Consider the following 71,386-nt stretch of genomic DNA (forward strand, 5'->3'; position numbering starts at 1 on the left):
ACTCCTCTTCAAGATGCACCACTCCCCACCCCTCCCTGTAATCTTTAACTGATTGGTAGTTTTTCAGTTCTCATTAGTGTCATTACTTGTGTAACTTGTTCGCTAGGATGATATTGATTTTTCTAGTTTCATCTGCCTATGTAAGCTGTTTATTGTTCTGACGCAAGTGTTTATCATTCTATTGCGTTATGCTGAAATAGTTTCATATAATCTGTTGTCATATTTATCAAATAGGCCTTAGTCCTTATCTTTGTTGATCTCTTAGCACTTAACTGTACTTCCCTCTAGGGTCTTTTAGTGCACTTGTTCCTGGTGGTGGGTATGCACTTTGCACTTTGTTGAGCATCTGCCAAATGCCAATAATGTAATGTCATCTAATTATGTGTTTCTGAGTCACTCCAAATTGACGGAGCTCTTTTACCTTTTTAGTCTATAAATTGGTCAGACTAAGATTTTGGGCTTGCGTGTTTCCCGGACAGGGTTCATGGCATCAGACATGGCATCACGGAACTCCAGCACCCAGCTGTGGCTCATCACCCATTACCACGAGAACGGCTCGCTCTACGACTACCTGCAGCGCGTCGCCGTGGAGACTGTGGATGGGCTGCACATGGCCGCCTCGGTGGCCAATGGGCTGGTGCACTTGCACACCGAGATCTTCGGCACGGAAGGCAAGCCCGCCATCGCCCACCGCGACCTCAAGAGCAAGAACATCCTGGTGAAGAAAAACCTGCACTGCTGCATCGCTGACCTGGGTGAGCCGCGCCCCCTCCTGTCACAGCCTTGCCACTGCACGGAGTTACTTCCTCATCCAGAGGCCCCATAGAAATGAAAGAAATCAAAAAGTTTGTACTTTTTGTTTTTCTTACATTTTTTTCCCTCCAAATGGAAAGAATGTAGGTTTGATTAGTTGGTTTTAAAATAATTAGTCAATTTGTAGTTGTGTATGACATGTTTACATGTTTTGGCTATTTAAAAACTGCGGAGACCCCTTAAACTTAAACCTACTACAGCTTGCAAGATACAAATCCACTCATTTGACAAAAGTTGACAAAAGTGCCCTTTTTTCATCCAGGTCTGGCTGTCACACACTCCCAGTCTAATAATCAGCTGGAGGTGGGTAACAACCCTAAGGTGGGCACCAAGAGGTACATGGCCCCTGAGGTGCTGGACGAGTCCATCCAGACGGACTGCTTCGATGCCTACAAGCGCGTGGACATGTGGGCCTTCGGGCTGGTTCTGTGGGAGATCGCCCGCCGGACATACAGCAACGGTGAGGGTCGCAAATGCTCCACTGCGCTCGCTCTGGCGCTGAGCGTGTAAGGACGGGTTTGTCTGTGGTCACACCTCAAAGACTAATCGTTTTATGGCAAACCGTGACCTTTCAACCTTTTAAATCTAAACCGAGCACTCTGACTTTGTAATATTTTGACAACGTCTGTGTTCCAATTAATTGTTTTGACAGAGTTTCAGACCAAAAGGTTGACTTCCCCAAACGTGTCTTTCAGGTATCGTTGAAGAGTACAAGCCTCCATTTTATGACCTTGTGCCGAATGACCCCAGCTTCGATGACATGCGCAAAGTTGTCTGCGTGGAACAACAGAGACCCTTCATCCCAAACCGATGGTTTTCTGACCCGGTGAGTCCAAGAAGGCCACTCACTTTTTGATCAAAATGAATTTAACATTGTGCATCTTATCAAAGATCTTACTAAATAATTAAAATAGGAAATTTGACAGTCAAAATTTGTATGTTGAATAGGCTTTAGGTAGTTTCAGTATTGAGATCTGTCTTATCCATGTTTGACCAGAAGTGATGTTTTAATAACAAAGCCCTAACCCACAGGTCACACCTAAGTAACAACATCTCAGCATAATGTTACATGATAAAGGATGGTACGTTTACATTTCCATTTGGTAGAATAAGTCTGCACACAACTTTTTAAAATCCTATTTAAATCTTTCCGGACTAGCAGGCTGCTTTGAACTGCATGTGTCAGCATAAAATATATTAGTTGCTTTTATACAGGATGCAAAGTGAATTTGAAAGTACATGGGCTCAGTGCAGTATTAATAGTCCACGGCCTGTTTGTTGAAACGCAGCCCATTGGGATGCCCATTGGCTGAGAGGAGCAGAAAGTGATCTCTGCCTTCGGTGTGGTTGTTCCGCAGACCTTGTCGGCCCTGGTGAAGCTAATGAAGGAGTGCTGGTACCAGAACCCCTCGGCCAGACTCACCGCCCTGCGCATCAAAAAGACTCTGGACAAAATCCACAGCTCCCTGGAGAAGGGGAAAGCAGACTGCTGAGGGGGGTGTGGGGTGCGGGGGGGAGGGGGGTCTGTGTCTCTAAAGCAGGACAAAGCCTCCATGCTGGTGGGTTTGGGGTATTGTAGGAAGGTCCTCTTTCTCCCACAAACTGGCATGCATTACAAAACACTAAGCGCTTTCCATGAAGGAAAGTCGTAGTCTTCATTTTTTCATGGTTGGTTTTGCCTTTGGGGTTTGTTTTGTCTTTTTTTATTTATTTTTGCTTGTTTTTTTGACATTCACATAACCTCTGGCTTGTTCCTTAACAATGTGGCTGCATGTGTGTTTGTTCAGCAAAGCAAGTTTCTCCCCCGGTGAGGGAGGGCAGCTATCAATGTTTGTGTACAAGCACCCTGCAGCAAACTGGAAACCACAGACCCGAGGGGGACCATATAGGAAAAGGGCCTCTCGTTGGCCAGTGAGCTTTACCCCCTCCCTGTCCCCTCAAAATGTCTCTCCACATTCAGTACCCCCCCTGGGCTACATGTGAACACTTCGGATTTCAGAAGGGGGGGCGGGGAGGAGAAGTCGGATACAATGGCGCAGGGTGCTTTAGATTTGACTTTTTTTCGCCCATTTCCCTTCATCCCTTCTCTGTTTATCGAGGCGCTTCCATCGTCCGATCTCTTGCTGCCGCAAATGAAACTGCTGAATGCCGAAGCGACATCGTTTTGGTCCGGAGTCAGAACCACTGAACATTGCGCTGTGAAACGTTACAATGCTGCCTGCAAAACAAATCGAAAAGTGCCATAGGCCTCCATCATATAATCTGTCTTTATGTATGAATATTAATCGGTTATTCTCATTGCCCAGAACCATGTCTCACAGCTTTGTATTCGGAAGCATGAGGCTATCTTGTCTCAGCAGTGGAAAATGTTGCTCAGCCTAATCTATATTCGTCAGAATGGTTACGGCTTTACAAAATGTCTTGTGTTGTCTGTATGATGGCTGTCCCCAAATTTTATTACTATGCTAACGCAAATGCAGCTGCCTGTAAGACTTGCGCTGTTGATTATTGCTTGTTTGATTGGTTGATTACAAAGGTTGTGCAGGACTTTGGGAAGCCAGGTTCTTCCTCTGGTAAATCAGAAAATGGGCAGCTTACATTTAGTTTGTTTCACTGAATTACACGTTTTTCTTATTAGCTTTGCCCGCGCTAGCTAAATCCATCATCCCTTTTACAAGCTAGCTAACGTAAACTGAAATTATACTGCAGCGCAGACTACTGCTACCTATCTTGTTTGACAAGTTTACATTTGCTAAATAGTTTGGCAAAAGCTTTTGTAGCTAGCCGGATAATTAGGTACCTAATGCTGGTTTGCAGGGTCTATAATGTTAAACTCCCTGTGCAATTAAAATAATAATTGTATTATATTTATACATGAAGAACCAAAGAAAACAAAACATAAAGCCTGCTTTATGTTTTTTCATTCTGAAAGGAACAAAGTTATTGCACTGTCTGCAACAGGAGGAACTGGTATTGGTCTTTTGGAAACCATGGTTATGCAAGCAACATCAGTTTCAAGCCAGAGTGGTATTTTTTAGGTTCTAAAGTTATAATAGTTTGTCCCGTCTATAAAGTTGTAAAAATAAATATGCCTTTATCTCATGGCTTATTGAACATTTTAAGGAAAAAAGTAATTGCACAGGGTCTTTAATACAAAATGCCAACAGAGCTAATTGGCTGACTAGCTAGGTTGCTAGCAAGAAAGCAGGGCTAATGTTCACCTGTTTTTTGGTAGCTACATTTAGTACTACTCTACTCATCAATATTAATATAAAATTGAATAACTTGCTTTCTGGTAAACTGGCAGCTCCTTGTGGAAATTATGTAAGATGGCAGTAATTTTGAGAAGAGATTTGTTATTCATACTTAAAACTGATTAAGTGTGCATAGCGAAAAAATCTGCTTTAAGTTTGAATCCTCTCAACTCGTTGAATGCGTGTTTGCGTCCACAGGCATGCGAGAGCCCTTGCTGCTTCGGCCAAGCAAGACGAGTGCTGTCAGACGACCATTTGGCGCGTCTGCTCCCGGTTTGATGCTTTCAGAGACGCCTAAATGGCAGTGCATTGTTACATGGGGACTGAGGGCGATGCCAGTCTCTAGCACATCCACCCTGCTAGCTTCCATCTGCATCAACAGAGCTACAGCTGCTGTTCTGCTGCAGGCCCCCCTCAGCCTTCTTCAAATGCAAAATCCTGCTTGAAGCAGGGCAGGGGGTGGGACCGCTTCAGCTTGATTGCGTCGACTGGCATGTATAATTATTTCTTCCTGAAAAAGACAAATCGTGTGCTTCATATTTAATGCGAGTCTTTTGGTTTCGTCGGTCTCTGTCGATTAGTGTGTGGGTTTGCACGGTTTCTTTCTTGTGAGTTGGCTGTTCTGGTGCAAGGTCAAACAGCTGCTTGGATGCTGGTTTTGTTTTTGTGTGAGTTAAACCACCATTAGCAGAAAAGCTAAGGTACCGGGCCAAGAGGAACAAGAAATAATACTATAGTTTAGAAATATTTTTGCATCACCAAGGTTTTGGGATTTTTTTTTTTAGATCCTCGGTGAAGCATCAAGAGTCATACAAAGTAACAATGAATCTTTACACTGTTCATTTTATTTTCATTTTTTAAAGAAATGTACTTATCTAATCAGATACACAATTTAGGGAAATGGCTATTGTAAACTTGCCATTGTGAACTCTAAACTGTGAATGCATTGATATTTGAGTTAAACACTTGAATATACAAACACTAAAGATGTTTTTATAAGGGTATTGTCCTGATAACAATGTTAAGGATTCCAGAATTACAAACACTTCAGAGTAGGAATTGCTCCTGTGAAATACACTAAGGTACTAATAGCTAATATTTAATAAACTATGTATAACTAAGTAGCCCCTATATACACTACTGAAACCCTACCAGTTATGTGAACAAAAAGCTGTTTTACTTAATTTGCTTAACCCATTTATATTATTTGTGCTGGCACAGTAACTGCATATCTGACAGTGGGCACAGGCTAAAAACATATGGCACCCTTCTGAGTGGATGACTTGCATAATTGGTCAGAAGCATATTTTTAATAATTCACAAAAGTTGCAGGCTGGCACAAAATGTATAAAACAAATTAAGATTGCTTATGAATAATCACTTAAGTCAGCCAATCAGCAAAGGGTGCAGAGTAAACGGCCTATGAGAATGCTGTGTTGCACACTTCCTGGTCCAGAGCAGGACCATTGTGGAGGCGGGGTACTTGGAATACTCTTACTCCAAATCTATAACCACTTAAACCCAAAGAAAGAAGGACAAAGATATTTATTCATGTGATAGCTGGCAACTCTGATATTTGGGGTCTTTCAGGTTTAGGGCTTGTGGAATACTGTCCCATTTCTATCTGTAGAATCACGACCAGTGTAACCAACTGCACATTTATTATCTCAGTGTTGCCTTTGGCTCGACTCTCCTGGTGAGTTGCTAACTGTCGTCACACATTAGCACCCAGTGGTACAGGACCACAATTGGACAGCATGTTGTCCCTGTGGGCTATAATGTGGCATTGGGTGAATTAACTTTGCAAAGGAGGCTGTGCACCTAATGGCTTAGTCATAACAGCAGTTGGCAGGAAATGATTTTGATGCGATCATCAGGTTTTACAGTAATGGTAGCTACAATAAACATGCTGGTTAACCATGACTCAACAGCACATTATATTTGAACAATTTATTAAACTACCCCAGTTGGAGTTTAAAAGCCACCTCCTTTATACTTTGTGTCAGTGTTTCTATGAAAACACATTACACAATTGCAAAGGTACTTGTATAAGCAGCGGCCTCCTGAAGAGATAGTTGTCCGTTTTAAAATGTCACATTTGTTTACCTTTCAAAAATGTTGCTTATTGCGTTTTTTTGTACATGCAATAAAACATGTTCACAGCAGCTTTGCTGAATCAGTTTATTTTTTATTTTTTATTAGAGGCAAGGTAGTTTTTCATCACATTGTGTATAGATTGCATTTATTTGGTATTTGAAATTCCATTCAATAGCTTATCAATTCCAAAGTTGCAGGATTACTATTTAATACTAATACTCAATAATACATTCTCTCAAATATTTCACTTTTTAGAATGCATGAGGAACCCAGATCAAAAATGGGTATTTTATTCAATTACAGTCCCCTCCAAAGCTATTGGAACAGAAATGCCAATTCCTTTGTTTTTGCAATGAACTGAATACATTTGGAGTTGAGATGTGTGTAACTACTTAGCACCTTTGATATCATACCATCCAATTTTTAGGGAGCAAAATTATTGGAACAGAGCATCTCAAACTCAATTGTCTTTAGTGTATTGCAAAAACAAAGGAATTGACCCTGCTGTTCCAGTACTTTTGGAGAGGACTGTATTTATTTGCTTTTAGATCAGTTTCTATCTATCCTAGTCCTTATATTTGTTGTAAGGTTAGCACTTGAAATTGTACTTCCCTCTAGGATCTTTCAGCTCACTTGACCCTGGTTATGGGTATGCAGTTGCTGTACGTCGCTCTGGATAAGAGTGTCTGCCAAATGGCAATAATGACATATAATGTAATGTGATGTGATGTGATGGCAGCCCCGATCGCAGTGTTCACGCAAGCCTCGCTGTTCCACTGATACTCATAGACCCCATCGCAAATTCTTACTGTCCAATAGCTTATTCTTACTAGCCAGTGTGTCCGATTTTGGATTATTACCCTGTGACACTGGCGCAAGAGTTCGCCAAAGTGGTGAAAATCTCTGAGGTTCTGAGGTAGGTGAAAATGTTGTTTCGGCCTGGCTAGGCCAAAATAACCCTCCTTCAGGAAAGGTAGTCCGGCAGGGTCTTGTAGGGGTTAAGGATCCCGTGAGGGTCCAGCATGCTCTTGATGTTCCCCATGATGGCCACAGCTTCAGGGGGTTTGCTGAAGTGGATGTAGTTCTTCTTCTTCAGGCCCAGCCCGTGTTCGGCGCTGATGCTGCCCCGGAACCTCGCTGTCCACTCGTAGACATAGGGCTCGATGGCCGCCAGGAGAGCGGGGTCTTTGGTGGGGGAGGTGACATTCAGATGGAGGTTTCCATCGCCTAAGGAGGAAGAGGCACATCGAGTCACCCAGATGTGCTGCTCGTGACCCACACCGTTCAGCTGAACCACGGGGCTCAGGCTCACACAGTGACTGGAGTCTTTCATGATCATGATACCGTTTGATTTGCTTGCATTGTGCAGAGGCAAGACTCATTTAGCAGTCTGGTTATGGGAATAGTGTAATGCTTGGGTTTTTTTTAATAGGATAGCAGGGTAGTCCACACTACTATTGTTTTCTTTATTCAGACAGGTAGAAAACAGGGTAAGAAGGGTCCACAGCTGAAAAGGTGCCAAGGCAGGGATTGAATCCCCTACCCACGTGGGGGAATTGCTGATGCTTAAGAGTCAGCCGTCCTGTGGACTCAGATGCTTGGGACTATTTTTTCATGCTTTTGCCTTCATTTTCTCCCACATTTGGAATATATAATTATATCCAGCCACACTTAGGCAGGATTCTCCACAGGGAATGTAGATGAGCAAGCGCTCTCCTCCGAAGCATAGGAGGTCTCCAGCTGCTATGCCTCACACCGCAGCCCACAGTCAAGCTTGTACAGCCATGAGTCATAGGAAGACACTTCAGGTGTAGCTTTAGCATGCAGACCGTGGGTGTCCAATCGACCAGTGGGGCTAACAAAAGAGACACAGATACTGGCCAACTAAACCCTCCCTTACCCTGGGCTATGCTACCAACAATTAGACGTTGCCCTGTGGAGCAATGATATGTTTGGGACTTGTCTTACCTACATGTCCGTAGCCAACCACATTCTTTGCTCTGTCCCCGAGGTGTTCACGCATGTCGGTCACCAGCTGGTAGATCTTCTCCACCGGCAGGGAGATGTCGTATTTGTATGTATAGCCATCATGCGTTAGGGCCTCTGTGACACGTTCTCTCATTGCCCATAGTGCCTACGTGCAATACATGGTTAAAATAAATATTCACTTCCAGCAGCATTGCTCAGAATGAAAATGAGGTTGAAAACACCTCTAAAATAAAATACAAAATGCACAGATAATGAGCCATTATATACTTTTATTTCACTACATGTATAGAAAAATATGTATAACCAAAACCTTTTGGCCATGTACACAGTTAAGATGATTCAAAAGAGGGATGTATACTTAAATCTTGTCAAATCTTGTCTATTTCACAAACAAAAATGGACCCAACCTTAATTTTTGATTCTTCTGTTGCAACTGTTCCATCAATCACCAATGATGATGACATGACCGTCTCCAGGAAGTTGTGAAGCTTCTCCTCATCATGGGCTTCATTAGACCCAGATGTTTCTATGACGATGTAGAATGGGCTCTCTGCAAGATGAGATGGTACCAAATAGACTGGTAGTTTTTGAGTTTTTATTTTGTATTTTTTGCTTCACTAGCTTCTTGCAGAAATTGAATTATGCCCTGAATAAGTGTAGCCAATTGCTATGCATTTGACCACCAAATTTAGAGACTGACAAGTCATTTATGTAAATGACTAAATCTTGAGACTGTTGAGTAAAAGCCTTGAAGCAACAGCAATAATGAATGGTTATTTGATTGTGCTAAATAATGCTCCTACACTCAAAAGCTTTGCGACGCCTATTGTCATAGCATTAGCACCTGATTGATCATGCAACTGATGTTAGTTGTCTGCAGTACTCTTTACCTGTAATGGGACACTCAAAAGCTTTGCGACGCCTATTGTCATAGCATTAGCACCTGATTGATCATGCAACTGATGTTAGTTGTCTGCAGTACTCTTTACCTGTAATGGGATTGACCAGTTTCAGATGCGTTTCCAGAAGTTTCATACAAGAACTGTCCAAGAACTCAAAAGCAGAGAGGATCTCTCCCAGCATGCCCCTGCAACACTGAAAGGTCTCCAGAAGCTGCTGGAAGCTGGAGCACCCTGCAAGCAGACAGGGGAATACCCCTCTAGATACAGTGCAAGAATGGCAACACTGTTGACCAACTGAACACTACATTTGCTACAACTAGCATTCAAGAATGCTTTCCTACTTCACAGCTGACTGAATAATCACTATTTTAGAAATGAATAACACCATTGCCCAATGAGCATGACTGACATCAGAGCATTTCTGCTATGAAGAGGACTCTTGAGAAAGTTGACAAAAGGTGATTCATACCCAAAAAGGCCACGTTGACTGACTTCGGTTTGTGTGGGCACAGAATAGAAACGGCTGTGATGACCCCCAACGTCCCTTCAGAGCCAATGAAGAGCTGCTTCAGGTCATAGCCTGTGTTGTCCTTCCTCAGACCAACCAGGCAGTTCAAAATCTTCCCATCAGCCAGCACCTGAACACATCAGCATGGGGAAATGATGTGGGTGAAACAAAATTGGAAATATTCTCATGAAAGTCCTTCATGTGTATGAAACAAAATTTCAAATATTTGAGGTGGATGAAATATCCAATATCAAATCCAATTTCATTTACGAGTGATCGCCACTTTCAATTCATGACAAAGACGGATACTGTTGCCACCAAATGTAATTTTATACTGTGTTTATGTATGGTAGATAAACAAGAACCACCAACAGAACAACATTGATGAAGGCACGCATGTGCAGATATTTTTCATTAATAGCTCATAATTTAACAGTCAGAAGATAGATACATACATGGATATGAAATAACCTTTGCCCAGCCCATAACTGTGAATATATACTAAGCCAATACACCCACTGATGTAACATGACAGGTCCTTCCACTCAAGACAAGAGGGTGAAGAAACCATACTGCATGCCTTCTGTTGCTTACCACCTCCAGGCCAAGCACTGTGCCACGCAGGGACCCATAGCGCAGCAGTCTCAGGCCACCTGCATTGGTTGCCACATTACCCCCAATTTGGCAGCTGCCCTTGGCCCCCAGATCCAGAGGCATGATGAAGCCAAGCTCCTCCAGGTAGCTGGAGAGGTTCTCCAGCACGCAACCAGCCTGACAGGTCAGGATACCTGAAAGGAAAGGGCAAGGCTTCACTTTATAAGCCCAGAAACTACTGCATACCAATTTTTTGGCATTAATTTGCAGTGTTGCAAAAAGCCCAATTAAAAAAAAAAATAATAAATCACTATAGCTGACTTCCATCCAGCTCTAGGTACTGGACATGACTGATAATCCAACAAGGAGGTTTTTATGCAACTAGTGCAGTCCGCAGTCCGTAAGTATTTAGACAGTGACACTTTTGTTGTTTTCGCCCTGTACTCCAGCCAACAGTTGAAATAATCAATCACTATGCGTTTAAAATGACTTCAAAACACCCCCCTATGGTTTGTAAACTTCAGGCAGTCATTGATTGTGAAGGATTTTGCAATCAGCTATTTCATTTGTCCAAATATTTTTTGTAACCTAAAATTTAGGGGACTATGTATAATTCCTACACGGTTCACCCAATATGGATTTTAAAAACCTGGAATTAAAGCTGAAAGTTTGCACTTTAACCACATAGTTATTGTTTTATTTAAACGGTAAGTTTGCTGGAGTACAGAGTGAAAACAAACAAAAAATGTTCACTATCCTAATACTTATGGACTGCACTCGATGCATGTCGAAGCAGTTCAGAAGAAGTGCCATGCCTAATTTGAATATTACAGAATATGCACATGTGTACTTCTGGCAAATGAAGGTGAAGAACCCTCAGCACTACTCTACACAGACCACCAGATGTCAATGGTCAACACAGACAGAGCATGACCCCTGCAAATATGAAGCAAACTGACCAGACACGCGGTCGAAGCTCAGGACGTGGTTCATGAGGGCGGTGGAGAGGATGATCTCATCAAAAACAGGCACGCTCCCTCCTACCAAGCCTGTGTTTCCACCCTGGGGATTTACTGCCAGCCGCCGTTCATTGCAGTACCTTCAAGAATAGCATAGGTTCGAACAAACTTTAAAAGGCAGACCTTTTTTTGTCTCTTTAAAGTCAGACAAACTTTCTTGTGCAGTACCTGAGAATTTGAGAAACCTCCTCTGTACTCTGGGGTCTCAACAACAGTTTACTGGATCCTGGGAAAAAGGCATCACAAACAAGTTTAGTTCTTGTGTGTTTTTTCCAGCTACGGAGACATATGACTTAACAGTTAAAGTCAACACTTTGTGATGCCACAGGAAGAAGGTGCAAGTCCATGGTTAGAAATGGTTGCATAACACTGTTGCAATTAAATCTAGACATTATGACCTTTGTAACTCCTTGAGAACTTACCATACTCACTCCAAGTTTAATTAGTTGTTAAAAGCTTGTATAAGTTTAGACTATATACAGCAAATACTCATCAATATTTATATTACGTGAATCCACTCATCTGACGATCATTCCCATTAACCCTTTCAGTCCCAAGAGTGCCATATGGGCTTGGGTTAAACGGTGCAATACACTGTATAAGTGGCCTCCACAGCACCCAGACCACAACAGAAGCCAGTGAACAAGCAGACATTTCAGAGTGACACTAAATTATAGCTAGAGCTGTGTGCGCACCCTTCACCGACTTCAGCCAGTCCACATTGCCGGACTCCAGTAGATCCGGGTCTGTGATGGTTCTGCCGGGCAACACTTTGTTGAAGAACTCCAGGTCGTGCTGGGAAACGGTAGCGAAAGGCAGCCTGCGTAGCACTGTACTGTTGGCCGAGTTCGACTGGTTTCCAGCCACATGGACAAGCCGAATCTGTTTTTGCGATGGAAGGCCCGAAAAGATACCAGGCATGACAGGGAGCCGACATCCAATCACCCCCAAAGGTGAAGAGGACTGTGACTGTAACCACCTGACTGTTGCACGTCCCAGTCTAACTCCTGGAAAACCTGCTGCCATGACTGGAAGTGACTGCAAACAACAGAAAACAAAACTTATATTTTAAGTGTATTCTCTTCCAGAACACCAGACAGTCAAACTGACTTTAAAATATAGCATGTGCACTGCCATGAGGCAGTTCAGGTTAAACGCTAATGCAGTAACAGACTGGGATAATAGTTGTCACTGATCCCCTAGCATCTAACTAGCTAGCCAGCCATTACAAAGTTCTGTCTCTTGATTTTTTTATTATACCGTCAGACATACTGGTCGGCTAAATTACTGCAATTCATACTTATCAAGCAAAGGAAGAGAGAGAGCGAGAGCGAGAGCGAGAGAGAGAGAGAGAGAGAGAGAGAGGTGTGCAAAGCTGAGGTATTGGATTCCAGATGTAGCCTACTGCTTACCTGAATCTCGTCAAACCGACTTTCGTAGTACCCACCTAGTAGTGTTCGTTTTGGTTAACAATGTTTCGAGCGCGTCGGAGTGTCAGAGCTCAAAATGTTCATGTTAGCTACCTTAGCTAGCTTATGCAAAAGAGCAAGGTTCTTTCTTTATTTTTTTGGATAGGTCATGGAAATTAATTAGTCAATTAGCTCATGTGAAATGGGAAGCTAACTACAATATCAGGTTGGCAACATACCTAGCTGGCAAATAACAATAATATTACAAGTACTGTTGCTGGATAGGTATATCCCTAAAGTGTATGTAACGACTGTACTATGCACGACTAGATTTGTTAAAGTTAATTCTATTGTTAGTCGATAGCATACCCGCAATAAACTCGAGCGCTGCAGCTTACTTTCCAATGCTAGTTTTCCAAGAGCACTGCGGACGACCTAAGGTTTATCCAATCACAATTCAGTTCCTTTTCTGATCCTGTGGGCCAATGGCAGACGAGGAAGTCATGAATAATTAATTGAGTACTACGCTTCGAGTTCACGCGGGCTGGATTAAAATTATATGTTTATCCCGGAAAAGTGACGATGGCGACGGCAATATATTTGGAACATTACTTGGACAGTAAGTACCTAACTAATATGTAAATGGTTCTGCAATCAAATAATTAATTTAGAAGTGTCGCTACCTTTCCGAAGCAACATGAGGAATGGAAATAGGTGGCTAAGTAGCTTGCTAGTACGTTTCGGTTTTGGTAGTTCGTAAGCCAAGTGTTTTCTGTTATTACACAACGATATCGAATCCTGTAAACTTTCTGCTTCTGTGTGGAAAGTGACTTGTTTTTTAATCAGAATAAAACAGAATACGCCTGTAACTGATAAAGGTTATTAGCTATGAGCGGTCGTGAATTCTTTTTGCGGTGGCCAGGCATAAACAGGAAGCACTGCGCTTCATGGCGGAAGTTGGTTATTAACTTGTTTTTCGAAGCCCGCAGAAGGTCAAACATGGATTTACAATATTTTCTTGAATTAAGCACAGGCGTTGTTGTCGCAGAGCTCATACTTAAATGGTTTATACGGAGAATATTTGGTTTCTTAGCGTTGTCATTTTGTGGAAAGGACTGAACTAGCTCGCTACCTTATCGGAGCGGGACGTTTGATTTTTAAAGTGCGTCACTCGTGCACATACACAGACTGCAGCACTCCCCACGGAATACGTGTTCCCTCCATGTCTGTGGTAGGTTGGCCGACATTAATCATGTGATAGGCAAACCCGCCCATGCAAATTTTACGAAAATACAAAAACCTGCATTGTTAATATGCAGGTTACTCTGGAATCGGAGACTAATAATTTAGTCGCTGGCATATGCAGGAAGATAAACTTCTATCTGTTGCATCCTGGTATGGTAATGTTTTTGTTCCCCCAAAACTGCCCTCACTCACGATTGACGTTTGTCTCAGGTATCGAAAACTTACCCTGTGAACTTCAGAGAAACTTCACTCTCATGCGAGAATTGGACAGTAGAACGGAAGGTAGTAGAATCTTTCTTTCATACTTTTTTTTTGGATAAATTGATAAATTTTAGTGTATTTTCTTCCAGTTGTCACTGACCGGTTTTGTGTGCAATCAGCAATGTTTTAGATATTTAGTTGCTGGTGTCTTGGCAACTTTACAGTGGCAGCCACATTGCATATATTTCATATGTGTACATTTCTGTATTATTTTAGAAAAGAAGGGAGAGATCGATAAACTTGCTGCGGAATACATCGCTAATGTAAAGAACCTGGCTTCTGAGCAGCGAGTTGAGCATCTGCAGAAGATCGAGAATGCTTACAGCAAGTGCAAAGAGTACAGCGACGACAAAGTTCAACTTGCCATGCAGACATATGAAATGGTCAGTGCTCTGTTGCATTAAGTATATTTGACAATTTTTTTTAAATATTTTGATTACATATTTATTACATTGACAAAAATCTCTGCAGCCTTGACCAATGAGTGGACTTTTTATGTGCTTCTTTTTAGATTCCCTTTTCTCTGCTTCAACTTTTTTTATTTTTGTATTTGATAAAAAATATTTGATATATATATATTATTTATTTTATTAGATTATTTGTTATCCTGATAAACAGGATAACAAATAATCTAATAAAAAATGAATAAATAAATATATATTATTTTTATTATTATTATTATTATTATGATTTTTTATTAGATTATTTTTTATCCTGTTTATCCCAGGCGGCAACAAGTATTTTCCCCTTTTGGTGCTATTATTAGAAATGCAGCAAATTGCTAAAAGGAAGAAATAGTCATCCAAATACATGTTTGCATACATTTAATGATTAAGGCGTGCGACATTTGCTCAAATTCTGTTGGTTCCCAGGTGGACAAGCACATCCGCAGGCTGGACGCGGACCTGGCCCGCTTCGAGAACGAGCTGAAGGAGAAACTGGAAGTGAGCGGCTACGAGAGTCCTGACGGGAGAGCTCTCAAGAGTAAGAACCGCGTGGACGCGTCTGTGCGAAACCATGACTCGTCTTTCAAAAGTCTTCCCAGGGAGAAGCCCCGCCAACGCTAGATTTCTAGTGAAAATCTCTGATTAGTTGTGTTGTAGGGCGGCCTGTAGCGTAGTGGTTAATGTACATGACTGGGACCCGCAAGGTCGGCCGTTCGATTCCCAGAGCCGTTGGGCCCTTGAGCAAGGCCCTTAACCCTGCATTGCTCCAGGGGAGGATTGTCTCCTGCTTAGTCTAATCAACTGTACGTCACTCTGGATAAGAGCGTCTGCCAAATGCCAATAATATAATGTAATGAGTTAAACTTTGTTATCATTGGTCAGAGGTTAGGCCATTTTAAAGGCCCACATGCATCAGCATTCTCATCCTGGTTTTAGTATCTAAGACTCCCACAAAACTTTTGCTAAGAGCAGTGATGCAGGTTTTTTCAAAAGCGTTAACATTTAGCAACGTCACCCAATAATTATTCAAAAACATATGTCATGTCATGTGGGAAATCATTTTACAAGCCGCTCTGGAAAATATAAGTTAGAGAATATCAGTGGTATACGCGTGCATAAAATATGTACGCTTATACCAACATTTTTTACTTGGATCAGTATGGAACCCAAATCCCATATCCAGGATGAAAATCTCGAAAACATGCCTTTAATATTGTTTGAGGCGCACTTCGAGACCACCCCCCTAAGCTTTGTATATCTTTTTCCAGAAGCCAGGGGTCTCAAGGAAAAGAGAGGCTCTAGAGGTAGAGGCAAGAAAGGCTCAGATGAAGATTCGCCAAGGAAGAAAAAGATGAAAAATAGGTAAGTTTGCAAATGGCAATAGATGTTAATCATAAGGAGGAAAGAAGAATTTGAAAACAAATTCAGGATGTGTGCAGTTCTGTTTGTATCTTGACCTCATGGGGTGACATTGGCTCAGTCAGAGGGTTGCCGGTTCAATCCCGCCCTGGGTGTGTCGAAGTGTCCCTGAGCAAGACACCTAACCCCCAAATGCTCCAAACGAGCTGGTTGGTGCCTTGCATCGCCTTGATTGTGTGTATGAATGGGTGAATAAGAAGCATCAATTGTACAGCGCTATGGATAAAGGCGCTATATGAATGCGAAATGTTTACCATTTATAATTTCTGTTTCCCTCAGCCCCGAATTCAACGATTCGATTTTAGCCGTCCATCCGTCCGATGTGCTGGACATGCCTGTCGACCCCAATGAGCCTACGTATTGTCTTTGCCATCAGGTGTCTTATGGGGAGATGATTGGTTGTGACAACCCTGATGTAAGTATCTCATGTAAGCTAATAATTGTATATGCAGGCAGGCAGTCAAGATCTCATACTGAAGATTTAATTCCCAAAGTTCCCCCTGGGAAAAATGAAGTTTTTCTATTCTATTAATTTACATTTACATTTTAGTCGTTTAGCAGACACTGTTTTAATCCAAAGTGACTTACAAGTACATACATGTTCCAGGTATTCTATTCATACATGTGAAATGCCGCTAAATAAGGTATAATACAGTATGTGTGTATATATTTATATAATGCAAAGTTTAGATGCTCTCTCTCTCTCACACACACACACACACACACACACACACACACACACACACACACACACATAAACTGCCTAGTGATATCCCATGGCACTTTTTACAGAGAATAGGGAGTTCCCAGTATTCTGGCAAAATTCCCAGACTGGCTTTCTCAACCTGGCCACCTAATCATCCCTGAGCTTAATTGGCTCAATAAATTCCTCCATCTTCACCAAAGCTAATGTTGGGTGGGGCCCTACAAGTGGGCCCTACACATTGGTGCTTCGAGTCCCTCTCCCTATTCAATATAAAGAGCTTTGAAAACCTGATGATGCAATCTATTACTAATTATTCCATAAAGACTTTTCATATCTGCAACATTCTTCTCTTTACATACTTCTATTTGTCCTTTTTTTCATCATACCTTCTGAATTTCTGTGTACTTCATGTTGCAAATTGAATTTTTTTTTTTTTTCTCTCCTTTGCAGTGTCCAATTGAGTGGTTTCATTTCGCTTGTGTTGACCTTACTACGAAACCCAAAGGAAAATGGTAAAAACGTCTGCATACATGTAGATGTACACATACATGTACTTCACACCTGACTTTTATTTACTCATTTATTTTGAGGTGTGGGTACTAAAATAATCTTTTTCTATTTGATTTGACGGACACCTCTGTTTGACTGTTCCTTCTTGTGTTTTCAGGTATTGTCCGCGCTGCATCCAAGACAGAAAGAAAAAATGAGGTGCAACTCATCTTCGCTTTAAAATATACACATATAATGTATTTTGTTTATGCAGTAAAACAGTGTAATATATACATATGAATATTTTCCCATTATATACTGGCCATAGTCGGTGGCCTGTCAAAGCTTTCTTTTAAAATGCTGTTAATACTTGAAATATCTACATCCTCATCTGTTCTATGAGTTTTAGTATTTTGCAAACCTGCTGGTTGATAGGAGTTTTGTGTCATTTGAAAACGGAACGGTCGGAGCGCAGCCATTTGCTTGCCCTCCCTGTGCAGATGTAGGCACTAGCAGAGAGCAAACATCTTGCAGTGTTTCCTCTGAATCTTTCCATTGACCTACCTCACCGGTCAAGTTCTGGCAGTGCTGTAACCTTGGCCTCTGCCCCAAAACACTGGGAGGAAGAAGGGAGTTCAATGTGCAAATCCAGAATGTAAGCCAATAACGATGTAAATCTGAAACCTTCGTGTGCAAAAAATATCCTTTCAAAAAAATGCTAGTGTCCTGGCAGGTGTAGTCTTAGGTTTTTGGCTGTGAACGATATGATCATCCCAGGTCAGTGGACGGCTTTTCTGGCTTCCTAGGAGTTTAATTGCTCTCATAACAAAATAAGCAAAAACGTTGTGACCACAATAGAGTTATTCTGATGGGATTTATTTTTTTGCTTTAGGCATGATGAGACTATGGGCATTTTTGCACCATTGAATGACATTTGAGAAACATCTTTTGTACTTCTTGTGTTAACAGTGTTGTTTGTTTGTTTTTCCTTTTTTCTGGGAATAGTACCTCAGTTTCAATTCTTGATGATCTTAAAACTTTGCTCTGAATATGTTGTTTTGTTAGCTTGTTAGACCGTGCGGTACAGAAAACTGCAAACTGTTTGTAGAACAAATCTTTGTAAGATGAGGTTCTCGCCAAATTATTTTTAAACCGAAGATTTCAAGCGAGGCATTTGATGCCAAGTCTCTTTTACTTATTCCACTTATTACTTATACTGTCTAAATCAGGGGTGTCCAATCTTATCCAGAAAGGGCCGGTGTGTGTGCAGGTTGTTGTTTTGGCACAGGACTAAGACAGCTGATTCTACTCATCAAGGTTTGATTAAAGACCATGATTAGTTCATTAGTATAATCAGGTGTGTTACTGCTGTGTTAAAACAAAAACCTGCACCCACGCCGGCCCTTTTAGGATAAGATTGGACACCTCTGGTCTAAATAGATTTTAGTCAATTTTCAATTCTTAAAAAAATATGAAAGCAACCAAATTTATTCGAATTCTAAACATGACCGCATGTCAAACTTTGGTGTAGGGACATTAACCCATCAAGCACTGGCAATATGGGCTATGATCACTCCTAGGTTTTTCACGTTCTAGTGCCTGTGATGGTGAAACATCTTTACTCAAAGAGCTGCTCAGTCAGCTAGCCTGAGACTGGTGTTTCTGCACTGTTCCTCTTTCAAACGTCACATCCTCTGATGATTTTAGGTAAAAAGGAAGATCTTGTGTACGGACTGAAAACTTATTGCACCATTGCGTTTGCTACATGCAAGAAAAAAGTACTGTGTTCTACTATTCCCACTGTTTGATATTGCAACTAATAAAAAGTAATTTGCACTGATTAATTGATGCCATAAACAAGAAATCGTATGAAAACCCTCATTAATATGCGTCATGTGGCTTTGAGTGTGGACATGAGCTTAATTTAACTGTGAATTTTTACTCGCCATGAAAAAAAAGGGACGCTATCCATATTACTAGATGTTCCGTTCTCAATGTTCAGACATGTAGCTTCAAAAACATTAAACCCCACTCCAGTATTTCAGATTATCCCTTTGTCTGTATTAGGTGATGCTTGGTAAATGGTGTCTGCAGGAATATGATGAACTGGGTTTTCAGTTTCAGGATGCTGTGTATTATGTATTGGTATAATTAGTATTGGCTGAAGAAACGGATGGATACATCCTCTGTGTAACATGGATCACAAAGTTATACTTGCTTTTATGATGAAAATAGTGACGGTGAAAACTAAATCTTGACTTATTTTTCCCGGAAATGCATTGATTAATACAGTTTGATCAGTGTATATGTTGTTCAAAGCTTTTCAATGTGCATGCAAAGCGGAAAATGCAATTCTATTTTATTTTATTTGTGCCTGGAAAGATTTCCCTTGCCTGAAAGGGTCCCATTTAAGTCCTGTTTCTGGACATGAAGCTGAAATGCAATAGATAGCCGAGATTGAGTGTGCACATTCATGATTTAAGGTAAAGAGCTGGATTACCATCTGCTTGGAATGTGCCAGACCATCAGTCTAAAGTACAGATTCGAAATGAAATGAAAGGCAAAATAAATTCTTAAGCAAGCTCATGAGGTGCTGTGTTCGGGTAATGTTGAAGGAACTGTTCTTCACAGCAATTCTGACGAGCTCTGTGTGACATCCAAGCCTATGTGATGCATTGTTTTGTATATGAATGGGCAGATTGTCCTTGGGACCATTTTTAAAGAGCTGAATTAATGTAATCGTACAATGAATATGGGAAAATAAATCCTGTTGCTTCTTCATGATTGTTGCAGGTCCCCCAAAGAGTTTAGTCTTGTTGTTGACTTTGTAAAACAACATTGTTGTACATCTTTTATATAAAACTTTATTGTATATCTGTATTTTTGACCATGCTGTAGACAATGTTTTATTCTTATAAATAAAGTATATTTGGGGACTATTCTTCTGTTGTTGTTCACACTTTTGTCCATTTCATGTGATTATAGATCCCTGCTATAATTAAGGCTATATGTTGATTATCATAAGATTATCTCTTTCTTATTATGGGATTCCAACATCTAGAATTTATATTGCAGAATGCATACATAGAATTTTACCACAAATTATTATTTATTTTTTTTAAACACAGAAAAATACTTTATGCATTGTCCCTGTGGATCCAGTAGAGGGTGCTACCAGTGCTCTAACTATGGATACCCATCTGCAACATAGGACAGAGCTTTGGGGTTGCTAGTAAAGTGAGGTGAAATCCTAGAAAGTACAGTAATTACACAGCAGCACAGGAAATGTGTGATAACTTGCTTGCTTGATTCTTTCAGAGTTGGTACGATAACAAAATGCTTCTCCAAACCTCCAGATGAATCATCAGGTTTAAATGTATACCCAATTAATGTATTCATCCTTCAAGAGTGTTTCAGGTAAATTCATCCATCAACTGACTACTACTGTATAAGTGCACAGGTAGGGCTGATCCATTTCAGGATCTTCTGTCCTTCATTATTTTATCAGCTCAACCATATATTGATCTGACATTTGTATAAGTGCCAGCTAGAGCCACCGTAAGTGTATCCCAAACATTTTACTGTGCTCAAGTACAGGAGTTAACCAATAGTCAGTACATTTATTGGGTGGAACAAAAACCTACCCACAGACAGGCCCTCCAGGACCAGAATTGTGCACCCGATCTACTCCTTCAAAAGTTCATTGCTTCTATACTGTAAAAGTGCCCGTTAGGCTCCTTCTTGTATGTGTATACTGGTGTGTCTTGTCTGGTTGCTGTCTATTTCCAATTGATGGGGGTTTCTTAGACCTGGTCCTGGATAGCCACATACATTTGTTTTCACTTTGAAATTAGCAACCTGTTCAGACTCAAGCAACCAGATGACACAAGTTAATTTTGTAATTAACTAATTTGACCTGTGTCTGCATGCATTCGTACCCATTTGTCTGTCAAAACCAAGGCAGTCAATATAGTCTGTAGTAATTCCAGGATTAACTGTATAAAATGATTAGCAGTATTTGCTCAAATTTGTGTAATGATTGTGATTCGGTCCCTTTTACTACAGTTGCCAGTTTTCACTGAACAGCATTTTCCAACGAACAGCCGCGTCGACCGTCTGATGCCCAAGCACTCTTGGGAAATGTAGTGTAGGATCCTTTCAGTTTGATTGCCATGTATTTTGCTGATGATAAAATTGAACTACTTTACCCATAAATCCTTCAATAAAACACAATACACTGTTCTTTAGAAATATGAAGTTCATTTATTGAATAAAATTGCGGCATATTCAAGATCCGCCGTTAAACATGCACTTATTTCATTGCGCATTTTAAAACACATGAGTGTACAATAAATAAATAAAAAACTGTTTTTCTATTTGTTTCTAACGTGGGCTGTGGTTGGGTTGGGCCAGTAGTTCCGCTTCCCCTCCGCCATTGCGTATCCCGGTGTAAGAAGATAAAAGAATACAACGAAGACAAGAAAACGTATTTCATTTAGTTTAGGTCAATGTCCAGTAAAGACAGGAATTATTGAAATAACATTGAATAGCATATAGGACGGGAAACTCATTACGGTGCTCATAGGAGGCGGAGCTAACTTTTAGGAGTTTGCTGCAGTTTTGCTGGTGAGTACCCCTGCTAGCTAACTATATTGTTAATTGTTATTTTGAAGTAAGTAAAACACCGATTACTAAGAGGGTTCTGTTCCTAGCAGCACAATTAAATTGTTTCATTTTACCGGAATTTGGATGAAAACAGAAACGCGTGTTCGATTAATTACGTTAGATAGATAGATGGCTAGCTTGTAAATCTCGTAGGTTATTAATGCTCAGATCTCTTGCAAGCAAAATTAATGACAAGTAGGCGAGCGATCACTAAAACCCACAATAACAACGCATGCTTGGTAACTGTTGGTTTATAAATATATTCCATATAAAAATGTTTTATTTAAGATAGATAAAACCTGCTTTATTGGCAGGTTTATTCAGTTAAGAATTGTATGCGGGTTTGCCACCTTATTTAATATTGCGTTGACAAGCTCTTCAGATGCAAAGTCGTTATGGTGTAACGATACCTCGCATTGCTACTCATTAAGTTAGCCTGTATATTTTAAGATGATACATTTACTTATCCAGAAAAAAAAAGTTCCTAAGTAGCATCCCTTTTTGGAAATAAATTTTGTTAAAAATATTTTTTTTTTGTCTATGAACTTCAGACCAAAGACAACGATCGTCATTAGCTGGGTAATTGGACTCTATCGATTGGAATATCACGAATGTTTGGTGTGAGAGTGAAGAAGATAGACTATTCTTATGCATGCCCTCATTAATCTCTTGAGAATGATCGTACTAAAGTTAACAGCAACGTAAATAATAATCGTCCGATTACAGTTTGGTTTGGTTCTCGAAAGACGACACTCCGGGTTAACTAAAAATAATAGCACTAGGATTCACTGTGAGATTATTGTTTATGTTTGAAGTGTTGTTTTTATATTGTCTAATGTTAGAGTCTAATCGAAGTCATATGTAGGAAAAGTGATCCTTTGTTGGTGGAATGTTGTGTTTGGAAGAGATTAAGTGGGTTTTCATATGCATTTGCTTGGAGAAAGCACTTGCAGAAATCCCATCAAATCCCAGTCCTGGTATATTTCTGTGAAGCAAACTGGACACCGGTACTGCGGATAACGTTTTCCCACATTCTCATTAAGATGTCGATATAATTGAATGATGTCCAGTTTTAATGAAGGCCAGAGCGAAGCACCACGCAGTGCTCTAAAGCCGTGATGCCTGTTGTGCGAGGTGTCAGCCAGGCATGTGATGACGTTTGTGAGTTAATGTCTATAGCTGTTTATGAGAGGAAGTGAGGAAATTGCATGAGGAATTTGCAGAACAGCAATCTAGGTGTGTGTGAGTGTGTGTGCATGTGTGTGTGCATTAGCTGTTGACCACAAATGTAATGTTACATGTTGTTGAAGGCTTTTCTGGTTCTGAAGGGCAAAAATGTACAGTCCCAAATGGCCTATTTCACCAGGCTCCAAGGGGAAATGGGACTCAGAAAGGGGTGTTGTGAAAGAGGGGGAGAGGGGGGGCAATTGCCTCACACCAGGAAGCCCGGTTCAGAACTTCCTTTTACAGACGCTGAAAATACAAAAGGCTCCCGGTACGTCTTCCTGTAAACAGTTCCTCTGCACACCACAATCTGTGGCAGCCCTTCTTGAGGACCATCTAGCAAAACGAGAAAGTCACATGTTCTACTACTGTAGAACACTGACTTGAAGGAAGTCCTTTTTTCATCCTAATGGAGTAATGCAGCCAATCATTGCAGTTGAGGGCCACCCCAATCGCCAGACAATTTGGCTTCTGCTCTCACTACAATACATTCTCCTATCTTGTATGTTTGATCCAAAGCTGTCATTAAATACACTCAGTTATAATGCAGCCATGCCCACAGCAGTGCTTCTGCTGATGACTTGTATTGGGCCAAGTCGTGGCATGTGTTTGCACAGGCAAGGTTTTTCCTTTTGTGCAGTTCTCGGGACTGGACTCTAGTCCTCGGGTTGCCAGGGAGATCGGCCCCTGCTGCAGACTGAGCCCCAGCCAACTTCCTGATATACTAGCTGGCACAGCTGAGGTACTAGCTAGTCTGCTTTAACCTGTGAATTGCCAGTGCATGGCATGAAGTTTCAGTCTGAGTGCCCTTATTAGTTTGGGTGGTCACAGTTTGAAAGGTAGTCTAAACCTTGTTTAGAGGAGCAGCTCTGTTGATCAATTGAAATTATTTTAGATTACTTCCAAATGTCTTACTACATTTGGGGTTTCACAGCTACAGATTAATCTTAGTCCTGGACTAAATTGAGCTTCATGAATCTCCATTCAGAACTGAATTTAGCCTGGGAGGTGGGCTTTAATAGTTTGACTGGGGCTTGTCTCTCGTTGTGACACGTGAGCTGAGATCTGCGAGACCTGACCGATTTCTTTTTGGATCGTTTCACATAGTTGTCGCAAGCACATCCATTTAGGCAATCCGTAAATCGGCTATCGTTCTCACCCTCCTGCTTCCTTTTGGTTTTCTATCAAACTTTTGCAGTTGTTTGCATTAGGGTACAACTTTTGTGATGCTGATTTTAACCAAGTGGTAGCCTACCCATTTCTACACAGAAACGTGTACATTCTCAGTCAGTGCATTGATGAGAATTTGTGAACTACCAATTGCACCAAGGACTTTGGGAGACCAAGTACTGCAAAATTTCACTTGACTACTGTGTTGGGCTTGGATGACTGAATTAAGATTTTACATGTTGGCGCTTTTACAGACGCATCTGAATGGAAGGTGCTTACTCAATTGTCTGAAAACCCCAAGAAAACGGTTGCTCCGAGCTGTCAACCTTTACTAAAAAATGTTTAGAAAAATATGCTTAAAGTACCTTTTCTGAACGTAATCCCAGATAGTTGTGGATATTTAAAATTCACTTTCTTCGTACTTACCACAAGTAAATAGTTTAAAAATAATTAAAGTATAGCCTACCACTTTAGGATGCAAACGTCAGAATAAATTGTATTCTTTCTGGAGCCTGTCTCTGCAGCTTATCAGAGGAAATTGCTTATTTGCGAGGGAGAAGTGAGAGGTATGTAGTCATCGCAGGTTTATTTGCGATTCTATTATTTGCGTTTTGATAAGAGCCCTTGACCCTTTATTCAACTTTCCGGATAATCTTTCACAAGGTAGGTCACCTCTGAATGCTTCCTCTTAAGACATAGATGACCTCTGTAGTCATAGTGTGTGGGGAAGGGAAACGGACATGGACTCCGCATGGCGCCATTTAAATGTAGCGCTTGCACGGGCTGGAGCATCAGAGGTGCAAAGGATAAGTTGCGGACACTGCCGCGGGCTTGGCGGCACGTGGCGGCGAGGGCGGTTGGCAGGGGAACAGCTCTGCCCCCCTCCCATCCCCGGGTGACCTCATTGTTTACATATCCCTGGCCAAGCTGTAGTTGCGGAAAGCAAACAGATCTGCCCCTCAGCCACAGGCCCTGTCAGGCCCCCGTCGGGCCCCATCGGCCAAAAGGTGGAAGCGCTTCTCTCTGACGGGAGGGGTGTGAAAGAGACCGCTTCCTGTCCTAAACCGCTCCACCGGTCTTGTTTTCACTTCCATATCATCTGTGAAAGATGTGAAGAATACAGCATGCTTTACTCCGCCTCTGTCCCAGTGGTGCGACAGAGTCGTTGTCGAAACATCGCCGCGGTGGAACCGTCTGCAATTATCAAGGCGGGGACATCTGTGTCAGCGTCTGAGTCGGTGGGAGGGGAAATGGCTCAGCCCAAAAACAGTCTGGTGGTGATGGTGTAAGTGATGTTGACCAGAGTGACTTATGTCAGGATAGTGAGATGGTAAGTGAAGTGTGTAGCATATTATTGATATTGTAGGTGTGGCTGTACACAACAAAAAGTATCAGTTTAGAGCTCTCCTCTTGTGTTTTTCCTCCCCTCCATGTCTCCATGACAATAGGGTGTTTGAAATGACCCTGCCTGAAGGATAGTCTGAAGAAATGCAATCTTGTTATGTGAGCGTTATTTCCAGTGGGGAAACTGTTACATGATGTATAGTCTGGAGGCTTTAGAAGACCCATTGAGCAGAGAGGCCAGCCATCCCACAATGCTTTGCTAAATGTGATGAGGCCCATCTGAGATGTATGTACAGGAAAGGCAAGCAAGAATGTGTGAGTCCATCTGCCTGTGTTTATTGATGTTTGTGAGATGCACGCACTCATTCAGTCATTCCCGGGGCAATTTCTGCACTGTCTCTCATTGCTTGTGACTGACATGGCTACACCTATGGCTCTGGAGTTCCGGACGATCTTGTTGTTTCTTTGATACCGCTTGGGAGAAATACGCCTTTGTAGAAAGTTGCCTTAGGACGATGATTTTGAAGAATTTAGGCAGGTGTTGGCACATTCCTGCAGTTCTGGATCCAAAGCATACATCATTGAGGTTTCTTTAAACAATGGCCATCACAGTGGCTGTGAAGGTTAAAAGTATACTGTACACTAGAATCTATTGGACACAGATAGAATGCAGAGCAAGGAAATTCTGGGAAGAAGAGTGAAGTAATGCTTCCTGGTAAATGTGAAGCTAGATGGGTTCCTTGAGCTTCCCCGAGCACTGAAGTTCAGTCTGTACCTGAGTCTCAACGCATTAATAACCTTTCCATCTACCCAGATGAGTCATGCTGGATTAATTTGCAGATGTGTTTATTCCTGTGCAAAGTATCAAAACATAGGAGTGTTTCACGGTGCTTATACAAATTATGTCAAGAAGGCGAAACTGTGATGTTCACAAATTGACAGTTCAAACAGACATTGGATCACGAGTTGAAGTGCAAATGACCACACCAAATTGAATTGGAATGGTACACACAGACAATGCAGGTTGGTGCAGCCCAGGTTCTGCGTTTCATTGCCTGTCTTCGACCGCGGTAAGGACCTGGCACAGTAGGGCAGTGGCTCCACCCCCATTATGACAGTAATCGCAGCATCTTACCCTGTAGTATGAGGTCCACCTTCCTGTATGGACTTGCTCTTGTCTCCTCTCTCACACTCTCCCTCACTGATTTTTCTCTCTCTCTCTCTCTCTCCCATTTTCTTCTCCGCCTCCTGCTCTCTCTCTGTTTCCTGATGTGGGAGTGAGACGGGAGTGCGTGAGAGGGACCTGCCCACAAACCGTTTCCTGAAGAGTGTGGCATCAATCCGAGGAAGAACAGCTTTGGGATTCTGCTGGGGCATTCAGGGTGAGATGGGAATTTGAATACTTAAATCAATACACTTTGCATTTAATTTTTTGCATTATTTGTTTTTTATTAGGCCTGATGTTTTTGGTATGTTGTGAGTTATGGTATTTTATTTTGCATGAACTAAACTGCTCTCATGGAGGTGTGATTTCAGCCTCAATGTATGCGAGAGATACCCTGAAAAATTAATATCAACAACCTGCTGAATATCAGTCGAATACAATGCAACCTGCATGCAAGAGTGACATTACCAGTTAATTAAGTGAAATCTTGAGCTGTAAAGGGGTTTATAGGGTTTTGTGACAAGGTTTTATTTACACAGTGCCGCACATGATCCATCTAGGCCATCTGAAATCTTACTCTCACTTACCAGAGGACAGGTGTTACTTCAGGGCCCCTGCAGGGTCAGGACTGGTTTGAACAGTAATGTGCCAGATTGTCATGTCAGTGGGAAGCCTCAACTCAGTTGGCATAAGTCTTAGTTGTTGCAAGCTCAATTTCCCTGTTCAGTGATGTATATTAATAAAAGTACAGCAATGCCATAGTGAATTTTATAAGCGGTTTAAATAAAAAAATTAAAAAATGCTTTACTTATCAATATTTTGAAAATGGGTTGTGATGCGTTTCACTTAGGTCTGATCCTCATTCAAGGTTCTGTGAAGTGAATTCTCTTTCTATTCTCAGTTGTCAACTTTCGTCTGCTTTTCCCTCTCTTTTTAACCTCTCTCTCTTCCTCTTCCCTTCATTTCTTGTCGCTGTCCCTCTACCATTCTCTTTCCTCTCAGTGCCACAAGCCTTGACAGGTATATGGATGGCCTATGTTGCGGGCCCATGCAGTCTATCCTCTGCAGGTTGGTCTTTGACAACAGGCGCCCACGGTTGGGTGGAAAGGTGTGTCTCAGTGGCTAATCTTCCTCCTCGTTGGTCAGAAAGCAAGCTGTGATTGCCGCAGATTAACGCACTTATATTTTTAACATCGAAGGCAGGGGTTTCCTGCTTCAAAGTTGACAAGTGCGTTTGTGTCCATGTATGTGTTTGTGCTTGAGAATGAGTGCAGGTTCTGCTAATTGGACACCTACTTGGAAATGAGCCAATAAGATCAGTCTTCAGACTTTTTTTTTGGCCTTGTTAAATAATGGGTTCAGTTGGGGGTGCTCTGCTGGGGGCAAGTTGGGTGAGCTTCTTTTTGGAGACGCCAAACCAGAACAGTAACAACTGAAATTCTGCTTGCATCATTGGAGATATGACTGCAATGTGCGTGTGTGTGTGTCAGACTTGGGTCAAATATGTAATTGTTTCGCAGTCAAATAATTTTCTGTGCTCAATCGATCTTGCCAGGTTTAATTGAGCCAACCAAGAGGAGTATTTCATACGTTCCAATACACCAGACAAGGTCAGTAAAGCGTAGAAAAGCATTTGTGTCCAAATGACATATTTGACCCAGGTCTGATAAGTATGTGTGTTGGAGGGTGTATTTGTGTACCAGACACAGTCTAACCAACCCCTTCATTATGCTGAAAGCAGTTCTTGTAGTTGATATTGCAGTTATGCCTCATTCCTGTTTGTTGGTTGTAAATTGGCACTCTTCGTGCATGAATGCTCAACATGACAGTGCTGTTTTTCTGTCATCACAAATGCTGCACTCCCTTTCTTCATCGTCAGGCATTCCTAGTTTTTGAAATGTCCAAGCTCTAACATTACGGGGCTTCAAATAATGGTGCAACACCTAATCATTGGGCAAATTGTGGAATAGTTGGTCTCATATTTAGGCCATTTTAAAAAATCAGTCCATTGAACTATTGCCAAGGTGCTTCCCCTGGTCTGGAATGCTTCAAAGATTATAATGTTTCCCAACCGTCGACGAGAAAGGCTTGGTTTTCCATGTTAGAATTCTGTAACCTTGTTTTCAGCATAGCGCATCTACACAGATGCTCTTCTGGTGCACTGCAGGTAGGTTTCCCGTTCTCGAGCTCCCAGCGTGGTTCACCGCAGATCGATGCTAAAAGGCGCTTCAAGATCTGTGCAGTTTAAATTCAATTAGTGGGCACTAATGTCTGAGGCTTTCGGACGCTTCATATTATAGACGAGCATGTTCGTTTTATCCAGAAAGAGGTGTTTGCTCTCTCTGGCCTGCTTCTACTATAATGGAAGGAACTTCTTCAATAGGGGCCACAGACATAAGAAGGAGAGAGACTGGGACACGGGAAGCATATTACTTTATATGAGTGTAACAAGGTTTCGTTCTTATTCAGTGTAATACTTCTGACCTGCAACTGTAATTGCAATCGAAATTGAAATGCTATTTGTTGCCTTTATTTGACATTGTGTAATACTACTACTGTGTGGTAGGCTATTTTGTGATTTTATTTTGCACGCTTATTCTTTGACAGCAGGAGTGTATGGATTCCTTGCTAATAAAGCATTGAATCAGATTGAGATCGAGAGCGTGAGAGAGAGAGGAAGAGAAAGCGGGTTGAGCTGTGGTCAGGCGCAAGCGAGCAGAGTGCGAGCATTCGCCTTATTAGGGCATGGTGGGAGCATGGAGGACCGTGTGCCTCTCTCCCACGCGGTAGGTGCTCTCAGGTGAAACTCAGCAGCCCACCTGTCGGGAGCTTCACAGCCGCCTTCGCATCCGTCACCTGAGCAAAATCACTGTTTGTTGGCTAGGTCAGCACTTCCCACACTCACCTCAATGCTTGTGAAAAATGGCAGCCCCAAACCCCCCCCATATCTGAAAACCACCATTGCATTGATATGGTTTTTGTCTTGCAGATTTTAACACCTCATGACAGATTGGCGTCCTCTCCATGACGGGCGGTTGTACTGTATATGAAGCTTTCCTCCGGCATCAGCCTAAAGCTGCTTTCACATGAACAATGTCAAAACGCATGGCATCAAGCCAGTAAATTCCTATGGAAGGAGCCCTGATGCCCAACTTGGCAGCAATGCTAAGCCTGGCGTAGCGCACGGCACAAAACGAAGCCAAGTAGAGCGCCAGCAGGGTTCAGGCGGTTTCAACTTTGACCTTGTTTAGAGCTGGCCTTTCCTAGCACGTCCCATCGTGTCACGGCTGTGTATGAAGCAGGCAGATGTAACCTACTGCCACTAGCAACATGGAGCCCAGGCACAGCTGTTTCCCATGGGCTACGTGGCTAATTGAGCTGCATGGCCCCGATTAGTCTGTCAATGTTTTGGGATAAACCCTGGATTTTTGGTTTCACAAAGCAAGTTCACAATGTATCCTTTTATAACTGCAGACAACCTACTGCTATCACATGTGGCTTGTTATGGTTTACCTGGATGGATGACAAGTTTTAACAGCAGGCGGCGCTCGATTCGTCCTATGTAGTCAAAGCCTTGCTTGCTATTGAATGCAGCCTTTGATTTCTTGTCATGTGAAAGGATAAATTAAGGATAAATTAAGGATGCTGTCAAGTAAAATAACAGGTTCTCTTCTTGTAAGATTCATTGCAGAGTAATTCCTTCCTGATAATGGAATGACACGTGACTAAAACTGCGAGACTTTGCTGTTTGGTCTTGAACACACATCCATCTCAGTGAGGCAAACCATTCCAAATGGATGTGGTCCACCATCAAAAATATACCGATGAGAGGCATCAATAACTTGGCCAAGAAATAACGTTGGAGCACCCTGATGATAATAAAGAGGGTTACTAGGCAGAAATTATTTATCTTGTGTAGACTTCTAGGTTTGGCTTACATTTTGTAGTGGATTATTCCTTAGAGCTGTTGATGGAATCAACCAATCATTATAATGATTGTGTTTGTCATTAGTGAACTTCTTTTCCTGATGTAACCACAACCTTTTATTTATGTTTCTCAAGGATATCTGTAAAATAAATGGTCTCCCTTTTTCCTTGTGGAGGCTCCCAAAGAATCCATATAGTACAGCCATTTTATATTTTCATTGATATATTTGATATTTGATATATCCAGGATTTAACACAGTGCCATCTAAAACTGGTTACCAGCCATTAGTACCAACTGAATGCTTAATTGAACACAGGGGATGGCCAAGCCTTATGTGACTAAAACACAATCCAACTTATCAGCAACACTGAACTATAAAAAGGCTTAGGATTTGGCCAAGGTGGAAAAGATTTAACCAATATTCACGATAGCAGAGCAGAGAGCCAACATCATGATGGTGTCTGATTTCTCTTGAAGGGGGCAGGCAGAGCTTGTATTTTCTTAAAGCAATACAATTGGCTTGTGGTATTCATGGTATTGAAGGTTCCACTTCAACCAGTGCACAGAGTAGCTGTTTATGGACATCCATGGAACTTGCCTGTAGACATGTTTGCATTGGCCTGTTTAATGTCAAGGCTGTTATACTTTTTAAATGTGAAAATCATGTGGGTGCATATTCGTAGTGCACATCCATTCTGGCTGTTTAACAACCTGTGTGATCCATGGCAAAGCTGTAGGTTTTCACTGTCATCATCGGTTTGTTCATTTTTAGGGTGAATGCAGTTTTTGGATTTTGAGAAGATGTATCACAGTGGTGTTGAACTTCCGAACAGAACATTCTGTTATTTCACATCCTCTGGTTGTTTGCTTGGACTTCAAATGAGATTAAAAGTATATCAATTTAAGTATATAATTTGTGTGCATTGTAAGCCTAAGGTATAAAGTGTACAAAGCTGTGTAAAGTGGCTGAAAATGTCTTGAAATTATACATTTTGGAAATGTGCCTGAATACAAATGTGTCTCTGATGTGAAACTTTATGTACACTGTGTTTAAGTGTTATACGTAAAGTTGGGCTTGATTATTCCAGCAATCAGATCCCGGAGCCATAGAGTGTATATCAAATGACACACACATTACCATTGCTAGCGTGGAACAAATAATGTCAGTTTAAGGTGGTTAGAAGCAGAATTATTCCCTCATCTTTGTCTGTCTGCCTGTCTGCCCTCTGCTTGTCAGTTCTCGCAAAGATATTCTCTGGGTCACTGTTTACCGTCACCAAAATGGCTGTCACCTGTCACCGCTTCCTGCCACATAAGACAAAAAGAGAGGGAAAATGACAGCTTCCTGTCAGAGCTTGTGTTCTCAGCACTTTGTGCTGTGAAATGTTCAGTTACAACTGTCAGTTTGGGGTAGGGCCACTGCATTTTATTGTACTGAAAAAAAACATTTCTGTTTCTGCATTTTCTTTTTTTGGTTACTTTTTAGTGTGTAATGAAATCAGAAGTAAGGTATTGACTGAAATGAAAATAAGAAAAGCAGGATTTGTTTTTATTTAGTGTGAGGGCAGAAGAGGAGGGCTCGATAAGCAGTATCTGCCTTCCACTGATCAACACATCATTGCTTTGAGGGAACACAAGGTGAGGTTTCTCACCAGCCCTGTGGCGGGCCTTACAGCAAGTCTGTTTGCAACCGTGCTCTAAGCTGAGATGACAAATAAACGGTGACGCAGTGGATGTTTCGCCCACCCAATCAGCAAGCACTTGACACTGCTCATTTTCAGTACGTCATGTAAAGGTGCCAACTGCTGCATGCGGGGCCTTCGCATGAAAGCATGAGCTAAGGCAGCCGATCTGACTTGGGCCCCTCAGCCCAGCCAGTCGGATCGGAGCATCTGCTAAGCTGGTCAGGTCGATGGACGTGGCCTGAAGTGTGGCTTCTGTTAGCGACTCGGCCCCCTGCTGGTTACTGAAAGTGTGCTTCCCGTTTATTTTTTGGCAGGACGGTCTCTGCACCCCTCTCTGTCCCCCCCCCTCCCCCTCCCCCCTCCAGCGCACCCCTGTCATGTCTGATAACGGAGAGCTGGAGGACAAGCCCCCCGCCCCGCCCGTCAGGATGAGCAGCGCCAGCTTCAGCGGCAGCAAGGACGTGCTGTCGGCCAATCACAGTTCCAAACCCCTGCCCTCCGTACCTGAGGAGAGGAAACCCCGCAACAAGATCATCTCCATCTTTTCTGGAGCCGAGAAAGGTTGGAGTTGCTTTAGTTGCTTTAGTTGCTTTAGTTGCTTTAGTTGCTTTAGTTGCTTTAGTTGCTTTAGTTGCTTTAGTTGCTTTAGGAGTGGCAGCGTGTATATACACTCAGTGAGCACTTTATTACCTATTTCTTTTTTACTGCTGTAGCCTATCCACTTAGTTATGATGTGTTGTGTGTTCACAGATGCTCTTTTGCATACCACTGTTGTAATGTGTGATTATTTGCTTTACTGTCCCCTTCCTGTCAGCTTTGACCGTCTCATTGACAAGGCGTTTCTGTCTGCAGAACTACTGCTCACTGGATAAAAAAATAAAAATAATTTCACCATTCTTTGCAAACTCTAGAGACTAGTGTGCGTACAAATCCCAGGAAATCAGCAGTTTCTTAGATACTCAAACCACCCTGTCTGCCACTGACAATCAAGTCACTTAGATAACATTTTTTCCCCCATTCTGATGGTAGATGTGAACATTAAGTGAAGCTCCTGAGCCGTATCTACATGATTGTATGCATTGCACTGCTGGCACACAATTGGCTGATTAGATAATCGCATGAATATGTAGGTGTAATAAAGTAAAAATGTTCCTAATAAAGTGCTTGGTGAGTGTGTATCGACATGCAATAGGTGCATATAGTAGTCTGTTAATGTTCTCCATTTATGTCTTCTATTCCACATTCTGGGGTGCCTCTTTATGTACTAATTGGATCGATTCTGAACAATGGGATGCATATCTGCATTTAGATTGCTCTGATCAGCTCAGCTGAAGCCTGAAGTTTTATAGAATTAGACATTGACCGTCTGTCTCTTTAGAAGGGTAACTCCACCATGTCTGATTGACTCATCTGGATCTGCCAATCATCTGATTGGTGATGTTTATCCACAGGGGGTAGGAAGAAGGACAAGGACAAGGAACGCCCAGAAATCTCACACCCCTCGGATTTCGAGCACACAATCCACGTCGGCTTTGACGCCGTCACCGGAGAATTCACTGTGAGCATATAGCACCCCCTCTGGGAACCTTCTGCATTGCACTTCACCCCACTACAGTAACTCAGTTTACCTCATCCCCTTGTTCCAGTTGTGAACTTTTTGTAATTTTCTGAAAATGGCTATATTTGGCTTAAAAGGTTGTAATTGTCATTGTGTAGCGGTCATTGTGTGTTTTCGGCCACAGAATTACAAAATTAGTCAACCGTAGGTTCTTCCTGGCCCTTGGGTTGTGGATCCTTCCTTTCTCATTCCTGTTGCACTTGTAAGTCGCTTTGGATTAAAAGCGTCTGCCAAATGACTAAAATGTAAATGTAAATGTGGAGGCTCATGTCTTCTGAAACCCCACCAGGGCATGCCAGAGCAGTGGGCACGGCTGCTGCAGACCTCCAACATCACCAAGTCAGAGCAGAAGAAAAACCCGCAAGCCGTTCTGGACGTCCTCAAGTTCTACGACTCCACTGACAACGGCAGGCAGAAATACCTCAGCCTCTCATCTTCAGGTGTGTGTGGCATATTTGTTTTGGCTTTCCAACTTTCTGTGTGGGTGTGTGTTTTATATACATCTGTGCATTTGTCTGCAGCCTGTAAGAAATTCCTCAGAACCTCCTTCTCAGGTTTTGTCAAGCAGGCCGAAACTGGCAACAGTTGCCAATCTCTCCAGGAGTACTGAGGCATCTCCTACAATCGAGTGAGCTGGCTGTCTTTAGTCCTCCAAGCCCTCCACTAATCCTCTCCTCTCTCCTCCCGCAGATAAAAACGCACAGCTGGTGAGTGAATTACTGCTTTTCTTATGTGCCTATGTTCACACAGACTCTTAGGATTCACAGCTCCCATTGTGAGTTTTATTGAGTGAGTCCACAAACCGAAGGTTTGTAACCTGGGTAACCTAGTAATGGTGCAGCAGGATACGACTCCTACATTTGTGCAGCTACCGTACGCCATTTGTGACTCTAAAGGATCTTTCTGTTTCAGCCGGCAAAGAAAGGCAAGGAACCCTCGCCACCGAACAAGGACATCGACGATGATGAGGACGACGAAGCCCCGCCCCCCATCGTGGCACCCCGTCCGGAACACACCAAATCTGTGAGCTCCCCCTCCATTCTGAAATAAAACTGCCATAAAAATCTCTGCAACTATTCAGCAGCTTTATAAACCACTCATTTTCTCTCAGTATTTAAACCTTTGAATAACCTGCACACAAAAAAAGCTAAAGGCAGTTGACACTAAAGTGTGTATGTCACTTCATGCTGTTATTATTCAGTATACAAATTTGAGTTGTGTTTAAGACTGAAGAGCGCACACTCCCGGGTTGGCCTGCTTCCACAGCATTGGTGGGGTTAGGCGGCTTCATGGAACGTTAGCTGCACCACGGGGGCTCATCTCCTCGATGTTTCTCCGCAGGTGTACACCCGCTCTGTCATCGAACCGCTCCCCTCGCCACCGCCCAGCGCAGATGCAGACTCCGCCGCCAAGGGCATCGACAGACAGAAGAAGAAGGGAAAAATGACAGACGAGGAGATCATGGAGAGACTCAGTAGGTGGATTTAATCTCTGGTAGGGAGCGAACCTTTGGTTTAGCGATGTACAGAAGGCGCATCGACATTAGGGCTGCGCCATGTAGCATTCTGAGGTATGAATTCCTACGATACATGCAGCGTAAAGGACTGCAATGTAAGAATAAATAAAATATTACTACAAGCCATGTCAATCTCTGCAATGAAATCTTTTTTTCCTTTGCAACGCAACCCAAAAAAGTGCCGCATTTTCAGTCACAGGACAATATTCTCAATTTTGCACACCTCTAGACTTTTAATCACACTGTTCATACTTTGAACAGTGTGATTGGACAACCAGATCCATTTAATTATTTTGGTTTTGACCGTCTATCATATGTACGCTGTCATCCTGCCCATGTCGTACAGCCCTGTGTAAGTGGGTTGAAGGCTGTTCTGTACTCCTGTAGAGCAAGTGGGTTAGGTAAGTTAGGCAATATCTTCAAAACCATCAAGGACTGTTGAAAATTGGGTGATTAGGCTAGTGCACCAAATGTTAAGGCTTCATATTGCATCACATTGCAAACCTCTCCACACCGCACACAGGACATAAAGATGAATCGTTTCTGTTGCTTCCAGGAACCATCGTCAGTATTGGTGATCCCAAGAAGAAGTACACGCGATACGAGAAAATTGGACAGGGGTGAGTGATGGTTCCCGAGGCTATCGTACTGTTTTTGCAGCACGGCTAATCTCCCCATCCTGTTTGAGTCATACCTCAACGGGCAAAACCGAGAGGAGCCGATCCTGTGATGACGGACCATTCCGGAAAATGATAGCTTCCTCATTCTGAAGTAATTGGCAGGGGATTTGAGTCAGCGGGCTTTGATCAATCGATTAATCTATCCATTATGACCTCCGCCTATGGGTGGAGATGAGGCTATGAGATCATTGCTGTCCATCTGTCCTTATGCTTTCCGATGGCAGACTGATGGTGATTTGGATGCAACCTGGTGAAAATATATCGTGTGAGATCAGAGAAAATCTATTTTAGTGCAGATTTTGAGACTTTCATAATATCATCAGCACATATCGTCATTCACTAGTAGTAGTCTGATTTGCTTTAATCCTGGCTGTATGTAAAAAATTTAGTTTCTGTTGGTACGCACTGGGTTTCCTAACCCATCTCTCCAAGCTGCTTGTGGTTTTTTCATCCTTACCTTTTATGCGAGTCATTCTTGATTACTTCACATCACCCCGTGTGGGATTAGATGGATGAGCTTTCTCTTCTCTCTCCCCCCCCCCCCCCCCCCCAACATACACAGGGCTTCAGGCACAGTGTACACAGCCATCGATGTTGCCACTGGACAGGAGGTAAGCTGCCACTTGCACAGTCATCAGGCCCACTGGTCATGCCTAATGAATGCAACCTGCTCCACCATGTGACATTGTGTATTGACTGAAAAGCAAGTAAGACCTCTTGATTCCTCAGGACAGAAAATGGCATATACTGGGATGCACAGGGACCATGGTTCAGTACCACTGTCCTAGAGTCAAGAGGAAGAAATGCAGGAGTTGATCTGATTTGTCTATACTGTGACCATGTGCAGATTCACTGGAAGAACCCTAGCCTGTGACTGTTTTTGAGGCGTTTCCACCCCTCAGAATGACCAGCAGCTTTGTCCTTGAGGATGACTGCGCAGGTTTTCTGACTGTCTGGTGTGGGTTTGTTCACAGGTAGCCATCAAACAGATAAACCTACAGAAGCAGCCCAAGAAGGAGCTAATTATAAATGAGATCCTGGTGATGAAGGAGTTAAAGAACCCTAACATCGTCAACTTCCTGGACAGGTAATGTGTGCCATTATAATGGTGATAATCATGGTGAGGATGGAGGTGTTGGGAGACTGATGATACTGATGGAATTGATTCTGGTTATCATGAAGATGAGTCGACAGTCCGCTCTCAACTGAGTTCCCGGACGGGGTCTGACTCACTCCTTTCGGATTGATTCAAGGCATTAAGAAGACAGTTAATACCGTTAATTGAATTTGGAGAGCATCTGGGGCGACGGGCGTCTACAGTTCTGAGGAACTAATGGCTGGTGCTCTGCATCTCTGTGTGCTCCTACAGCTTCCTGGTGGGGGAGGAACTCTTCGTGGTGATGGAGTACCTGGCTGGCGGCTCGCTCACGGATGTCGTGACAGAGACCTGCATGGACGAGGCCCAGATAGCCGCCGTCTGCAGAGAGGTTAGGCTGATTGTAGCCTCTTACAGACTTCAGCCTCACCTGTGGAATTAACGTTTCTTCCTTTTCTTGCCTTTGCCTACTGTGGTCTGATTGAATGGGGAAATGTGATACTGAGGCTGACCACCCATGTGAAAAATAGTATGATAAAGTATACCTGAAGTAAACTATTTTATACTTTAGAATACTTGATGGGTAATTAAAGTTAATATCAATTATGCTGTATTTTGTCACATGGGCAGGCAGTCTAGCTAGTTAGCTGGTCTGTCTACCTCATTAGCTAGGTAACCAGGCACAACACAACTTTGCTGAACGGGATGAAGTTAACCATTATATTTGTTTGAGTGTTTCCTTTTGGGAGTATTAATTCAATTCTGTCACTGAAAGCCATTAAAAAATGCATTTGGCTTTCATTGGTGGAATGGATAGAAGATTTTCCATCCTTTTCAAGCAACTGACTAGCAATGGACAACATTTTGATTGGTTCAAAGGAATACAAATTAATTTCTTGGATCAAAACTTCCCCCTCCCCAAATGTATACTGTGGCTATAGGCTGACTATAGACCCTTCTCATTGCCTATCAAATTCCTGTCGGCCCGCTGTTGTATCCATTGTGACTGCTCTTGCATTCCTCCTGCACAGTGTTTGCAAGCTCTGGAGTTCCTGCACGCTAACCAGGTGATCCACCGTGACATCAAGAGCGACAATGTGCTCCTGGGGATGGACGGGTCTGTAAAACTCAGTGAGTGAAGCAATCATGCCATCTCTACTTCCTGTATTGTTAGTTTTATTATAGCCCTACCTAAATTAATTTTGCAAGCGAAATAATTATTCTAAATGGGTGTCCTCTCCATTAGCATTGTATTCCTATGCAGTAATACGATGTTAAGTTGTAGCTATATGTTTTTGATCATAACTTTTCAAGAAATACAAGTAATCTTTTTATAGCTATCTCCAAACACAAAATTGCCAATGGGGGCATTTCATTTATTTGACTGTGCAATTGGTATTAGTCTTTGTAAATCCTGTCGTTAATTTATTTGTATCAGTGACCACAAAAGCATTGTGACTGTTTCCTTAGTAAATCTGGCCCCAAGTATATAAAAAATGCAATATCCTGCATTTTTTTTAAATTTATTTTTTTTTTTTTGGTGACTGATCATTCCTCCCTCGCTCTCTCTCGCACACGTGCATATACAGCTGATTTTGGGTTCTGCGCCCAGATCACCCCCGAGCAGAGCAAACGCAGCACCATGGTTGGCACGCCATACTGGATGGCCCCCGAGGTCGTGACCCGCAAAGCCTACGGGCCTAAAGTGGACATCTGGTCCCTCGGCATCATGGCCATCGAGATGGTGGAGGGTGAGCCCCCCTACCTCAACGAGAACCCCCTGAGGGTGAGTGTTGGTTGGCTCTTCATATTGTCAGTGCAAGCACTGTAGAAGTTGAGCGTTTCAAATATCAGATGCTTAGTATTCAAGGGTTTAATATTGCAGGTGCCTCACCTTACATGGGTTTAAGATATAACATCATGTTGTCTTCAAGGGTGCCAGCTTTCTTACTGCCATTCATTGATTTTGTAAACATCGAAAACTAAAAACTAGAAATAACTACTTTTTGTTGCTTTTGATGTTTTGAAACCCAACCTCTCAAACTTGACATGACTACAAATGAGTTGACTTTGACTTGAAAGCATAGATTCGATAAATGTGCTAATTTAGAGGACTAAACCAGTAGCTATATAACAGAGACAGCATTTATGGGTTCCCCTCTTCACTCCCTACAAACCCTGTGCCCCCCAACTAGGCATTATACCTAATTGCCACCAATGGCACCCCGGAACTCCAAAACCCTGAAAAACTGTCACCAATCTTCCGGGACTTCCTCAACCGCTGCCTGGAGATGGACGTAGAGAAAAGGGGTGGGGGCAAGGAGCTGCTGCAGGTGTGTCCCGTCCTTCACCTTTTCCACACCTTGTTATGAACACACTGTTACGAAGGGGCCAAGCACCCCTGAAGCAGTGTAAGAATTTAGCCCAGTCCAGCTGGTGTAAATCCCATAAACAAAACTGCAATGTTTGAACTTGAAAATGTTCCTATTTTCTAGGTGTCGATTTTATGCTACAAATATACATGTACACTATTTTGCTGTCAAACTACAAAAACTTTTCAGCCATAAAACAAATCAGAAAAACCAGCAAAATGTTGGATTGTTTGCGTTTAGTGTTCACAGTGTAACGGTAACACAACTCAAATTGCTCAAAAATGTTTTACAATTATTTTCTTGGAGAAGGGCCCGAAATGCATAGAGAAAAAATTCCTGGGTATAAATGCATTACTGAGCACTTGCTTACTTGGGATCATTGACTTATCTATTTCTCCCTTCACCTGTAGCACCCCTTCCTGAAGATGGCGAAGCCCCTTTCTAGCCTGACACCTCTGATCTTTGCTGCCAAGGAGGCAATGAAGAGTAACCGTTAATTCTTGCCTGCCACCACTGAGCTGTGCCAACCCCACCCTCCAATCACCCTGACCTGCAAAAGGGCACCAGACCCAACTACAGGGCACTGCCCCGACAAGCCGCACCTGAATAGGTCCACCCAACAGGGACAGGCCCGCTCCACTCCAGGGCCTTATGAACTCCTGCAGTGCCAGCTGTCAATCGAGATACAAGAACACTGCCCCGCCCCCCCCCCATTTTCTCACTGTTTGAGGGCAAACTCAAAACCCCCAAACCGTTTGAATCAGGATGTATTATCACTGATGCCTTGACCTGGTCAGACCAGTATTCACAGCTTATGTGAATTGCTTTTTGTACAATTCATGGTGTTTATTTTATTTTTTTCATAATCATCTCCAACTTATAGTCAGCCTTGTTCCGGCTCATTGTGTTCTCATATCAACCAGCCCCCTAGCCATTGTGAAACTTGAATCTTATATCTCTGAAGCCCTGTTGTCTCTGAAGGATACCCTTGTGCTCTCCGTGCTCTTGTACTCTGTCACATGTGCCTGTCTCATTTTTTTTTAAAGAGAATTATTGTTTACTGTATGAGTTGAACTATTTCTTTAATTCACAGGGATTTAGGAGTCTAAACATTTAAGAGAAATGTCGAATTACGTTTTGTATATTATGTACTTTTAAAAGAAAGTGGAAGTGGAAACCACAGATTAGAGATCAGTACATTCTGACTGTTTCCTACGTTTATGTATACTGTTAATTTTTTATTTCCAACTAACACCCTGATGGTTTACCATAAATTGAAGTATTTGTAATAGTTATCTTAATTAGTTTTTAATGTGATTAATAATTGTATTTCCATGTATGTGGAGTATTCATGTGTTCTGCATGTAAGTCACATTTCTGCAAAATCGGGAATACAAATTTTGAATAAAATTGTGCTTTTTAAAAGTTTTCCCATGATTGATATAAAAATTGCTAACCATTGGCAGAAAACAAATTGATAGCAAGATATTCATTTGAACTTGTATTCTTCATCACATATTGCATATCCATCAAAAGCAGGTTCTCTGAAGATCTGAAAAAATAATTGCATGGACTCCCAGTAAGTACCTGACAGTGCAATAGTTTAAAAGTAGCCAATTTTATTGGTTAGGAATGGTACGGGAATTGGGGGGTGGGACCAGATTCAGCTGTAAATCATGCTGATACAATATGAAACACATGTGTTGGCTAAATGGCTATGTAATTAAGGGTCCAAGCTATCAAATGAGCCTCAAACCACCATGCTGCTGCCAGATATGCAGTAGATACGAAAATGGTTTCTCCCAAATATTTTTTCCAGAGTTCAACAAAACAAAGAGAAACAATTATGTTTGTATCCATTTAAAACAAAGTGCACAAAAACTGAAGGGGTCTGAATACTTTCTGAATCCACGGTCTTTGATACGCTATATAACACTGTATAAGGCCTGCCTCCTGAATAAAGTGTTTCTGATCTGTCGGATACAGTTAGCTAGTACAGATTAGTAGTAAGATACACGCAGAACAGTTACACTGTCTAATGACCCAAGGCAGAAGGGATTTCCTGATCCTCTTCCTTACTGAAATGGAGCTGTATATAAATTTCCATGTAATGAAAAAAACAGGGCTCGTCCGGGATTTGAACCCGGGACCTCTCGCACCCAAAGCGAGAATCATACCCCTAGACCAACGAGCCTACATATTGTAGCGCCTAACCTGTTACAATAAATCAGGTACACAGGACATGGTAGAAAATTGCACTTGTGTCAAGCATTTCTCAGAGTTATTTTGACCAAAACAACCACAATTTAACCTGCTGCAATACACCCATGATTTTAAGTAAACCTCCATCAGCACCTGTGAGTAACAATACTGTAAACTATACTCCCGTCTTCCTCGTTAGTATAGTGGTCAGTGCCTGCCTGTACGTGTTGTGTCCGGTCTGCAGAATGATTCGCGCCACACGATTTCAGTGTTAGGATTAGTTAAGGAATCCACACTGTAAAGACGTCATTAATTGAACTCGGAACAGCGCCACAGTATCAACATGTGGCCAGGAATATATTGCATCCGTAGTGTTAGGAACTACCGTTGAGAATGAATGGGAAAAGTTAAAGGTAATTTTGGACTCCTAACGGTCAAGAGAGGAATTGCAACAACAAACAACCTTAAACCACAGAATTTATAACTAGATTATGTATTCTTCGCTTGGATAATAACCAATAGTACAGTTTCAGTGATCGATTGTCTGGAGTGCAATTTGGGCAGCTAAACGTTCTCTTTACGTGTTCAATCAATTACGTGTTCAGCTAAACTTTTATTTGTCTCAAACTGTAAGTTACAGTTGCATCGTTTGTGGTTTAACCTTCCCACAGTCTGACTAACGCGTAATATAAAGCGTTATTATACAGTTCAGTGTTCTCGTGCACTGTTTTGTCAAGCTGACAGTAACAAACGCAAAAGAGCCTGTCGTATTTTCGTAGTGTTCTAGAAAGAAAATGTTCGCCGAACAGGTGACTTTATGAAATTTTGACTTTGGTGTGCTACACAACACTATATTTTTTGTATTTTTGAAGTTTTCACTTTAGCTAACCAACTATATTGTTAGCAAGCAAGTTATTTGGCTACGTAACTAACTGGCTATATAACTAACATAGCTGCCAACTCTCACGCCGAAAGCGTGTTTTCACACGCACATGCAACTGCGTGTGTCTCACGCCGAAAGCGTGAGAGTTGGCAGCTATGAACTAAGATATGACAGTCTACCACGAACGATGCAACTGTAACTTAATTTAAGAGAAATAAAGTTTAGCTAAACACGGATGATTGGACACGTAAAGAGGTAAAAGGAACGTGTAGTTGCCAAAATAGCACTCCAGACAAGCGATCACCGAAACGCTATACTATTATTGTACTAGTATTGTTTTATAACTAGATAAATAGTCTTCGCTTGGATAATAAGCAATAGTTGCATTCAGTGTATACACAGGCATGCAATTCTGTTCATGCACAGGGTTGCTATCACTACAACCATCACCCACAAACCTCTTCACTAGTTGGCACTAGTGTCTGGTATGAACGACCACAAAACGTTTCATCTGACCTGGAAGGCTGCCCACACACAGACTATTCAAGACAATAAAAACATGCATGGGAACTGACAATTGCAAGTCATGTTTGGTTTGGTTTAAAAATCCCTTTTTATTGTTATAAAACTCACTTTCTGTACAAAACATTCACTTCTGATAGACACAGTTTTACACAATATCATTTAGTCTATAACTATGTTGTATGCTTGTGTAAAATTGTTTAAAATATATAAAATGTACCTCGTTTTCACTCATTTTCACCAAATGAGCATGATACAAAATACAAATAACAGAACACAACCAGCTAAATTAAACATTCTTTCTAAGTGGTCATTACTTTAACCCTTTCAGACACTGTGTAAATTACAATACCATTTATCATTTACAATATACACCCTTTTTTCAAATGCTTTGTGACATATTTCACTACATAAGTCTATTCATATAAAACAATGCAAATCCATTGAATCTTACAAGTTACATTTTACAACTGTTCAGACCTAGCATCCACTGGAATGTACAAGAAAAAATAATAAAAAGATTTACAATAAAAAAGTATTTTTGATTTAATCTGATTTCTGGGTGCAGAAATTAAGCAGATTCTCCCTTTCACGAATTACAAGAGATACACCAGTTAGAAAACCTGATCGTTCAACAGAAAGATCTTCTCTTTCAAGCATGCTTGCTGTTATTGTTTTAATTTGAATACTGCTTCACATTGCTCATTGCCTTTCCTAATGCTTGCATATTCAGTCTGTGCAAAGGGTCCTCCATGACTGCCTCTAAAAAAGAAACATTTAATAAGTTATGGTATATAATTACATCTTTACTTTTTTTAGCTAACTGTATACAATTGATTCCACTTATCAGAGGGCGGGGATGCTTACCGTGAATTGGTTCCCTTTTTACATTGTGTTTGCCTTTTCCTCATGTACAGCAGTACTAGTGCTCCGAAGACAATGAAAATAGATGAGGCACACAAGGCCAGAATCCATCTTCCTGCAATATATATTACAATGTGACATATTCACAGAACCAGTTTCATTTTTTCATATTTTCAGGAAGCTTCTGGGGTTTTCTTTCCAGTAAATTGTTATTTTTTACATTGAGAATATATTTTGCTTATACCTGTTTAAGAACAAAGAGACAATGCTTATTTAGATCCAGATTCTTTGGATTTTTGTTGTTTTTGGAAATGTCATGCTGATACTTGATGTCACCTTGTAATTGCTGCAGATTACAATCACCAAAAGAATCTGTAGCAATTTCTCATTTCAAAACTACCAGTGATGCTAAGCATAAGGTGGATCAGTTCCATCATTAGGCCAATGTGCACACAGCTGCCACTGCTACAGTGGGTACATTTTCTCATACAGTATATTGGGTTCACCTCGTAATCCTTGGGTGAAGCACTTTTCCAGATCTGTAGAATCACTGGAGGCTTTGCTGACAGGGTTATGGGCGGTGCACGTGCATGTTGTGGAGGGAGGGTGGGGGTGTAACTGGAGGTGAATAGTTTGGCCCAGCTGCACACAGCTGTCATTAACACAGGGTTGCAGAGTTTCCCAGCTGTACATCACTTCAGTCCCCTGACTGAAGCAGCTGAGACTGACATTATTCCCCAGGCACTCTGCTGTGATGTTGGGTTTAGAGACGGGCTCTAGAGGAAAAATAATCAAACATAATAAAAAATAATCAATTTCAACTTCATTACACAGTCATATTGAACACAAAGCAATCATTTAAATATTCAGAGGCCTGGGCCATGTAATAACAGTCTACTTTGGCTTAAAGTTTGCCTTAAAGTTAGAAAATTATTAATGCTCTATTATAATGGAAAAGAATACTTAAAATTAATAGCACATTATGGTGTGTAAAAGGTGAAAAAAACATGCAGATAATGAGAAATCTGCTTTGAGCTAACTTACCAAAAACCTGCAGGTGAAAGTATGTGTTCTCTGGTGCCTTTAGTCCTCCAGATAAATATTCAATTTTAACTTGATACAAGCCAGAATCTGATAGGTTTAGTTTGTTCAGCCATAATGAATCATTGCTAATACTCATACTGATCCTTTTCTTATATTGTTCATGAACTTGAAATACTGTTTGAGGACTCCATAAAACTATTCTAATTGCATTAAAAAGTAAGTCAACACTGTAGCTTTGGTCAGATTCAGGTGAGACAGGAAACATGATGCTGTCTCCCACTTTCACTCTGATGGTGGCCCGTCTCTCTACCACCCCCTCACCCCACCTGCACTGGTACACTGTAAAAGAGAGGGGAATTATTCACACTGTATCATGGAGGTGGAGTTGTCACATTATAACACACAAAGATGGGATTATTCACATTACAGTAGGTTAGGACTCTATTTGAGATTCCTTTGGGACATTAACATGCCAAAACAATCTTAACACAAATTATTTTCAAAATAATGTACTTCACGCTAATCTAATTATGCGAGCCCCATGCTTTTTTCATGAAAGACATGTCAAGCGAGGTTCCGGGAAACTCATAAAAATAGCTAACACACAAATAAGGAAACAATTTCAGTCTATGAATAGTGATTTTATAATATATTCAATTATTTTGAATATTGTGAATATGAAACATAACACAGTTGAATCAGAATAATTTGTGTTCTGTAATTATGCTAGGAGAAGGGCTTGTTAGAAAAGCGGCCACTCCTCCCTGCCAACATGTGTCTTTATCTTTCAGAGCAGTAAACTCTAACGGTCAGAATCAATCCACCTCTGAGTGCGCCTTTTCAATTAATTCAATCCAGGCTCAATTGAGACTGAACTTGAGTCATGCATAAACATTTTTTTCAAGTATTATTTTACAGAATTGTACTCAAACAGCGGATTAAAATGTAGTTTACCTATTATATAAAGAAGCATAGCTTCAGCACAGATTCTTCTTGGCGTCTTGAAAGGTTTGTATTCAGTAGTCATTTTTTGTAACTGCAGAAACATATTGTAAGGAAATAACAATTAGCAAATTAGCTGTAAACTGTACGTTAAACCTCTTGTCATACACCGGCGCAGTCCATGTGACACCGTAACAATTTTTTTAACATTACACAATAAATAATTTAAGTAGAAGATGTGTCGAAAAATATACCGGCCACATTTCAAATATACAGACTATTTAATAGATCGGAAATTATTACATTTTACAAGAATAAAAATTCCTACTTACACGTATTATAAACCATTCATACAGCAACCATTCATAGATTCTCTTCTTTGCATTTGAAACACCCGCTCAACCACTTTCACTTTTCAACCCTCGGGCGGTTTTTCATTGGATTGCCAGTGTTGCCAAGTCCCTCCCACCGAAAATACCTGTCTAAATACAGGTAGTCGTGGACTTACGACCTATGCAACTTACGACCGTTCGCCTTTACGACAGCGAAGAAAATATTGATAAAATATGACTTGAAGATGATTATAATATCATCACACAGTATCATATATGTAAGGTAATTATAACATAGGCCGACTTACGACCAGTTCCACTTACGACCGGTCGTTCTGAACCAATTACGGTCGCAAGTCGACGACTACCTGTACATACTGCTGTTTTCTGTTAGACCACATGGTGGCAGTAGAAATCCATATTATCAATTGATGCAAGGGGTGAGCTGTGTGAAATCGAGAGCATGTGATCATCTACTCATTTAAACAGTACGCTGCAGCCCTGTTCTTCTCCTGGTTCATGCCCACAGTTCGTCATATCCTTGAGCTCCAATTGCATCACCCTGCCCCTTTAAAACTGCTCACTATACTTTCCCTCATTTGAATTTCTTATTTGGTGTGACATGCTTGCCTCTCTCTACCTCAAGTCCACAGGTTTCTAAAATTAATCTTTATTTCCACCTGGGTCAGGCAGGCACAACAGCATGCTACCGACCAACAACCATAAAAAGACCACTGTGTTCCTATACCCTTGACATTTTATGATTAAACTGTTCTGTGAAATCTGCACTATTACTTATACCCAACATTATCATACCCATTATTAATTTTGAACCACTGCAATGCCATAAATATTCAATGACATGCCCGATGGTCTGGTAATGTTATAGCTGTGATTGTTTTTCAATAGAATGCAAGCAGAGCAATGAGAAATGAACATACTTCCCTTACCTGTGTTATTTTCTTACATTAGATTAGGCCAGCCACCCACACCCAGACTATTCTTGTTTGCACCTGAACCAAGACAAGCAAAACATTTCAAAACTTACATAGAAACTGACAGATCCACAAGCCATTCATTTTTAATATAGGAACAAAAACAACGTAGGAAAATTACATTATTGGCATTTGGCAGACGCTCTTATCCAGAGCAACATACAGTTGATTAGATTAAGCAGGAGACAATCCTCCCCTGGAGCAATGCAGGGTTAAGGGCCTTGCTCAAGGGCTCTTATTGTGGCTACACCGGGATTTGAACCACCGACCTTGTGTGTCCCAGTTATTTACCTTAACCACTACGCTACAAGCCACCCGAAAGTGTTAACCACCGTTTTAAAACCACTTTAGACCCCTGGACATTGCATTTAGTGTTTTATTTTCTATGTTAATTAAATATTTACATTACCGTTTTCTGATTGGTTATTTAGTAGACCTTAACTAATCAATCAGATGCAAGTATGGACCAGCAGGTTGACATTTGAGGGCACAAGCTGCTGTGTCAGGTTAGGCTGTTGGAACTTGGCAGTGATTGGTATAGGAGAAGCCACATTGTTTGGCCATAATAATTACTAAACGACATGAACCTTCTTCCAACTTTGGGACTGTTGCGGTGCCCTACAGCGGCCTTGAAAAAAGCCCCTGAGCCATGTTGGAGGAGGAGGAGGATGGCAGTGGCCTCCCGGAGATTACACTGGGTCAAGCATTATGGCAGCCTGAGGGTGATTCAGAAAGTGGGCAGGAGCACATGCAAAGGGGTGGCGGCCAGAAGCATTCCCAGAAGCGTAAGCATTCACAGGTGCAGCAGCTTCAGCAGCAGATGTAGGTCATGCAGTAAGCCCTGCAAGGCCTCCTGCAGTCACGAGACCGACCTCCTGAGCGCCCAGGTGTCCCAGGCCCAGCAGCTTTTGAGCTGTCAGTGGGCTGAGCTGATGACAGTGAAGACCCCCAGTGGTTAGACCTGGAGGAATCATTTCAGGCTGACTTGGGTGATGATGTTTCCCAGACCTCTGACCCCATTCTCTGGAACCACAGGCTGACCGCATCTTCACTATCAGACACACAAACCAGTGAATATGCAGGGATTCTACAGTATTGTCAGTTTATACTGTTTCCTCACCGAAATTTGAATGAACTCAGGCTAAGAGCCCACATTGCGCCTTCCTATGCTGTATATGGGAAATGAACATTGAGTTTGATTCCCCATCTGGCATGTTGCACGTAGATTTGAAAGAAGCAGCCCGTCTGCTTATTTCTCCACATATAAATCTGCTTGGGAAACAAGAGTTCAAGGGGTTTGAGACCTGTTGATCAGTAAACATTCATTTTATCACATTGCATGAGGTGCAAGCTGTCAGACAAACATCTTGTATATTATTAGACAGAAGATACTGGTCGCAAATTGCCTGTACATGTAAATTCATTCAGATTCTAAAACCATAATCCTGCATTATTTAATGTACAGTTTATAGTATGTTTCAGTGATTAGTTTCCCTGGATAAATCCCCCTGTTTCCCCCGCCCCCCTTTCTGATATCCCTATCCCTATGCACTTGTAAGTCGCTTTGGATTAAAAGCGTCTGCCAAATGACTAAAATGTCAAATGAAAAATGGATAATATAGACTTGAAATGGACTCCCACATTAAATGGAAAAAACTGTTTTTACTATCTCTGGCCCACTGAGTGTAATGTTTTCATAAATATCAAGTAAATATAGCTTCTGTTCGTCAAACCACACAGGTTAGATTGAACAGCTAATTCTCCAAACCAGAACACTTGTATGAGCAGGCAGGTTGATGGGCTAGACCATGCTTGAAGTATACATCAGCTGTTATAATACAGCTTCAATTAAGGGTTTTCATTGATACTTTCATTTTTATAGTATTCACAACCAAAGCAGAGGATTATACAAACATACTGTGTGTAAATGTCTTTTCTACAAACGTCTTATACCACCTACCTTGATTATTGTTTTTAGTTGTTAGAATATAGCATTGTTATATTCACAACTTATCACATATTGCACTGCCATAGAGGATATATACTATATTTCTGCAATGATAGGGCGGCCTGTAGTGTAGTGGTTGAGGTACATGGCTGGGACCCGCAAGGTCGGTGGTTTGATCCCCAGTGTAGCCACAATCAGATCCACACAGCCGTGTGGAGGCCCAAAAAGTAAACGATGAGCAAGGCCCTTAACCCTGCATCCCTCCAGGGGGGATTGTCTCCTGCTAATCAAATGTACGTTGCTCCCAAAACTCTGTGCATGCAAATTGTTTGTTTTTGTAGCAGTCATGTGCGAGGAAAGCATGTCTTTGGCGGAGTTAAAGAGCAGTATTGAAGTAGAGGTAGAGTTAGTCTGTTAGTTACGTGATTAAATTACAAATACCCAAAACTAGTGAATGTTAGTTTGTTAGTTAGAGGAACATATCAGTGTGTTAATATAATTTGTACTGTACAAATTCTATGTTATTTGGGATTAGTATATTAGTGCTATCTGCAAACATGAAATGGAGAGAAAGCAGGAAGTAAGAACAGCGAGACAGAAGGAATCGTGGAAAACCGGAAAATTCCGAAACCACCCGAATAGTGAAGCACACAGACAGGGGAGTGACTCGAGAGCAGAAAACATTCAGACACAGACATCACAGGGGAAAATGAGTGCAAAGACTCATGAATGTAAACAGAAAACCAGACAGGAATATGTAAATACATTTTCAAATACATTTACAAAAATACCAAATAAACTAACACACAGAAATCAGGATCATAACAGGTGGTAAATCAAGTGTGGGGGTACCTCAGCTTCTCGGCATTTAGTAAATCCACATACTACAAGAACTAAGGTAATGTCAGTGTCCGTTTCAAGACAAGGGTTCAGTGGACAAATGCAGAATAGGTTCTTGTTTTTAAAATGTGCTCAGAGAAACATTGATAGAATGCCAATAGTTTAGTTTGAATTGATAGAAAGCCCAACAATTATCATTGTTGTCCGTTTCGCCGTTGCACACTTCTACAAAAGTACTTGTACATAGAAATTCTATCATCTACGTTTTGTATAGGCTCAAGCACAACCATCTCTGACCAGTATTTGTAAAGAGAAAATGGGTAACCCCCATCCACGTGAAAGAACATTCATCAAAGAATTGATCAGAAAAAAACAATGCACAATGCTCATTTTTGGTGATATTGTCCTCAAACTTGAAAGGGGATTTGTGCTTCTAAGCGCACCAGCCACAGCTACAATATCCTGTATCCAGTCGAAAACAGTATTCTTGTCAGTCAGAAACAAAGCTTGCACTTTCACTGTGATTGAGCTTCTGCAACTTTAACTTTAAGTAATATTTTGAGTAATCCTGACCCCAAATGTTTGACTTTCAGAAGGCCGCAGGATTATGCCTGTAGTCAAAATGGTTCAAGAATAGTAACCATTGTATTATGGGTATGTCCATTTTAAGCTTGCTTCAAGAAAAGGAGTGATATTTAAGTAGAGCAATGAGCAATCAACTCTGCCCTTTGGTAGGTTATTTTCATACAGTGGATTAATTCAATAATTCAATGAAGTGATTAAAATGGATTATGACACACACACACACACACACACTGATCATACAGTGTAATAGGGTTGTGTGTTTGTGTTTGCATTCAGTGTATACACAGGTATGCAATTCTGTTCATGCACAGGGCTGCAATCACTACAACCATCACCCACAAACCTCTTCACTAGTCGGCACTAGGGTCTGGTATGAATGACCACAAAACGTTTCATCTGACCTGGAAGGCTGCCCACACACAGACTATTCAAGACAATAAAAACATGCATGGGAACTGACAATTGCAAGTCATTTATTTTTAAATACAGAAACAAAAACAAGTTTGGTTTAAAAAATCCCTTTTTATTGTTATAAAACTAACTTATTGTACAAAACATTCAGTGCTGATACAGACACAGTTTTACGCAATATCATTTAGTCTATAACTATGTTGTATGCTTTATTTAAAATTTTTTAAAATATATAATTAGTATAATTAATATAATTAGTGCATCATTGTAACCAGGTGTGTGGTATCGCTGCGGACCGTCCACTAGATGCGGTAAAGTGTAATTTTATAATTGCTAATTTGAACAATCTGAGGTCAGGGCTTGAGCCAGTCTGTTTGTTGTATTGCTGTTAATCGCTCCTACTGGTTGCATACCTGTAGAGTGATTGAGCGTTTGTTTGAAATTGCTGAGTTTGTCAGGAGTTTGTCAGGAGATTAGTGCTGACTTGATACTGCTTGTGAGCGATTTGTAGGTGCTTTAAATAGGCGTCTTCAGAGCGTCGCTCCGTCCCAGTTTGTTATGTTGTTATGTTTCACCCCATCCCAGTGTGCTCTCTCCCCCGAAGACACCCCCTGCGACGTGGGCCTCCGTGGCGTCGGAACCCCTCCAACCTCAGCTACCCCCGCTGACCCCCTGTAAGGACTTTGCTGTCACAGGGGGACTATGGAACTGCCAGTCTGCCACTCGGAAGGCTGACTTCATCCCTGCATATGCCTCCCTCCAGTCCCTACAATTCCTTGCCCTAACTGAGACCTGGATCACACCTGACAACACCACCACTCCCGCTGTCCTCTCATCCTCCTTCTCCTTCTCGCACACTCCCCGGCCTTCTGGCCGTGGCAGTGGTACTGGTCTTTTAATTTCCCCCTCGTAAATTCTCTGTTCTCTCCCTCTCTGACCTGTCCATATCCACTTTTGAATTCCATTCTGTTGCAGTATCCTACCCTACTAACCTTTTTATTGCAGTTATCGATCGCCCTCCAGGGCCCCTGGGAAGCTTCCTTGATGAGCTAGACACCCTTCTCAGCTCCTTCCCTGAGGATGACACCTAGACTTCAACATCCACCTAGAAGCCTCCCAGGCTGCTGCCTTCCTACCGCTACTTCACTCCTTCGGCCTCTCCCTGCAACACTCTCCTCCAACCCACAAGGCAGGCAATGTCCTAGACCTTGTCTTTGTGAGGAACTGCTCATGCTCTGATTTCACGGTTACCCCTCTGCATACATCTGATCACCACTTCATCTCATTCTCCCTCCCTCTTCCTCCCCATCCTCCTCCCCCTCCTCCCACCTACCCTTCCTCAGCCCGCCGTAACCTCCGCTCCCTCTCACCCTCTTCCTTTGCCACCACTGTCACCGCCTCACTCCCCCCTCTCAAATCCTTCTCCAAACTCCCCGCTGACTCTGCATCTGCCACCCTCCTTTCATCTCTCTCCTCCGCCTCTGTCCCCCTGTCTCAAAGCCGCCTCGCACATCCCCCCCATCCCCTTGGATATCTGACACCCTCCGTACCTCCAGGGCCAGCCTCCGTGCAGCGGAGAGGAAGTGGGGGAAATCCAGAGACACTTCAGACCTCACGACTTACCAGTCTCTCCTGGTGGCATTCTCTTCCGCTGTCACTGCCGCCAAAGCAAAATACTATCAAACACAAATTCAGAACTCCGCTTCTAACCCCCAGAAACCTTTCTCTATTTTCTCCTCTCTCCTCAATGCACCACCTCCTCCTCCTCAGTCCTCCTTCGCTGCTGATGACTTTGCTGATTTCTTCGATGAGAAGGTCACAGTCATCCGCAGATCCTTTACAACCACCTCCCCCCTCACTGTGCCCTTCCCCCCCTCTAGGCCCATCCCTTCCTTTTCCACTTTCTCCCCCCTTACAGACTCTGATGTTTCTCAACTCCTGCGCTCCCACCGCCCTACAACCTGTGTCCTTGACCCTATCCCCTCTTCTCTTCTCCAAACTATCACACCTGACATTCTCCCATTTGTCACCTCCCTTGTCAACTCCTCCCTGTCTTCCGGCTGTTTTCCGGCATCCTCCAAGAGGGCCCACATCACTAGCCCCGCTTCTTTTTTCTCTTTACACTCGCTCCCTTGGCCCTGTGATCACTGCACATGGGCTATCCTACCACTGCTACGCGGATGATACCCAACTCTTCGTCTCGTTCCCGCCGTCTGATACGCAGGTTTCAGCCCGTATCTCTGCTTGCCTGAGGGACATCCAGAGCTGGATGGACAACCTCCATCTAAAGCTCAACCCAGGCAAGACTGAAATGATATTCATCCCTGCTAATACCTCTCCCCATCTGGATCTCTCCATTTCCCTCGGGGATACCACACTCACGCCGTCACCCAGTGCAAGGAACCTCGGCCTGGTGATGGACAGCAGACTGTCCCTTTCCGAGAACATTGCGGCGGTGACCCGGTCTTGCAGGTTCTTCTGATACAACATACGGAGAATCTGCCCCTTTCTCACCCCCTACTCGACCCAGCTCCTGGTCCAAGCGATGGTTCTGTCCCGCCTGGACTACTGCAATTCCCTCTTGGCTGGCCTCCCAGCGTCCGCCATCAGACCCCTCCAACTTATCCAGAATGCAGCAGCTCCTCTGGTCTTCAACCTTCCCAAATACTCACACGTCACCCCCCTGCTTACTTCCCTCCACTGGCTGCCTGTCATGGCTCGCATCAAATTCAAAACATTGGTGCTAGCCTTCCAAGCAGTTAAGGGGTCTTCCCCAGCTTATCTACAAAAAATCATCAGACCCTACACCCCTGCCAGACCTCTTCGTTCAGCCTCCACAGGCCGCTTGGCACCTCCCCCTCTCCGAACCTCCACCTCACGCTCACGACTACTGTCTGTTCTGGCTCCACGGTGGTGGAACGAACTCCCCGTTGAGGTCAGAACTGTAGAATCTCTCCCCACCTTCAAGCGCAAGCTGAAGACACACCTCTTCAAGCAGCACCTCTCCCCATCCCTCCCTACCTCCCTGTGAACCTTAATTGTTGTCTCTGTGACTTGCTTTGTGTATGGGTATTTTTAGTTGGCTAGGTAAGCAGTGTTTGGATAGTTAAGTTTGGTCACTTTTGCTCTGTTGTTTGTTTGTTTGTTTGTTTGTTTGTCCAAAAAAAAGAAAAGAATTGGCCCTCGTCCTTGTCTTTGTTGTACAGGTAGCAGTTGAAATTGTACTTCCCTCTAGGGTCTTTCAGCGAACTTAACCCTGGTTATGGGTATGCACTTTGTTGTACGTCGCTCTGGATAAGAGCGTCTGCCAAATGCCAATAATGTAATGTAATATAAAATGTAACTCGTTTTCACTCATTTTCACCAAATGAGCATGATACAAAATACAAATAACAGAACACAACTAGCTAAATTAAACGTCTTTCAAAGTAGTCATTACTTTAACCCTTTCAGACACTGTGTACATTACAATATACACCCTTTTTTCAAATGCTTTGTGACATATTTCACTACATAAGTCTATTCATATAAAACAATGCAAATCCATTGAATCTTACAAGTTATATTTTACATCTGTTCAGACCTAGCATCCACTGGAATGTACAAAAAAATTAAAAATAAAGATTTACAATAAAAAAGTATTTTTGATTTAATCTGATTTCTGGGTGAAGAAATTAAGCAGATTCACCCTTTCACTAGTTACAAGAGATACACCACAGTTAGAAAACCTGATTGTTCAACAGAATAACATAGCTTGAAATATCTTCTCTTTCAAGCATGCTTGCTGTTATTGTTTTAATTTGAATACTGCTTCACATTACTCATTGCCTTTCCTAATGCTTGCATATTCAGTCTGTGCAAAGGTTCCATCATTTGTTACTGAGATAAACTGAACAGGACCTGCTCACCTATACTGGATCAATAGAAAACATTGCAGACGGTGGCTCCTCCTCCATGACTGCCTCTAAAAAAGAAGCATTTAATAAGTTAGGGTATTTAATTACATCTTTACTTGTTTCAGCTAACTGTATAATATTGATTCCACTTATCAGAGGGCGGGGATGCTTACCTTCAATTGGTTCCCTTTTACATTGTGTTTGCTTTTTCCTCATGTACAGCAGTACTAGTGCTCCAAAGACAATGAAAATAGATGAGGCACACAAGGCTGGAATCCATCTTCCTGCAATATATATTACAATGTGATATATTCACAGAACCAGTTTCATTTTTTCATATTTTCAGGAAGCTTCTGGGGTTTTCTTTCCACTAAATTATGATTTTTTACATTGATAACATATTTTGCTTATACCTGTTTAAGAACATAGAGACAATGCTTATTTAGATCCAGATTCTTTGGAACTGCTACTCGTTGTTTACTGCAAAAAACATTTTGTTCTTTTTGGAAATGTCATACTGATACTTAGATGTCACCTTGTAATTGCTGCAGATTACAATCACCAAAATAATGTAGCAATTTCTCATTTCAAAACTACTAGTGATGCCAAGCAGAAGGTGGATCACTAGGCCAATGTGCACACAGCTGCCACTGCTACAGTGGGTACATATTCTCATGCAGTATATTTGGTTCACCTTGTGATCCTGAGGTGAAGCACTTTTCCAGGTCTGTAGAATCACTGGAGGCTTTGCTGACAGGGTTATGGGCGGTGCATGTGTATGTTGTGGAGGGAGGGTGGGGGTGTAGCTGGAGGTGAATAGTTTGGCCCAGCTGCACACAGCTGTCATTACCACAGGGGGGCAGAGTTTCCCAGCTGTAAATCACTTCAGTCCCCTGACTGAAGCAGCTGAGACTGACATTATTCCCCAGGCACTCTGCTGTGAGGTTGGGTTTAGAGACGGGCTCTACAAGAAAAGTAATCAAACATAATAAAAAATAATCAATTTTAACTTCACTACATGCTCATATTGAACACAAACCAATCATTTAAATATTCAGAGGCCTGGGCCATGTAATAACAGTCTACTTTGGCTTAAAGTTTGCCTTAAAGTTTGAAAATTATTAATTCTCTACTATAATGGAAAAGAATACTTAAAATTAATAGCACATTATGGTGTGTAAAAGGTGAAAAAACATGCAGATAATGAGAAATCTGCTTTGAGCCAACTTACCAAAAACGTGCAGGTGGAAGTATGTGTTCTCTGGTGCCTTTAGTCCTCCAGATATATATTCAATTCTAACTTGATACAAGCCAGAATCTGATAGGTTTAGTTTGTTCAGCCATAATGAATCATTACTAATACTCATACTCATCCTTTTCTTATATTGTTCATGAACTTGAAATACTGTTTGAGGACTCCATAAAACTTGTAAAAATTGTATTAAAAAGTAAGTCAACACTGTAGCTTTGGTCAGATTCAGGTGAGACAGGAAACATGATGCTGTCTCCCACTTTCACTCTGATGGTGGCCCGTCTCTCTACCACCCCCTCACCCCACCTGCACTGGTACACTGTAAAAGAGAGGGGAATTATTCACAATGTATCATGGAGGTGGAGTTGTCACATTATAACACGCAAAGATGGGATTATTCACATTACAGTAGGTTAGGAAACTGGGGTGGATCTAACTGAGATTCCCTTGGGACCTTAACATGCCAAAACAATCTTAACACAAATTATTTTCAAAATAATGCACTTCACGCTAATCCAATTATGCGAGCCCCATGCTTTTTTCATGAAAGGCATGTCAAGCGAGGTTCCGGAAATCTCACAATAGCCAACACTCAAATAAGGAAACAATTTCAGTCTATGAATAGTGATTTTATAATATATTCAATTATTTTGAATATTGTGAATATGAAACATAACACAGTTGAATCAGAATAATTTGTGTTCTGTAATTATGCTAGGAGAAGGGCTTGTTAGAAAAGTGACCACTCCTCCCTGCCAACATGTGTCTTTATCTTTCAGAGCAGTAAACTCGAACGGTCAGAATAAATCCACCTCTGAGTGCGGCTTTTTAAAATTAATTCAATCCAGGCTCGATTGAGACTGAACTTGACTCATGCATAAACATTTTTTTCAAGTATTGCCTTCATTTTACAGAATTATACTCAAACAGAGGATTAAAATGTAGTTTACCTATTATATAAAGAAGCATAGTTTCAACGCAGATTCTTCTTGGCGTCTTGAAAGGTTTGTATTCAGTAGTCATTTTTTGTAACTGCAGAAACATATTGTAAGGAAGTAACAATTAGTAAATTAGCTGTAAACTGTATGTTAAAACTCTTGTCATACACCACCACAATCCATGAGACATCGTTTAAAGGGCACTCCTTTGACATTACACAATAAATAATTTAAGTCGAAGATTGTCGTATGTACAACAAAAATATTCTGATCATAGATTGGAAATGAAAATTACATTTTACAAGAATAAAAATTCCTACTTCCTCGTATTCTACCCACTTTCAAACCCTCAGTGAGATGGGTGCGTGGGGCGGTTGGACCCAAAATGCACTACTCCAGAAACGGGTGTAATGAAGTCCCGTCAGGGCCTTCAAAAAACAAGCAATGTAAAATCCAGCCAAAACCAAAGTGCAGTACCGAGGGAGAAGGCAGTCTCGTAATCAGTACACCATGCCCAAAGTCCAGTCGCCGGGAAGGCTGTCAGTGGGGCAGAAGTACAGGCAGACGGTAGGCAGGCTCAGGGTCGATGACGTCACAAGAGTCAAGACCAAAGTCTGCTCCGTGGGACAAAAGCATAAAGACAGCAGGCAAAGTCGTGGTACAGGCAGGCAATGGTCAACAAAACAGAAGTCAATAATCTTTGGTCAATAAACAGGCTTGGATCGTAACGGGTAGACAAAGGGCTTGACAAAAACGCTAAAGAGGTACACTGACGAACAGGGGACAAGAAGACAAGGGAAATTGAAACAATTAGGGTGTGAGTGACAGAAAGGGAGAGAGAGAGAAGGAATGCAAGGTTTGCAGAAAGACACGAAAAAGTGTATGCTAAACAATGAACAGACCCACATAACATGAAACAAACATAAATCATGACATGAAGTTTGCAACTGTGACATGAATAAACTACATAATGTGACATGACAAGACTAACAATAAAATCGTAACAACAACTAAACATGAAACATAACATGACATGAAAATGAAATGTCACAAGAAATAAAGCATAACAACATGGTGAGACTAGACTAACATAATACGTGATATGACAATAACGGAACTAAGACAATAACTAAACATAAAACATGGCATGACAAACATGAAACGTGACACTCGGGGTTGATTGGGTGGTTTTTCATTGGATTGCCAGTGTTGCCGAGTCCCTCCCACCGAAAATACCTACTTTCAAACGTCTCTGTAATAATACAGTTATTGAAATAAACTTTTCTTTCAACAGGTGTAAAGTAGCGTGTTTAATTAACCCTTTAGCACGTAAGTGCTAAAAAAATTCCAACTGCCTCACAGCGTGCATTGCAGCTTGCAGCTAGAATTCGACTGTTACATCACACCTTCACTCAGTTGAAGTTGGCCTGATAATTATTGTAATTATAATATTAATAATAATAATAATAATATATAATACTAATATATGCATATTACTGCGTACATGAGCTTACTTAAACAGGTCCTAGGCATGACTTTAAAGACAAACACTAAAACAAAAAAAGCCCGTCTTTGAGTGGAATGTTGTAAACCTTTGAAAGCTGCGGAGAAATCCAGGCTTTGAGCGTGCCCATAATCTGAAGGAGTGTTCAAAACTATTGTCTGTTTTGCTACCACTTTGCGACAGCAGTGAGCAGGGCCGGCATACGTCTATCAAGGTCGATATACAAATGGGTTCCATCATTTTTGGCACTGCATATAATAAACACCACAGAGATAGTAATCTATATGCTATGTTCAAACCGAGGGGAAAACAGTCTTGTTGGTGCATTTACATTTACATTTACATTTTTGTCATTTAGCAGACGCTTTTAATCCAAAGCAATTTACAAGTGCATAGGTTCTTCCACAAGTTAAAGCATCACATCCATAACTAGTAAAATACACATGAAGTGTTGTTCTAAACATATCGTCATCATAAGTGCAATTTGTTTTTTTTGTTTTTTTTTTGGGGGGGTGGGGGTTAGACAAGAGGGATAGGGATATCAGAAAGGGGGCGGGGGAAATCAGCAGGGAGGACTAAGGTACAGTTTGAAAAGGTGTGTTTTTCGTCTGCGTCGGAATAGGGGGCGGGATGCTGCTGTCCTGACAGTGGTAGGCAAATCATTCCACCACTGAGGAACCAGAGCGGAAAACAGGCGTGAACGTGCAGCTTGACCGCCAGGTGCTCGTAGAGAGGGAACCATAAGGCGACCAGAGCTGGCAGACCAGAGTGGTCTAGCTGGGGAGTAGGGAGTGATTAAGGATTGTATGTAAAGTGCAGCAGTCCCCTTAGCAGCCTGAAATGCCAATACTAGGGGCTTGAATCGGATGCGTGCGGCAATAGGAAGCCAGTGGAGGCCAATGAGGAGCGGGGTGACATGAGCCGACCTGGGCTGACTGGTGATCAGGCGGGCTGCAGCATTCTGGACCAGCTGGAGGGGCTTGATGGCACAAGCTGGGAGACCGGCTAGGAGGGAGTTGTAATAATCCAGGCAGGAAATGACGAGCTGACGGATACGGCGTATATTGTAGAGAAAGAACCTGCAGGTTCTGGCAGTGGAGGATACTTGTGGAACCAGGGTGAGGCAGTTATCAAGAGTCACCCCAAGATTCTTTGCCGTATGGGAGGAAGAAACTACGAAGTCCTCAACAATCAGTGAGAGGTCGATTGTCAGAGAGGACTTAGCAGGGATGTAGAGAAGCTCAGTTTTGGCAAGGTTAAGCTTCAGGTGGTGGGAAGTCATCCATGCAGAGATATCAGCCAAGCAGGCAGAGATCTGTGTGGTGACCTGGATATCGGGGGGGAAGGAAATAAAGAGTTGGGTGTCATCGGCGTAAGAGTGGTAAGAAAAGCCATGGGAAGAGATAACAGAACCAAGAGACATGGTGTATAGCGAGAAGAGGAGATGGCCAAGAACTGAGCCCTGTGGGACTCCAGTTTGTAGGAGGTGAGGGTCAGAGACTGAGCCCCTCCAAGTCACCTGGTAGGAATGACCAGAGTGGTAGGTGGAAAACCAAGCAAGTGCAGATCCTGTCACACCCATCCCAGACAGCGATGAGAGTAGAATCTCATGGTTGACTGTATCGAAGGCGGCGGACAGGTCGAGGAAGATGAGGACAGAGGAGAGGGATTTGGCTTTAGCAGAGTGGAGTGCCTCAGTGACCACGAGCAGGGCGGTCTCAGTGGAGTGGCCACTCTTGAAGCCAGACTGTTTGGGATCGTGGAGATTGTTGTGAAGAAGATAAGTGGACAGTTGGGAGCAGACCGCCCATTCCAGAGTTTTAGCGAGAAAGGGAAGAAGAGAGACAGGCCGCTAGTTGTTTAGAGCAGAGGGGTCAAGAGTAGGTTTTTTGGGCAGGGGAGTGACTCTGGCCCTCTTCAGGGAAGAGGGCATGGTGCCGGAAGAGAGGGAGGTATTGATTAGAGAGGAGAGAAAAGGGAGAATGACATTAGAGATAGATTGTAGAAGGGGAGAGGGGATGAGGTCAAGAGGACAGGTGGTCGGGCGGTGGGATGTAAGGAGTTTCAAAGTGTTGGAGTCAGAGAGGGGAGAAAAGGAGGCTAGGGAATTGAGGAAGGTAGGAGGGTCAGCAAGGGAACAATACGCGGCTCCCGTGCGGGTCGGTCCGAAACCGGGCCGGAACATCTGCTTTTTGCTTTTCTCCTTTTCATACAACAAACCACAGTTCATCACTTGCTAAGTATTCAATGTACTTTACCTTGCAGTGGTATAATTCTTATAGAAATCATAGAAGGTTAAGGACTGAAATGGCACAGAGCATTACCAAAAACTAACAACAGATGGAGCCAACGTTCCATGATACCTGGAGACAAACTGAAAAAAAGGAAATATTTGTAGGTTTATGTACACAACATTATGTTCCATAATGACACGAAAGTGCGCTATACAGTACTACCAAGACGGAGACCAAGGCAGCACCTACTGGCATGGTGGTTTGCACTGTTGAGTACTGAGAAAGGTTCTGGGTTTGAGTCCTGGTCTGGGACCCAGTCCTGGCCGGGGTCATCACTGCATACTCAGTGTTTGTGTGCTCCTTGGGTGCAGTCACTGATTCCAAGTTGTAAGGGAGGATCAAATGTAGAGGACAAATTACCCCCACAGGGTCAATAAAGTTCACCTGAATTGCAAGTCTACTGAATTTGAATGTTAAAGGTCACTTGAATTAATATATTGCAGGTTCAGGTATATTAAATGCCCCAATGATTATATTGCGACCTCTAAAAGACCTCTCGGCGAAACAGGTAAAACTTCAAAATATGTTTTGAGTTGTTCTTAAAGGGCACACTGGTATTCACGGAGTAAATGTTTGTTATTTTATGCCACTTTAAAACAAAAAAGGAAAAAGGGAAATTATTTCAGTTCTGACACATATTTTCACAGTTTTATTAGACTTTGCACACACTATTCCCTGTTAAGTAGGGCAAGACACTAATAGCTACATGACTCACAAGCGAGAGGCAATATAAGGTAACTGTAACCTAATGAAATTATGCCGATGTGCTCCATATTTTTCTTAATTTTATCATTTATTTCTCCCCCTATGTGTGGATTAATGGCCAGTTTCACTGATTCAGGTGCCCACACTCAGTCCCCACACGGTGGCGCTGTTGCACACACTGACCTCTTCATTGCGGTTTTGTTTTGATGGACATAGACCAGCTCCACCTACGCTTGAAAAGTGAACAGCCTTAAAGTGGGCCTTTCCTCCCTCAAACTCATTACAGGCCAATTGGTTCCGTTACTTCTGCCACCCCAACCCCCAACAGTTATGTCACCATGGAAACCAGACTGGTAACAGTTTATTGACAGCAGGATTGCCATCGGGTCGTGGCAGGAAACATAGGCTGGCATCTGAATTAAATCTTCACTGCTGTTAATGATGCAGGGTGTGTATTGCGTGGGGAGAGAGTCTGTTTATTGTGAGTGCAATGTGAGAAGTGAGTGCAGTATGTGTGATGTATGAGTAAACCGAGTCTTGTAATCTTCATACATTTGCTCAACAGATGTTGCAGTGCTGATTCACCCATTCTAGTACATACTGCCCGTAAGTTTGCCAGGGTGCTAGATAGCTGCCTGTCAAAGCAGTTCGGGCTGAATATGTTGCTTAGGAACAGGGCTAGAAAATGGAATCTTAACGCTTCTGTTCTTTTGTTCCTCCTACAACATAAAGTTCTTGAACCGGTTATAACGGAAGAAAAAAAACGGTTAATTCTGTTCCCTTTCTCCTACTTCCCCTACTTCCCCAACATTAAAACCAACCAAGTAGCCCGTATCAACACCTTTTTATGGTTGGAACCGTGTTTCTGACCATAATGATAAACATGGGTAAAATTAGTTATTTACTAGCTATGCAGCAGTGATTCTCAGATATGCAGAAGGTCCTTTGACTATTGTATTAATAATGACTGCTGAAGCGCCCCTCTCCAGTTTAGAAAAAGAAACGTATTCCATGGATGATGAAAAACACAGTGGGCAGACAATCTCACGCTGCGTTACCGGTGAATAACCAAGTGAGAATGCCTTTGATATAAGGAAATGGTGGGGGAAATCTATAAACCCACACAGGCACGGATAGAATATGCAGAATCCACACAGAAAAGCCCAGTCGGGATTCGAACACAGAACGTTCTTGGAGAGAGGCAAAAGCTAGTGCCGCCATTTTCCATAAGAATAGGCTACTACAAGACAAAGCATCAGCAATAATATTTTAGGTTAATACAAAATACCACCTCCATGATATAAACAAAACGTGTCTTACCATCAAACGTGTTCTTCCTTGAGGACCAAAGTCCTCTCTGCACTAATTTAACGGTTAGCTAACGTTAGAGGCAGCATCAACTAAAAAAAAAACAGCGAATGCATGAATATTACCTTCCTTGGAACTGTTGACGAGCCAAACCTCTTTCTTCAATTTATGTTTCATAGACCCACCTGGATGATAGCCTATCGATCTATCGTGTCCAACAAGCCAGAGGGTTTGCCAAATTAAATTGTCTAGCTATCAGCTCGAGAAGTTCAACTTGGGAAACTTAAAATGGCTGCCGTCGACCCCGATTTTGCGCCACCACATCACACGCTGGTAAACGACGTAGCTAGCTAGTCAAGCATTTCTGAAATTATAAGCAACTAACACGTTATTAACGGCTACTTAGGCTAAATGTTAATTTAATGTTTGTTCACAGTAATGTTGACTAGCTTTGGTTTACGTTTTTTTCCTGCAAAATGCATTTTGTTTCCATTCTCATTTTCTCGCCGAGTCTATGTTCTCATGTGATCAGATGACTGCACCGCTTCGTGTCGTGCCTAATCGTGACTTAATTATTGTATTATCCCTTACCTATTGTATAGATTTTCCATTATTGTGTCATGGCTCCAGGCCGGTATAGCTACAGTATAGCGGTATGGATACTTTTGACAATATTGGACGTGTGCTGTACCTTATTTAAGAATGCTGCTAGCCTGGTACTGTTGCTTGTGTGGTTGATGTGAATAAATTAAAATATCTTGACACCATTTTACAGCGCTGAGACACAATTACGTAAGAGCATTATGGGAAAGCATAATAAAGTCGTTCATTGAGCATCTTAAAATCGCTTCTATTGTATCTATAGTCCCACAGGTGCAAACTCAGATGGGATTAAACACTGAACGTGTCAGCATAGTTTTAATTTAGTCCTATAAAATGTCCGTGGTGTTGGGTGTCATTACTGGAGGTGTGAGCTTGGTTTTAATGGAGTCAAACCAATGCATGGTGCACTCAGCAGTATTTAAATCACTGAATCTTTTTTTTCCCCTTGATTAAATTATTTAAGGTCGCCACAATATCTGATGAAGGAGACCCAAGGCTTGTTTTGCTGAGAGATGAATAGATTCCCGTCTCCTCATTAATATTTCAGCTTGTCCTAGAGGAAGGGGAAGTTCACAGAGAGGTGACACGAGGAGCACTGACATTCTCCTTAGTGCAGCTATACAATATGACCCTAAAATCAGTAGGTACTACTGCCTTCCCTTATATATTGCTGCTGCATTCTAACTCTAATACTTTATAGAATGTGCCTCCTACTCTTGTGACTGCTGCTACATACTATATTGTAGAATGTTAGAGTTAGAATGTAGCAATAGTCTACAGGAGTAGAATGCATCTACTTTCTGCTCTTCTGAACTGCTAGATTTTAACTCGCTCAATCATTTTAGACTGCAGTGACATTCTACCGCCCTAAAGGGTGCCAACAATAACTCTAATATCTTATAGATTGTAGTTATATCCCTCTCCCTGACAGACTGCTACTATGCTGTACCAGCGTTCTAAACCTCAGATCCCTCACGGTGTCAGTGCCTGCAGGTGGTGGGTATACTTAAGGTCTTTGGGTCTTCATGAACCCTAAGGTGTGAGTAAAAAAAACATTCCAAAGAACATACTATTCAAAGGTTCTAAGGGTTCAACGTCTAATAGGCTGCAGGGATCATACAATTCAAAGGTTCTAAGGGTTTTAAGTCTAATCGACTAAAGAGAACATACTATTCAAAGGTTCTTATGGTTCTAAGTCTATTCGGCTACGGAGTCCTCACACCTTGGATTGGTGATTGAAAAGATGGCAAAAAACCTGCAGACACTGTGGCCTTCCAGCAGTGGAGTTTGAGAACCCTGTTCTACACTCTACGACCTTCAGGGCTGCAACTGCTTACTGTGACCTTGAAAAGTCCAACAGCTGCTTAAATCTAACAGCAAAATGCAAAACTACCACAGTATTTACCAAACATGGAGGCTTCTTCCTCTGCTCTACACAGGAGATTTTGCTCCCTACCAGAAAAGGCATGCCTCATTTCACCACAGGATACCTTACATTCCTATAGGGGGTGGCAGAATGGTACACTGAATAAATGAGCTATTTTAGCCCATAGAAGGAGCAGCTTGCTAGTTTGGCCTAACAGAACCTTTCCACAGCAGGCAGTAATGAGTTTCCCTTTCCCCACAGTGAGGGACTGTTTGACGAGGCCCCCAGGGCCGCTCGAGTCCAGGGATCTGTGGAGAGAGTGACACAGCAACTCCGCACTTTCCTGTTTCCATGGGGACGGGCCTGTTGCTTCCGGTTCTCGGCGATGGAGGTATAATCTGGCTTTGGCTCAAGCTCTGCCGCGCTATTTTCACTATGCTGACACTTTGATGACTTCTGTGTTTTTCTGAATGTATTTAGTCTTTCATACTTATAACTCGTTTTTTTATTCTGTTTTGCTGATGTGGTTGCTCTTAGCTCTGTTTTCGTGGCTGACCTGACTGATTTTGCTGTGATTGCCAAAATCCCACGGGTTGTCTTCGCTCAGTCACCCATAAAAGCTTAGCACTGATTTATCACTCATTCCCCAAAATCACAACCCTGATTTATCATTCATTCCCAAAATCTGTGCTGTTTTCTCTCAGTCACTCCCATAACCACAGCACTGGTCCTGTGTCATTACCACGACTGGAGGCCAGATCTCTCACAGTCATCCACATGTATACCCCCCCCCACCCCCCATTTTGTGCAGAAGCCCATCCGAAGTGGATTTTCCCCATTAATGCTGGCCCCCTAAACTGGGGGTTTAAAAGATTAATGGGGGTAAAAGCTGGGATTCAACCCGCTGTTTCCAGATCAAGAGATTACTTCTGTTAGCCCCTCCGTTTCACCCCTGTTACTGAACTGGCTGGGGGAGGGGGAAGGAAGGGGTCTTGGGTTAGTATTTAGGGGCTACCCATGTTGCTGTGTGTGTGATATGGACTGTATCAGATTTCATCAAGATTGTGGTCAGTTCTCAGGCACCAAAAGAGGGGACAGATCAGGGCACTGCTTCATGAAGCAGGACAACTTTAGTTAACTAGATAAACCTGGGGCTTTTTGAAACCGGTTCCGGGACTGCTCTGTTGGCTGTGGCCAGACGGGGAGCTCCACCTCTGTGGCCTGACTTTGGACCCCCCGCGTAGGCCCGGAGAGCTAGCTCCTGGAGCCACAGTGACATCCTTTCAGAAATTTCTGCTCTACTTCACTGGGGAGTCAGAGACGTGGAAATAAGCAGACTGAAATTTTAATGAAGGGCTCCCGTCTTCGACACGGACGAGCCGGAATGCTGAGATCAGGTCTCCGGGCAGAATTCCCGGTGTCCGGAAAACAGAAGCCAGGGATCTCAGATGGAGTGCGTCCTTCATTCCGGGGTCTGACCCAAATCTGGGGGTGCAGATGGAGACCAGAGACAAGAGACCAGACACTTCCAGGAAGCCCGCCCTCCTGTGTGTGTCAGGACATTATTAAACATTAATAGCATCAATCCAAGGGTACCAAAAATGGAGAAATTATGTGAGGGTTGAACTGTAGCACTAAAGCCCAATAGTTGGAGGTATTTTAATTTTAACACACATACACACCCATGTACGCACACAAATACATGCATTTATTTACACACATATACATGCACACTATGCATATTTAAACTGAAATCTGCATCCTAAATATACTGAAACTACAGCATCCATCTCTCCCTGTCTCTCATGGAATGTCATTGTTTTATTAGAATGACAGTTGAATATATTGGCAATGTTTAAAATTAATATACATGCATGTAACACGTGCAATCAAAATGCAAATGATAATTGAACAAATAAATTGTAGAGGACAGGGGAAGTAAATTAAGTGAAAATCTAAATGAAAAAATCTATGCCACCAGTGATTTATTACAAGTCTTGTGGTACCTGTGTTTTTCTTTCTCTCTATCATTCACTTTTTCTCTCGCTCTCTCTCACTCTGTCTTGCTTGCTCTATGCTTTTGTATCACGCACGCACACTCTCTCTCTCACTCAGTCTGTTTTGTCATCTGTTGACTCGGCTCATTAGACACAATCACGACTCAAAATGGCTCCTTTCAGCGGAACACAAAAGGAACACAAAGGTATAAGCGTGCCTGTTCAGAGTGGCCATTGTGTGCTGTAGAGACCTTTCTTAGAGCCGTTAGACCACTAAAGAAAGGCAGCGGGCATCACTGAGGGCCAAATGTTGACTGAGTCTCAGGGACCACGGGCCTTGGAGTGGAAACGCTTCCTACTGCACCCCCAATGTGCGTCTCACTTACTGTCCCTCTCTTCCGACTTTCATCACTTCCTGCTGTCCCCCACTTCCAACTGTCCCTCACTTCCTACTTTCATCACTTCCTGCTGTCCCTCACTTCCTGCTGTCCCTCACTTCCTACTTTCATCACTTCCTGCTGTCCCTCACTTCCAACTGTCATCACTTCCTGGTGCGCTTCACTTCCTGCTGCCTCTCACTTTTCTGCTGTCCCTCACTTTCTGATGTCCTTCATTCCCTGATGGCTTCCTCTGTATGGACGCCAAGTGCCCTGCATCCATAACCCTCTTATACCCTTTTGGATCTCTGTGAACACGGACACATGGAACACACTGAACACAGACAGGTTGCTATAGTGAATGCAGGCAGGCTTTGTTCCATGTGCAGCAGTCAAGTGGAATTGGGCATGTCATGTAGTTGGATACTGGACATATTTCTGCATGTACAGATACATGTATTAGCCTTCAGGGTGTGTGTGTGTGTGTGTTTAATTGGGGGGGGGGGCATGCCAGGCAGTGGGCATAGTTTGCACCTGCTCCCTTGTTTTGACGGTTTCAATATGTGTACATCTATGTGTTTGTGCATGTGTATTACTGTATGTATGTATGTATGTATGTATGTGTGTGTGTCTGCATATGCACGCATTTGTGAATGTGTGTACTATATGCAAGTGTGCATATTTTACTGTATATGTGCGTGTGTGAGCGTGTACGTAAGTGTGTGTGTGTGTGTGTGTGTGTGTGTACGTAAGTGTGTGTGTGTGTGTGTGTGTGAGCCGGGGGGGTGATTCCTCACACTCGTTCCCGGATCCCTCAGCTGTGGTAATTACACCTCTTTTACAGCTTCTTTTCTTCTCCACTTCCTTCCCCCTCTCCGCGCTCTTTTGTTGCTTCCCTCGCTCCACTCATCCCTCCCCCTCTAATCTGTCTCTCCTTCTGGAAATGTGGGACTGGTGAGGCTTTGGAGGACGGGGAACGGGGGAACAGGGGGGAGGGGGGGAGGGGGGGTTCCTGCAGGAACGCTGTAACTATCCTCTCACCCTGTGAAGAGTAATTATCACATGAATCGGAGAAGAGGTCCCGGCATTCCGCTCTGAGAGGGTCTGCGCTGAGAGCGGCAGAGCGCTACGTCTCCTCGAAGGACCCCTGAAATTAACATCGCCTCCTTTTCACTCTTCACCTCTCTTCTGTGGCTTCAGCATCGATGAGGACACACACACACACGAACGTGCACAGGCATGCACGCACGCACACACACTCGCACACATACATACGGATATGTACAGGCATGCATGCACACACACACACACACGCATACGGATGTGTACAGGCATGCACGCACACACACACACACACACATATGGATATGTACAGGCATGCATGCACACACACTCACACACTCACATGCACACATATACGGACATGTACAGGCATGCAAGCACACACACACACACACATACAGAAGTGTACAGGCATGCGCACACACACAAACACACACACACATACGGATGTGTACAGGCATGCACGCACATACACACACATACGGACGTGTACAGGCGTGCGCACACACACACACTCACACACACACACATACGGACATGTACAGGCATGCACGCACACATACACACACACACACACACACACATACGGATGTGTACAGGAATACACACACACATACGGATGTGTACAGGAATACACACACACATACGGATGTGTACAGGAATACACACACACATACGGATGTGTACAGGAATACACACACACATACGGATGTGTACAGGAATACACACACACATACGGACATGTACAGGCATGCACACACACGCACACACACACATACGGACATGTACAGGCGTGCGCACACACACACACACACTCACACACACACACACACACACACACACATACGGACATGTACAGGCATGTGCACACACTGCTGTGGGTGGGCTGACATTGCTTCTCAGGCAGAAGCACTGATGCTGTAGACACCCGGTCTTAATAAAGCCGAGACTGCTTGCACGTTAAAATCATAACTGTAAGCGCTAGATTATAACGGCTGGTGGGTTTGGGTCGGTGGGTGGTAGAAAAGATGTTTTTTTGTGTGTGAGACACACACGTAATGCAGTGCCTGCTGACTGCACAGATGGGGGAAGTGTTAGTCATTAACCCCCTTCCTCGGCTGCACGCTCTCAGAGACAGTTGTTGATTTGGGAGCGTGATGTCACGGAGATGGGGGCGGGGTATTTGACTGACAGGAGCGATGGCGTGGAGTGACTGTCGCCTCGGAGTCTCGCACACGAACGCTGTCGGGCGGGAAAGGGGGAGGGGGAAAGGGGGAGGGAGGGGGGAGGTAGAGGGTGCAGAAAACAACAGATCTCTCTGCCTTCTTAATCCCTCTGTGTTGACAGAGCTAATCCCTCCGAGTAAAGCTAGTCCCGCCTCTCTGCTCTCCCGCTATAGAGCTCTGCAGCACCAACACTGCATACCCCCACACCACCGCATTACACACCTGCGCCCAAATATTACACCCCCGCAATCCAGTTAGCATACCCCCACACCACCATATTACACATCCACACTATCATATTACACACCTGCGCCCAAATATTACACACCCGCACCCCAATTTGCACAGCCACATCACCATCGTAGCCCATTTAACACCTCCCCCATTTGACACAGCCCCCCCTCCCAGCCCAGTGGTACATATCAGGTGGGGTTTGGGGTTTAGGGGTTCAGTGCGCCCTGCATCAGCAACACTGCAGTTCCGTGCCATCCTCCATCTTATCTGAAGGTTTCTTTGGAGGGAAAACCTGGATTTTGTGTTTACATTTGTATGCAGGAAGAGGATGGTGATTGTATCCCCCCTCCCCATCTAAACCCCCCCCCCCAACCCAAGCCCCTGAGGCAGAAGGCTGATGTGTGTGTGAGCCCCCCCACTCTGAACCCGCTCTACTGTACTGTATATGTCCTCTCTTGGGGGGGTACAAAGCTCAGATGTGCCCTTGGTTTCACATAAACAAACACACACATGTACACACACACACACACACACATCCATATGCACACATGCAGACACCCACACACACACATATGCACATGCACACACGCAGACACCCCTACACACACATACACATATGCACACACACACATCCACACACACACACACACACGCATGCACACACACACAGACACACACATGCGCACACACACAGACACTCTCACACACACCCACACACACATGCACACACACATGTACACACACACACACAGACACACACATGCGCACACACACACACATTCACACACACACAGACGCTCTCACATACACACACACACGCAGACACACACACATGCACCCACACTCAGACACACACATGCACACACACACACACACACACAGACACTTTCTCACACACACACACACACACACACACTCCTTAGAGAGGAGAGCAGTGTCAGGAACAAGGTCACTCCTGAGGCTCTGTAGATCTGAGCTGGACATGGACTCTTCCCGCTCACAGCCACAAACCCCGCCCACTCCCCCTCCCCCTCCCCCTCTACCCACCCACCCGCCCGCAGGCCAGGACGGAGCTGTCTGTGGTGCTGAAATCCTGTGTGTGTGAGAGAGCAGGAGAGAGAGGGTGAGGGAGAGAGAGCAGGAGAGAGAGAGGGTGAGGGAGAGAGAGCAGGAGAGAGGGAAAGGGTGAGGGAGATAGAGAACAGGAGAGAGAGAGAGGGCAGGAGAGAGTGTGTGTGAGAGAGATTGAGAGAAGAGGGGACAGGAAAGAGTGGGAGAGAGGGAGAGAGAGTGTGTGAGAGAGGGAGAGAGAGTGTGTGAGAGAGCGAGAGAGAGTGTGTGAGAGAGGGGGCAGGAGAGATAGAGTGTGAGAGAGAGGGAGAGAGAGTGTGAGAGAGGGGGCAGGAGAGATAGAGTGTGAGAGAGAGGGAGAGAGAGTGTGT

General features: G+C 42.7%; 4 protein-coding genes and 1 non-coding gene across 8 annotated transcripts in view; 3 read left to right on the forward strand and 2 right to left on the reverse strand.

The window, feature by feature from the left end:
- acvr1l (activin A receptor, type 1 like) overlaps positions 1 to 2,306 on the forward strand; it is a 10,516-nt gene extending 8,210 nt beyond the window's left edge. The window contains exons 7-10 of the mRNA XM_061241728.1: positions 480 to 755; positions 1,076 to 1,273; positions 1,509 to 1,639; positions 2,172 to 2,306. Coding sequence (XP_061097712.1) covers positions 480 to 755; positions 1,076 to 1,273; positions 1,509 to 1,639; positions 2,172 to 2,306 — 740 coding nt within the window. The remainder of the gene's footprint in view (positions 1 to 479; positions 756 to 1,075; positions 1,274 to 1,508; positions 1,640 to 2,171) is intronic.
- A 3,134-nt stretch (positions 2,307 to 5,440) lies between these two features.
- Positions 5,441 to 13,484, reverse strand: d2hgdh (D-2-hydroxyglutarate dehydrogenase). 4 transcript variants are annotated; one of them, XM_061241357.1, is made up of 10 exons: positions 12,589 to 13,484; positions 11,872 to 12,214; positions 11,345 to 11,402; positions 11,117 to 11,256; positions 10,158 to 10,351; positions 9,525 to 9,693; positions 9,143 to 9,286; positions 8,561 to 8,703; positions 8,133 to 8,298; positions 5,441 to 7,391 (listed from the first exon to the last, which is right to left on the reverse strand). In XM_061241357.1, exons 2-10 carry the CDS (start codon positions 12,200 to 12,202, stop codon positions 7,129 to 7,131), a joined length of 1,608 nt encoding a protein of 535 aa, XP_061097341.1. In that variant the 5' UTR covers positions 12,203 to 12,214; positions 12,589 to 13,484; the 3' UTR covers positions 5,441 to 7,128. The 4 variants fall into 4 exon arrangements, with proteins under 4 accessions (XP_061097341.1, XP_061097342.1, XP_061097343.1 ...); XM_061241358.1 differs by having other exon boundaries at positions 12,955 to 13,029; XM_061241359.1 differs by having other exon boundaries at positions 12,984 to 13,014.
- Positions 13,080 to 20,092, forward strand: LOC133128096 (inhibitor of growth protein 5-like). Its single transcript, XM_061241362.1, has 8 exons — positions 13,080 to 13,204; positions 14,041 to 14,112; positions 14,308 to 14,474; positions 14,964 to 15,075; positions 15,806 to 15,899; positions 16,236 to 16,371; positions 17,113 to 17,174; positions 17,330 to 20,092. Exons 1-8 carry the CDS (start codon positions 13,168 to 13,170, stop codon positions 17,367 to 17,369), a joined length of 720 nt encoding a protein of 239 aa, XP_061097346.1. The 5' UTR covers positions 13,080 to 13,167; the 3' UTR covers positions 17,370 to 20,092.
- A 6,733-nt stretch (positions 20,093 to 26,825) lies between these two features.
- Positions 26,826 to 41,042, forward strand: LOC133128419 (serine/threonine-protein kinase PAK 2-like). Its single transcript, XM_061241925.1, has 15 exons — positions 26,826 to 26,936; positions 32,647 to 32,893; positions 33,784 to 33,890; positions 34,240 to 34,390; positions 34,641 to 34,657; positions 34,863 to 34,973; positions 35,292 to 35,424; positions 36,023 to 36,086; positions 36,709 to 36,757; positions 37,121 to 37,233; positions 37,516 to 37,633; positions 38,274 to 38,373; positions 38,832 to 39,028; positions 39,438 to 39,575; positions 40,025 to 41,042. Exons 2-15 carry the CDS (start codon positions 32,710 to 32,712, stop codon positions 40,109 to 40,111), a joined length of 1,569 nt encoding a protein of 522 aa, XP_061097909.1. The 5' UTR covers positions 26,826 to 26,936; positions 32,647 to 32,709; the 3' UTR covers positions 40,112 to 41,042.
- A 694-nt stretch (positions 41,043 to 41,736) lies between these two features.
- On the reverse strand, positions 41,737 to 41,808 carry trnap-ugg (transfer RNA proline (anticodon UGG)). Its single transcript has one exon. It is a non-coding gene; the product is annotated as a tRNA-Pro (tRNA).
- Positions 41,809 to 71,386: the final 29,578 nt, after the last annotated feature.

The sequence above is a fragment of the Conger conger genome, chromosome 5 (assembly GCF_963514075.1).
Source record: "Conger conger chromosome 5, fConCon1.1, whole genome shotgun sequence".
In the NCBI taxonomy this organism is placed as follows: Eukaryota; Metazoa; Chordata; class Actinopteri; order Anguilliformes; family Congridae; genus Conger; species Conger conger.

Excerpts from the sequence above, each read along its gene's own strand:
- LOC133128419 (XM_061241925.1), top strand. The coding sequence starts at position 32,710 with ATGTCTGATAACGGAGAGCTGGAGGACAAGCCCCCCGCCCCGCCCGTC. Across the intron at positions 37,634-38,273 it reads TAGCCGCCGTCTGCAGAGAG|TGTTTGCAAGCTCTGGAGTT; the intron begins GTTAGGCTGATT and ends CCTCCTGCACAG. Across the intron at positions 38,374-38,831 it reads GGACGGGTCTGTAAAACTCA|CTGATTTTGGGTTCTGCGCC; the intron begins GTGAGTGAAGCA and ends GTGCATATACAG.
- d2hgdh (XM_061241357.1), bottom strand. The coding sequence starts at position 12,202 with ATGGCAGCAGGTTTTCCAGGAGTTAGACTGGGACGTGCAACAGTCAGG. Across the intron at positions 11,403-11,871 it reads CTGGCTGAAGTCGGTGAAGG|GATCCAGTAAACTGTTGTTG; the intron begins GTGCGCACACAG and ends CCTTTTTCCCAG. Across the intron at positions 8,704-9,142 it reads ACTGGTCAATCCCATTACAG|AGAGCCCATTCTACATCGTC; the intron begins GTAAAGAGTACT and ends CTCATCTTGCAG.
- LOC133128096 (XM_061241362.1), top strand. The coding sequence starts at position 13,168 with ATGGCGACGGCAATATATTTGGAACATTACTTGGACA. Across the intron at positions 13,205-14,040 it reads TTTGGAACATTACTTGGACA|GTATCGAAAACTTACCCTGT; the intron begins GTAAGTACCTAA and ends CGTTTGTCTCAG. Across the intron at positions 15,076-15,805 it reads TGACGGGAGAGCTCTCAAGA|AAGCCAGGGGTCTCAAGGAA; the intron begins GTAAGAACCGCG and ends ATCTTTTTCCAG.